We start from the raw sequence: 72089 nt of genomic DNA on the forward strand, positions 1-72089 counted from the left end.
TAGCGCAAAAGCCAAAATATTTCTTCAATATACTATATGTATGCGTGCGACTTTGAGTATGTCTATGGATAAGTGCGCGTGTGTGAATGTAGGTGTTGAACGTACACAAGCACACACTCTTCTTTTTGTAGAAAACTTTTTTAATTTATATCTGTTTATTTATACCTACATATCATATATTTTTTTTAACTCCGGTCAGCAAACATACACATACAAACTATTTCAAAAAAAAAGTTCAGAATTCAAGCAATTAAAAACAAAAATTAGAATTTTAGTAAACTATTTTAATTTTTATTACATAATCATAACTCATTTTAACAAAACTAATGAATTAAAATACATTCATAATAATAAAAAATTTATAGTTATATAGACGATTTGAATCTAAAAATGCATAAAATAATGATAATATGAGTTTATATAATTTACATTACGTTTACATTTTAGGACCAAAGCAGACTTAAAACTGTTTTCTGAAATTTCGTGTGGAGATTGAGACTCCTTCAGTTCTTCATAATTACGCTCCTGCACGCACTTCTCAGTTGACGAGCTTGCAAGAAATGTTTACCATATGATATTCGTAAAGCGACTTAAACTGATTATTAGTCTTCATTTATGTCATCTATGATTAGTACGACCGTCATATACATCTTAATAACATATGTACGGCATACATGTTACAGGCTAACCCGAATCCAAATGAACTTTGGAAACGACTGAGAAAAGTTTCCTACGATACTTGAGTAAGAAGTCAAATTTCAGGTATTAACCGGCCAAAACTATTTGAGTCATAGCATAGCATAATTTATAAATTATATATATATATACAGTGGTGTATTGGAGGGTATACGCGGATATACGCCGTATACCCGGATCCCTGTTTTTGGATTATGCGTGTACCTTTAAGAAAATTCGTCTATTATGGGTATACGCTAAATAATCATTCGTACATAATGGGTATATGCAGGGGTGGATTGGCAATTATTTTCGGCCCAGGAAATATGAAACAAACCGGCCCATGAACCGTAAATTAAACTATTTTACCACTCCCCCTCCCAAAAAATACTTTATTTTGCATCAATTTCAAAATTTTTTTAGTTTCAACCCTAAATAAGTAAGATCAACAATAACTTTACTATAATTATAGCTATAATAGTTTTGAATAAGTCACATGATTCGTCAGTTCCAACTTGAACTTGAAGTTTGATATTAATGCATCTTTAAAAATATATATATTTTTTTAATAACTTTTATGTATTTTATAAAACTTTTTTTTGGTAATTATATACCTAATAATATAGAGCGGCTCAAACAAGGACCGAACCATCGGGAAGATTTCCGATTTCCCGATAGGTCAATCCGCCATTGGGTATATGCAAACTTCTAATTTTTCATCACCATAAGGCATACATTATACAACAACAGTACAGAATTTATTATTATTATTATTATTATATACTATAGCCACTGTCCAAAAATAGCCTCGTGCCCCCATAAACTTCGATTAAATTTTCCCCGACTTCGGATATTTTGCGAAGACGGTCGGAAACTGCCGAGCGTCTACTTACATCAGAATTTAATACCGGTGGACGCGTGCGATATTGTATTGTCGAGCGGATATTATAATTGTTAAAAATAGATCAACAGTCAAAAAGTTTTGTTTATAAATTTATCACAATTTTAACTGATCTGTCTACGATATTTTTGGATAGATTTTGATAATTAATTATTACATTGTTGTCAGTTTGTCACTTAGTATTTATTCGTCGCATGTTTGTGCAAATTATTTTAAATTAATACTAAAATGTTATTACACATAACAAAACATTAGGTTACATGAAAATAAATATTAACATAAATATTATGTTTCATATATGATATATACCTATGGTTTAATTAAAGATAAGTTTAAAATGTAGACTTTCATAGCATGGATCCAAGGGGACTAATGGGGCGTGTGCCCACTTCAAATCCCCCAACAAAATACTTTTGTTGAATTTTTGTACACCTCCAACCTCTAAGGAAAAAAGTCTGGTGGGGGTATATCCCACGTCCCCATCATATTATGTAATTTTGAGTTTAGATAGGTAGAACATTTTTTAAAAGGGTTTTAGCCCCTCTCCCACCAATAAAAGCTTATGTGTTAAGCGTATACCCTAGAAAAAAATTACGAATACACCACTGTATATATATATAGTTGTGGTATTTCGTGGTCTTAATACTGTAGTATAAAGTTATGATTATAGCGATGTTATTCTATTATACTAAAAATAAAAAAAAAATTAAAAACCATAAGGAATTCAAAAAATAATTCACAATTGTCGAATGAATACATAAATCAAAAATATAGTTAAATAATGATTTCATAAATATAATAAAAAAAGAGTTGGTTTTTTTGTAAATATTTTTACAAGGGGCTATTTATTTATTTATATTAAAATAATCCTTACAATTATTTATTCATGTCCCTTAATACAAACATGGAAAAGGTAAATTTTAGTGAATTATATACTGTATATATATATATACAAAAGAAAATATTAAAGAATATTTTATATTCTTTACCTAAACATTAATTTTAAAATTTTATTGAACAACAATTTAAAAAAATATTTTGTATAAAATAAATTAATGACCCAATTGAATAATATTACTTTAATACGAATGATTGAATATTATTTTACTACAAGTTTTTTTTTAATTGATTAAATCTCAAAACATTTTTATTTCGTAAAAGATACTTTGTCGTAAAATATAATCAAATACTCATAATAGATATTGAGATTCTCGTACAATATAAATTCATCTCACAATAAACTGAACATTTAAAAATTTATATTTATATTTGAAAATAATTAATTTATAATACGATGTATTGTGTAACAATTTTTTTTGTGGACCACCATTAATTTCTATTCATTTTTATGATAAGTGGTAATTTTTATTAATCAATTATGAATAACTGTTAAAGTAACAGCTTCTGCAATTTTTCAATCCGCCATGGGATGAGTATGGATAATTACATTTAAATCTAAAACAAATGACACTCTCTTGTTACTAAAGAAAACGATTATGTATTCTTGATCAAAAATATTACCTTCTTTTTTCCTTCTCCCATAACCAATAGGACTGGCCTGAAAAATATTTAAGGTGACACATCGTGAAATTCAGATGGAAGTATCTCTGTTAATATTAATACTTTTTAATTATTTTTAATACAGTACAGGTTAATAAAAGGAGATCACATACAGTCAAATTTGTATTTTAGTATATTAACTGATTTGAAAAAATACATTTTTTATATTTATACAATTACCAAGTTTTAGTACAATTTAAAATGCACATTTCAAATTATCAAATTCAATAATCGAATTATTTATTTCATAATTAAAGAAAATATAATTTTGTACGAAAGGATAATCGTACCCATAATTAATACTGACTAGATAATAAATTAGTATAAATTAGTTGGGTAACAGATTTAACGTTTTAAGATAGAATTTTATACTGAGGCATATGTATAGTTGCACTATCTATCTGCATATTTATACGGCTGCAGTTAACAGTGTCGCATTATCGTGTTAATGAACGTTTCATTCGCATATTTAACTATTTTATTTATAATAATTTGTTACAATAGTCGATATAATTACCGGGTACGTTTACCCTTTCATATAAACTTACAATTCCTTTAATTATTAATCCAATTATTTGATATTTGTTGTGATACATTGACATTTCTTTGATTATAATTTGTTCGATAAATAATTTATTTTGTAATTTTAATAGGAATGAAAAACATAAAAGTTATTTTATATCAATGCTGGATTACCTATTAGGTGGAGTAGGCACCTGCGTTAGGGTTTCACTCTTTTAAGGGGCCCTGTGAAAACGGAAAACTATATTTTTTTTTATTTAATAATACATGTATTTTATTTACGAATTTACGGGACAAAAGCCATTATGAAATATAATATATATATATATATATATATATTAAGCTGTAGGCGTTATATGCAGTAATAATAATACAATTATTTTGAAAATAATAGAAATATTATAATAATTTATTGATTTTTCTTGCTAATAAAAAAATTCAATATACACGATTTTGTTTATAAATAATAGTTGGTTATTATTAAAGCTGTTTATTTTAATTATTGGATAGTAATGTTAAAAATATATGTAAAAAATTATTTTGTAGGGCCCAACATTTTAATTGTCTAGGGGCCCACAAATGTTTAATCCGGCACTGATTTATATTCTTACTAGATTTAGGGATGAAGTATGATTTTCACTCATAAATGTTTAAAGCAACCACCTTTTATCAAACTAAATTAAAATTAAATTAATTTTTATTATTATTATTATATTAATTTAATTATTAAATTAAATACAACAATCTAGTAAAAAATAAGGGTGGGACCCGTTTCACCCAAAAATGACCCTGCCCGTTTCGCCCTGAGTAGTTTAGACCATTTTAAAATTCAGTTGGCAATGATTATAATATTTTAATATTTGAGTATCATTTAGCGTTATCCAAAAAACACCACAAGGAAGCATTATTCTTTGCTTTCCAAAAATTTTTGGAAATAACCAAAAGCATACAACGTAGCAGAACACGTCCGATTTACACAACGTCAACGAATCTCACATGTATTTACTTTATTTGAACCAAAATTGTATTTATAATTGTTAAACATTACCATATCTTTGTCTTTTTTAATTTTTAAAAACACAGCCATTTTAGTGAAATACTTGTTATGTTTACACGGTGACGTCGTGTATACGCACTAACCACGATCAAAGATAATCTTTGTTGTCTAATATTTTTATAAGTTATAAGTAGGTACCTATTTTATACTAGATAAGATAAGCTACGGTGATAATGCAGCGCATTGATAAATTCTTTTTTTCGGTGTGCTTTCGGAATGCGTTTTATAGGTTTTGCTCGATCTCAATTCGATAACGACTGGATTTCTTATGTATATTTGTTATCGATTTTATATATTATTATTTATAAACGATATTTCTTTTCTTTCCTATTTCAATTACCCGTAATATTATTACTAAAGGTTTTATAATAGTCTTCTTTTATGGATCAAAAACTTTAACACCATTTCTTCTTGACGTTCGCTTATAGTGTTTTACTGAACTATTGCCAAGTTAATTTTAAATTGGTTTAAACTACTTTGGGTGAAACGGAAATCATAAAGAAACACAATTTGGGCGAAATGAGCTGGGTCATTTTTGGGCGAAACGGGCTACGCCAAAATTAATATCCACGAAGATATTTTCATCGAGCCACCCTCTATTTTAATGATATGCAGTGTAATTACGAATATGTGATCAGCTGTATTGAAATTTCCTTATGTTGAAATAAACATATCGAAGGGTTTAGGTAACACTAAAATTCACATTTTTGAACAATTTTTCGAATTTTCAACAATTAGAATTCACGCATGCACAATATATGTACAGTATGCACTTCTTTTTAATGGCAACCGTAATTTTTATTTTTATATTCAGACAGACTATTTTTTCAGTTAATTTTTGTATAAAATGTTTTTTTCTATTTTCAATATTGATTAAATGGGAATAAATTAGAATTTGAAGTTGTGTATTATTGGTTATTTCCGAAATTTTTACTTAAAACCGTAAATTATAAAAATAATTTTAAATAGTTGAACGTTATTTTTACAACTGAATTTTGGAGATGGTTTGAATCACGCTTAATGGGGAAAATATTGAATAATTAATTTAAAAAATGTATTGAATAATTTGTTTTCTATATTATAAATAACTACTACTACTATTACTGCTATTGTAATTATAACTATTATGATTAGTTTATTATTAATATTATTTTGTTTACAAAAATATCACTAAAAATAAAGTTCAATTATTTGACACTATTTTTAGTAATTTAGTGTCTTTGGTAAAATTTTTGTAGAAATCCAATTATGCATAATTTCAAATTTTGATTGACTGCCATTTGATCAATTTTTAAAATAATAAAAATCTTTTTTTTAAATAGTTTGAAAAAAAATATAATTTTCCGAATCTGTGACAAAAAATTAGGGTAGCCATATAAAAAAAAAGTAAGTTATATTATGCATGCGTAAGGGTTAAAAATTCGAAAATTATCAAAAAAATTGTATTTCAGTACTCCCTAATCCTTCCGAAATATTAATTTCAATACAAGGTCACCCAACTAAGATATTAAGCAGTGTCTGAAATCGTGATCGCACTGTATATTTAGCTATTTTATGTATTAAATCAACAAGAAATACGTATGTCGGTGACAAGCGAGTACTATACTATATATTCACTACCCACGTGTAAGTGATCTGAAAACGTATAAAAGAGAGAGGGAGAGGGAATTGATTCACCAGAATCTACAGAAGTACCTCGCAGGACAATAATTGTTTGCACATGTTCATTTGTCAAAATCATCCGAGTGTTTCATTACCGATAAATTATTATACGCAACGAATAAATTATATGGAATCTAATAGTTATGCGTGTATTACGTTTCCCAGCCTTCTCCGCATTCACTTGACAATGTATCTCCACCGCTGGCAGTGTTTTCTGATCGTTTAGAGATATAATATATATATTATTTACATAACTTGACTAGGTTTCATGACCTGCCGTCCGACCAGCCCTTGACCGTTTACACCAAATCCTTATCGTCGTGTGAATCTCCTTTATTGTATAGTCTACCATATTTATAGGTAAAATTCGTACTCTCTGCTTACTAAAAATATTAAATTTTTACATTCATGCCCCTGTCAATATGGAAATATGGACTCATGAGACTTGTGACATTCACGTAAATCAAAAAGTTTGGACACCTTACGGTAGGAAGGTTGTAAAATTATGAAAAAACACCACAAAATGTTACGTCGTGAATTCATGAAGCCTGTGAAAATGTAACATTTCTATGTTATCTAGGTTGTCATATATTAGTTTTGATGGTCATAAACAAAGGCAGAGTGCTATATTTTTATATATTTATAAGATAGTTTTATCAAAATTTTTCGAAATGATAATATTTTATTAGAGTTATTATATACATAACTTACTTGTCTATACTTGTATATAATTATGTTATAATTAAAAAAGTAGTACATAATGTATGTATCAATAAAAATACATAATATATAAATAAATAAACAAATAGCTTATGTATAGAGATAAATAAATAAATAGTTGCTTAGCCTGGAAGATTAAAAAAAGAAAAAAAGTACAATTTCTATAAATTCATAAGACTATGCAAATATAATGTTTGATTATTTTAAAGTAGTACTATACGATATTAATTACAATTAATTTTGATTTTTACAAAAAATTGCCCAACGGGTACAACTCATTAAATTAAAATATAATTGAAGTCTATAAATTTTGATAATAACATAATCATTAATATAATATTATACCCTTACGGCAGAGGTAAGCAACTGGCGCCCCTCGAGCCTTTTTTATCTGGCCCGTATTATATTTTTGAGTTACATCATATAATTTTAAAATTTATCGTCTATCTCTATCTTATCGATATAATAATTGTTATCTGGTATTAAATATTGTTAAATGTTTAAATGTCATATGTTTGTAAAGCTATGTATACATATACTATATATACATATCTATTTACACGTATAGCTTTCAAACATAACTATTTGTACCAAAGTATTCAACTATAACAGTTTCTTCGTATCACCCGTGTCGTGCTGTCGTATGCATTGAATTTATTTTTTCGGTGTATATAAATGCTAATTAAAATTCATATTTTGAATGACCTTCTTTTTTTCTATGTTTTGGTTCGCTGGATTTAAATTTTATAAAAATTGGCCCTCTTGTAACTTTGAGTTGCCCATCGCTGCCCTAGGGTATTGGTTCTTATTTACCGGGGAAAAAAATTATTATATTTTTTCCAGAATAATCCTCAATATTTATATGAAACATATGAAAATAACATTCACAAATTGTGGTCATGATAAGTCAGTTCTAAGCTAGTGGCTTGAAAATTTCCCAAGAGAGTAGTATTTTGTATTTTATTTTTATTTTCAAATTTTCCATAAAAGCTACAGTACTTTAGGCAAATAATTATAGAACATTGGTTGTAAAATATAATAACTTATATAATAGATAATTTTCAAAAGTTTTTTTTGTGAATGTATTATTTTTTGAAGAAAATAATAGAATATACAAAGAATACATTTTGCGGTGAATGTTTGATTTTTGTGATTATTTAAATAGATTCGAAAAGAAAAAATAGAAAAAAGATACAAATATTTATTATACAATAAAGGTAAAATATAACTTATTCAGCAATAAAAGCCAAGCCATGTGGTTTGAATAAAACGGTTTTAATAAAATGAACAGGCTAATGAGTAAACATATCAATAGTATATATACTATTGATGTACTATATCATATCATGTATTCTGTTTTTATACTCTCTTCTATATTATCAGAATTACAAATAATTTATTATATCCAGTGGCGCGTTTAATACATACGCGCCCCGGGGCAAAATAATTTTTCCGCCCTTCTCCCTTGCCAAAATATATATATATATATAAATTCAAAGTCAAGCAATAAAAAAATTAATTTTACAAAACAAATTATAAATCAGTTGTTTTGCGATATTGTATTAGATAATTGTATAGTAATACATATCCTCACGTTAACCTATTTTTTTTTTTTTCAGTGAATATTCCTTTCTTAAAAATATGTATATAAATATTAAATTTAGAAAACGGAATTTATATTTATTATATGCACAATGATAAACAATACATGATTTTTTATTAGGTTAAATATATTATATTTATTATTAATTATATATAATAAAATAATCGATAGCTTATAATTTTTTTCTTGACTTTTGAGAAGAAAAATGTTCAATAATATCATTAAAATTAATAGTTTTCGTTAAATCAGCTTCAATGTTGAGGGTTGTTAATTAAGATGATTTTCTCTCGTTGTTGATCTTATATAAGTTTTGATCCTTTTTAATGTAGAAAATTATTTTTCCGTTGAACAATTACTTGAAGGTGTACACACACACACACACACACACACACATATATATATATTAGCATCCTTAGAGCAATATCAATATAAGGATATACTTCAACAAATCTTTTCACTTTTATAGATGCTAACATACATTGAACACTTTTAGGTACAATTTTACTCCTATTGTAAAATTTTTAAATGTGCCCTAAAGTGAATACCACGTTCTGTGTACCTGAGTCTTTATTATAAACATTGATAGAAAATATAATATTGAATAATAAATGCAATATACCTATTTTGCTATTTCACTATTACCTAGGTGACTAGGTATAGTATAATTTTTTTAATTTTTCATTAAATGCTCAACAATATTTTTTTAAAATACTAAACAATACCGAAAAAGGTGTGAAAATTAAAAAAATCATAAACACATCAATAATAAAAGTTAGAATATTTTGCAGCTCTCAAAAATTTGCCGCCCGGGGCATTTGCCCCTTTCGCCCCCCCCTTAAATGCGCCACTGATTATATCATATTAAACTTTGTTTAATATCGCTCATTCACTTACGTCCTTAAACTTTATAACTTTATGCTTCTGACCAAAATGATGATTCTCCGGCTAACTCCAGTTGAATTCATAATATAAATCGGTTGATATACATTATGTTTTTTACTCAAAACGCAAACAATTACAACACAGTGTTATTGCGTTGGAATTCAATTGAACTGAACGTGCAAGCGTGCTTGTTCAATATCAACACACACCTAAAGCCATCAAAATTATTAGGTACTAAAATATTCATCTCATATTTATTTTTCGCTTTTCCGTTTAGATATTAATTTCATTTTAGAGTTGTGTCGGAGTACTAAATAATATTAATATTATGTATACGCTTGAGTAATGATGCGAAAAATTTATATCTATATAATTTATAATACTAGGTATATAGACGCATAAACGAATCATGTCCTGTGTAGCGTTTATTTAAATCAATTACGTAGTCAAAGCTGGGTGAAAAAGGAAATAATTAAAATAATAAAAATTTTTTAAAAAAACAAAGAACCGCCATAATACGTAATTACTCGTATAAACGATATCGGAAAGTTACAGCTAACACTTTAGTTATAGCTTTGCATTGTGCGCGAAATATGTCAAATATCAACTGCAACGCTGTGGTTGATGTAATACAGTTTATAAATACATGCACCTATGTACTAGTTAGTTAATAAAAACGGTAAAGTACGGTGTTCATGCGTGGTTTAATGCGATTCACGTTGGTACCAAATAGATAATCGCCAATCGGACATAATAAGCTGGGCAGTCATATAGTTATAATAATAATGATAATCTATTATTTGGATACCAAAATATAGTCTACGTATATACGCATTATACATAATACAGTACTTAAATTGGTCTCCCGACCGATTTCCGGGCCGAGACAAAGAGTGGGTTGTCCATATTGACCTGCGCAGTGGTATTAAGCAAACACCGTGTAGGTATATATAAATTACTATACTTAATTTTGTCGCACCGGCAATGAAATAATTTAATGATTCGTCTTGCATCGTCTTAAATGCGTATCCGAACTTACCGGCCGAAAAGTATAAAAATCTTTCGGTTCTGCATTTGATAACCAATAATAACATTAATAAATATATTAATTCGACACATGTTTGATGAAAACAGCAATTCTTGGTTAAAATAAAAAATAACAATGATGTAAAAATAATAAATTTATTCAAATATCATCACAGAATTTTATATTCGGTAGAGCTATAAATCTGGAACAGCCGTTCTGTGCCTGTCTGTAATATATATCTGTGTTATCTAATATGTAAAATGAAAATGTCTCATCAGCGCAATCCTTACCTGGTGCGACGTATACACTCCGAGATGGATAATTTTTAACCAGTAGATTCATAGAATAATCATTAAGATTCACCAAAGTTCAAGAAATAAACGGAGGACCACGTATGACGGGAGATACAGAATAGCTATCTAATGGATATTTATTTCATTTTTCTTGTGTTATATTTTTTATATTTTAATATCGAATAGAGATGTTTAGTCTCTCCTTTGGTAAATGTTCTGATAGGCAAGATCTAATAGATGATACATTTGTGCAATTATTATTATTAAAATGTAATTACCAGTATACATAAATATAAAAACCTGATTTCTAACCTAGTTCTTCGAAAACTGCGGCCATCTGTAAATATAATTGTTGTGTAGTTTTGTGAGTTCTATCTAGATTTATTAAAATAGTATCTTGTTCTTTTTCCCTTGAACGGAGTTTTATGCCCTTCTGAAAATTCTGCATAATAAAGTAACTTAGTCTACCTATATATTTATATTTGTTTTTTTTTTACTATACTACAAAAAAAATCCATACCTTCCGGTTTTTGAATCATGGTAATAGGTTGGCAACGGTGATCACTAAATTCGTCAATACGATGATCCGGCCGATAAAGTCGAGAAATGTCGCACTATGTTATTAGTTTAAATAGGTTGTAAGTTTCTTTTGGTATTGAATTCGGTGTCATTTTTTAAAAAAATTTATCATAAGTAATAAGATTCATTAATATTTCATAATCATACGACATTATAACTCGATATAACCATATAACCATAAAACTCGATGGCATATTTGCCACAAAAATATTTTGTAAATTATTTCACGAAATATTTGAAAATACATAGCTTATTCTTAAATTGCAATGGTTTTATTTTTATTTTTTATATTTAAGAAATACAATAATAATTTAATTAAAGTAAAGTGAAAATAATAATAAATCATAAATGAAAGTAATCATAGATTATCATAGATATCCATTTATTTTTTAACCATCTCTTCCCTTGGTCTTTTCCAAAAAGTCGCCAGCAGCATTATGAATTGCATCGACAAATTTTCTAAAACGTCGAATTCGTTCATAATAAAATACGTATACAAAATCGTAAACGTGAATATGAATTATATACAGAAATGCGGTATATTATTTTCTCTAATGAAGTTAGTAAAAACACGTGACGTTTAGCATATTTAAAGTGAATGAAAGATTACAATCAATAATATTTTATATAGTAAAAATTTGGTTAAAATAATTGAATATTAGTTTTAGTAAAATATATATATATATATACATTTTATATTATATGTTTTTAACGCTTTTTTACGGCGTATCGCATAGGCGATTCGGGAATTAAATTGGTATTTATTAACTATAGTAAATATATTATATATTAAAAATTTATCGATGAAAACGGCCCTTTTCAGGGCCATCAAAATTGTGATAACAATGTGACGACGTAAAACGGCACGAAGGCAACCAATACACCGGAAGAAAAGAGTAATTTTACATCGTTGGGTGGATAAACAAAAATTCGACGAATGAGAATGGAGCGTCGATGTCTGATCAGGTATAAATACCGGTCACTTTTCAGAGCATTAACGAATCACGGTTAATTCATATAAAACAACCACGATTTTGTTTTCGCACAAATCCACTGCCACTTCTCTTCAGCCCAAACTCAAAAACATTGGCATTGAGTGGTCGAATTCAATGAAATACCTTGGCGTACACGTTGATAGAAAACTAAGCTTTGCAAAACACGTTGTCGCCGTAGTCAATAAAGCAAAAGCCGTCAAATACTCTCTATACCCTATACTATTCAGCCCAAACCTCATCAGCATTAAATGTTTTATCTATAAAACCTACATTTGCCCTATAGCCACATATGCTTTTCCCATCTGGGCATCCAACATTTCTTCGACTAGTTGATCTAAAGGCTTGAAAGACTTCAATCAACATCCCTTCGACAAATTTCCGGTCAACCTTGGTTCGTAAACAACAAAACCATTTGTCACTCCATCGACATTTTGCCCATCAAGGACTACATAAATTAACTTTCCAACTCCGTCAAAACTCAAATCATCCATTCTCCACACAATAATATTTCCGACATCAGCAGAAGAACCGCAACCACCCAGGAATACATTAACCGTCCTATTGACTTCTGACTTCCAAGTCCAACTTAAGTAAGCCCATGAGCGTATTTAGTTAGTAACATTTCAATCCCATTCATTCTCACTGGCAGAAGCTAAGCGTTTGAAACAGTGTAAAACAATCAAAGCAAAACAAGAGCATCGACACTCCATTTTTCCATTCACAACGATCAAAATCCAAAGGATAAGAACAATAGAAGCACCTGACGGCAATTACGATGACAACGACGACGACGATTGCATAGATAACAGCGATGACGACTGTGTCGATAACGACGACGGCTGTGGCAAATATGACGAAAGCAATTGCGGTGTTCATGGCGACAGCAACCTCGACGATTGCACGGCGGCTGTGGCAACCACGGCCGTGAAAAATAACGACGAATAAGACAACCGCAAATCCGGCTCCAGCGTCATTTTCACGCAGAGCTCCATGATTCGTAAACCTATTTGTCGACACTAAAAACGCGGCCCTTTTCAGGGCCAATATCCGTACAAACCTTTTCGGCGCGCTTACACAAGTGTCCGCTGGTAAAGTGATCATGGTCGATTCGCTCGCTTGCTTAAATCTGCTGTCGACCGTGTATTCAATTCTCCATCGTACCTGCTCAGGTCCGATACCGCCCACCGCGGCCGCTTATTCGAGCCAGCCGCGCGGTCCGGAATAATTTTATTAAATTAATTGTATTATTTTTATTTGATGTAAATAAATAACTTGATATTTATTTCGTGTACATTTATATAAAGACCCGTGTGTCGATAACCACTGCACACCGTTTCAATGTTTTTCAAGCGTACCATGATATTCTAAACTATACTTGGCTATCTCAGTTACTTTAATCTTGTAATTACTTTTTTTTTTTTTTTTTTAATAATCATATCTTTCTTATTAGTTGTGAAACTTTTCTAAAACCAAATCTGTTTCAAACAAAGTCTCGTACAAACTGATTGATTTTATTGGTTTTGTTTTTAACTAATTATTATAAATTTAAATTAGTTGTTTAGGCCGGGTGCTACAAATAGTATGCCGCGCTCTCGGACACCGACTTATGTGTATCGCACATCACCGACCGATTATAATGTGTATGTGTGTATATTTGTAATGTAGCCTCGTCAGAATGGTTGGGTTCGCCGCACAAATCTGACGAGTTACGTGGTGAGGTGGTGTGTGTAAGAGTGTGTATATTGTAATGTGTGTGTATGCTTAAAACTGATGACAATAGGTAGCTCAATGATAAATTAAACTGGTATAATATGATAACTATGTTGCTGTATTGTAAAATAATAAAATAATAAATAAACAATAAAGGACAGCAACATCAAGGTACAAATAATATAGTATAATAATAATACGGCTCTTTTGGCCCAACAGGTAAAAATAATTATATAAGTGCTCGGCCCATATGACCAAACAGAAGGAAGGTATAATATAAAAATAATGTGTGGCCCTTATAGCCTAAAGTAATAATCACACAGAACACAGATGTATAAATGATATTAATTAAATTGATTATTAATGTACGGCGCTTAAAGCCAACCGGAATAAATTATAATAAATAAGTAGCAGCTATTTGAGCTGTTAGCTAATATAAGAATCATATAGTTGTTAATAATAAATAAAAAATATAAGTATCTGGCCCTTCTGGCCCAACAGAGGAACTTATATAAAATTACAATAATATAATATAAAAATGATATGTGACCCTTCTGGCTGGTAATACTCGTATAATAATTAGAAAATATCTGTGGCCCTCATGGTTCACAAGATTTAAATGTATAATAAATAAATAATAATAAAAACTCACAATTTGTGGAGCGCAGACTGGCCAGCCGCTACCTAAATTCTAAAATAAATAAATACAAATCTAACGGCGATTCGCGCCTATACAAATAATAAATAAATAAACTCTAATATAATATGGCGATTAGCGCCTACGATAAAAAATATGTTTTGCGGTGATTAGCGCACACGAGATATATGGTATAATGGCTATTAGAGCCTAAAACAATATATTATCTTAATAAAAAATAATAACCGTTATTATAGCTTTTCTATTAGAGAAAATAAAATTGCAATAATATTTTAACGTAACGCGATGGAGGTTCCGAAACGACAATATAAAAACGGGCGGCCGTGCTAAAAATTACCCGCACCGGCGACGCAAATAACGCGCCGCTAGCTCATTATCATATTATATAATTCACAAAACATAATTAAAACAAAGATAAATACAAAAATAGCTGCTGATTTACGCGAGTGTTTGTGTATGTATGCGTGTGTGTCGATAGGCTGTGGTTTCGCGACCGATGATATATTATATTATAATTGTAATTATATTTTTATTACGGCGGCGACATTAGTCTTCATAATCAAAATCGATAATCATAGTGTTCATCGATAACGCCGTTTCACTATTTATTTTAATTTACTACTGGTTACACATAAGTATATTAGCACGCACGATCCGTTTGCATTATAATTTGTCCTAAAAAAATAAATAAAACGTGTCACGACCGGATTACTATATTATTATTCCTCGTAGGCATGGCCTCACCGTAACCTTAGTTAATTTTAATATCCGCTTATCTTTAAATCGTGAGTTATGTAGTCGAAAAGGCCAATATATGTATAAATTATATTAAAATTATATGTGTAAACCGCTGCATATGACTTTTTATTATATACCAGTATGTTTGTTTTATCATCCGAAATAATGAAAAACGCCATGACTGGTTTTTTTTTGTTTTTTCGTCAACAATATTACATGTAATGTTAAATATCCAAAAAATCTTTTCAATCCTCTACTCATACATACATGCAGTGCTGGGCATTATTCGAATGAAATGTTGTTCGAATATTTATTAGAATAACATATTATTCTGTATTAGTTTATATTTAATTTGATTATTCTTGATTTTTTATTCGTAAATTTAATTTTTACAGTTGTTCATTATTCATTATTCTACAAAATTATATTTAACTAGTATCTTTTGTACATAAAAGTTTTAACTAATTTAAACCAATGTGTTCCATATTTATAATAAATTATCTGGTATCGGAAATTAAGCTATTCATTAACAACAACAATGTCATCATTAATAGTAAAAATAATTAGTAATTTATAATACATAATAACTTATTATTATAAATAAAGACCGATATGGTATTATTAAGTTATATCTTAGTATGTGAGTAATCAATAATCACAGAACATATTAATTTACAATTGTAAATTATTGAAGGTTGTAGTTTTTGATTTATTTATTTTAATTTTTAAGCACAATGTAATTTTGGTATATCGTTATCATCGATGAATCAATATCATTTTTAATGTTTTCACATGTGCGTTAAATTAAGTATAAATTAATGGGCGATTTAAGTATTTCAACTACAGTTGTTAGTATGAATATATTATATTATTTATTATTATTACTATCATGATCGAAATTGTCATTGTTATCATTATTGTTATAAATGTATTAATGTTATGATCATTATGTTATACAAAAGTTTAATATTATTCACGAATAAAACTATTTAAAATAATTTTTTTTTAAATTTTTTCAATTCAAATTAAAAATATTTAGAATAAATTATTATTTTTTGTTTACAAAATAATTAGTTATTCTTGGTCTTAATTTATATTCACTATTATGATTTGTTTTTTTCAAACTCAGTGTAAACTTATCGTTACTAAATTTTATATTGTTGCAATTGAGTGGGTTAATTGTCACAAGTATATTTTTGTTATTAATAGGTATTTATTATTATTCATGATGTGCATGCTAATTGCTTCTAATATTGTAATACTGACATTTATTTTACGTACACGAATCGCTGTATATTATTGTAATTATTTCGATTGAGCACTAATCGTCTCTACTGTATATTAATGAGTGCGTGATTCGTCACAAATTAATTAATTAATTTTTTTTTTATATTTTTGTCAGAGATTGATTTTTTTGTTATTTGGTTATTTCGTTTTTAGGTGGCTATTTACTCTACGATTCAAGAACAAGTGAGTGTTTATAATTGTTAATTTAATTAAATATACTTTTTACCGAGTAAAGCCAAATGAGTCTTATTTATTTATTCATATGTTTATTCTTGTGTGTTTTTGTGATTTATTACTTTATGATTCATGGTTAATAATTATATACCAGTAACACACACACTTTATAGATACCACCAAATTGCCTTTTTATAATTTGTTTCACTTGCCTTGTTTTTTTATAAGTATATAAAATACATTCTAGCGCTCGATCATTAATTTACATACGACTGTGTACAGGAGCATGTCAGAGAGGGTGTTTAGGGAGTTAACCCCCACAACGTTTTAACATATTTGTGTATTAAAAATTTATTTTCCAAAATTCAACCCCTAAAAGGGTTAAAAGGAGTAAAAATGAAAAAAATCATCTAGCCGGAACCACTGAAACTATGAGTATGAAATTTAGTAAGTAGTTTTGTTTTATGATGCAGAAAATCTCTAAGAAAGGATTTTTCAAAATTTTACTTCTAAGGGGGTTAAAAAAGTTAAAAGGGGTGGAAATGGAAAAAAAATAATCTGTCTAGAACCGTTGAATTTATATATATATATATATATATATAATGTTATATTTATGCAATAAAAATGAATAGTTATATATGCTGATGTGCAAAACAAAAAGTGGCTCTTCAATAGTAAATAAGTTTAAATATATTGTTGATCTCTCCCTTCGCACATTAAAAATATCGTGGTTGCGCACATAGTACTTTGGAAACCCCGCATTTTCAGAATTTTGTGCGGTTGTTGGATAATGCTTATCAAGAAGCGGTTCTACATTAAATGTAGTCATGATTTTCACAACAACAATGCATATAAAATCGTAAGCTGACTATCAATTATAAATTCCTTCATAGCTCTCCAACTTTAGTATTAGGAAATATTGTCGTGTATATACTTTTTGTATATGTAATCCCTCTGGTAGTATATAGCGAAAAAGAATAAAAGAATAAAACCAAAGTAAACAAAAAAAATAACAATTTGAAACCCCTTTATTAACACATACAAGTTAAAAACATTTTTTATAAAGCATATGTCGCAGCACAGTCATACTAAAAATGCCCTCGGTCCCTCGTTTTTCGTCCAATCTTATTTAAAATTTAGTTGCCACTGCTCATTTGCTTCACTGGTCTATATTCCAAATGTTGTGATAAAACATTTTGTAACTATTGTTTTTACAATTTGCATAGTTACAAGTTTTCCATTACTGCTTATTACTATCATCTTTCCATTCCCTAGTACCCCCTTTTCAACCTTATTATCTTTTCATATTCTCTCTCCATTCGTTTCATTATCCTCCCTATCCTATAATATAACCTCTTCTCTTTCAAAAAACCTTTGTTCTAGCAGTACCTTAACACTCTTAGTTAACTATATATCCCCCGTCTTTCTTATAAAATAGGTCCAGCTATCAGAATATTATTTTTCCAAAATTAAATAAACCAAGCCGTAAGACAATCCTTCAGATCAGAGTACTCACATTTTCTCTATCTGATTGTCAATGAGTTAGGTATTAATATAGTACGATGGTACTTCTATTTTAGTATAGTTTAAAATGTAGAAGCTAGTACACAAAAACGTAGAATAAAATTTTTTTTTTCACTTGCTTCAACAGCTATGATCAATTTTTTTTTGTCGGCGATTAACAAACACTTATATTTTATGGGACCCATATTCAGCTTATCTACGTTTTATTCGCTTTCAATAACTGTTGATCCATTGGAGAGGTCTATTTTGGTAAAATTACATTATTAAAGTCTGGATTAGGTAGATAAGGTACGATAAAATACGATAATATTTAATCGCCATCGTTATTAGTTTCATTACGAGTGCGTCAAATAGATTGCACATATTCTTTATATATATGTATATGAATATACATACATGTAATTGCGTTTTAGGAAATTTGAATTATAGAGGTTCTGGCAAAAAAATTCTAACTGTAGAACGTGTCCCACCAACAGACATTTTGAATCATTGAGGGCACCGAAATACATGTATTTTCTTCTAATTATAGAGGTTTTCTCAAAGGACTAAGCGTTTAATTCGATTTATGGAGTTTTTCGAATCATCGGGGTTCGAATTATCAAGTGACTATTGTATTCATTATTATCTAAAATATATTGGTATAAGAATTATTTTTAAAATCGGTTTATACACTTAAAATATTATTCAAATTATTTTTCTTTATTTCATTGTGTATGTGTGATTCTTCTAAAACTAAATTTATATTAATATTTTAAGTCTGTATTGATATCAAAATGTTTATATTATGGTTATTTTTTAACTTATAATTTGCAAAATTTGAATTTGGGACAGTTTTTTTTTTAAATTTTATTCCAGAATTGTATTCTTTATAGGTACCTTATTTTATAATTTCTATTTGTCTTACATATATGAAATTTATTTTAATCCCATTTGTTTTTATATACCAGCATTTTCAATATAAGAGAGAATTTTGTGATATTTATCGTTTTATTATTTTTATGTTTGATTAAATTATTATTAAGTATAAAAACGTATAATTGCATTATTAGTATTATTGGTAAAGAATCCTACCGAATTTTTTAGTTATATTATTTTGATATGTCATTCTACAATAGTTAACAATATTATTTGGTGAGTTTTGTCTGATTTCTTTTTAATTATTTTATGGAGTTCTTCAATAATATTAAATTAAAATTATTTTTATTGGTTATATTATAGATTATTTTGAGCTCTTGTTGATAATTATGTTTATGGAATACGTTAAGTCTATAGAATATTGAATTAAAATATTTCATTTTTTGGGAATAAGGGTAACAAGAATCATGTGGTATTATGGCATCCGTTTGTATAAGTTTTCTGTAAATACTAAAGTCAAATTTTTTGTCAATAATAGAAAGTGTAAAATTTAAAAAATTTAATTTATTATTTATTTGTGTTTCGAGTGTAAATTAAATGGTTTTATTTATTTTGTTTAAATATTAAACAAAATTTTCTCTTTGTCTATTTGAACCTCTAAATAAAATGAAAGTATCATCAACATATCTTTAATATGGACTATGTATTTTGTTGTTATTATTATTATTGGTTTCATAATTTTGCATGTAAATTTCAGATTAAAGAACATTTGAAGGTTCACCCATAACTTACCCTTATTTTTTTCAATTTAATTTGTTATTTTATTGGAAATAGTTTTGACTAATAATTATATTAATTGACTGAATAATTACTTGTATTTCGTTTGTATTGAATTTATTAATGTGTATAATCTTATTTTTTTAAATATTCCCTGTTTCATATTTAAAAATGGATGTGTACATATTTTTAACGTTAAGAGAAATCGTTTGATATTCTGTACGAATCAGGGTATAAAATGATGTACATATTTATCTATATCTAATAAGAATTCATTTTAAAGAATCCATGTTATAAAAATAAATAATCTCTTTGTAATACGACCAAATTTTTTTAATGTATTTCTACCTTTATTTTTTTATATTCAGTCGTGATTTTATTGACTTTATATATACCTGATGATCAAGTTTTAATTGAAATTGGTCGTACTTTACAAATATTATAATACTCTAGGATAAGCATTTATTTATTTTTTTATTTCTCTGTATAAACTATTTGTTTATTTATTTATATATTATTATATGAATATTAACCATTTACTAATTTTGAATTTTCATCTTATTTTTACTATTTTAAATCTAATTTAGATAACACACTTAATTGACCCATAAAGTAATAATATTTGTAGTAGATTCAATAGTTTTTATTCGCCCTCAATTAAATTGTAATATTGATCTCAAAATTATACTTAGACTTTTTTAAGATAACTATTATTCCAATAATTTATTTGTTATTTATAGCATGGATTAAATATACTATTTTTTACAAATGTAAAATTACCATTTCCAAATACTATTCGATATTAACGATAGAAGTTTGCTAAAAATATTCTGGTTAAGCTAAAGTATAATTGTTTAGTTACTATTTTGAAACTTTAAATTTTTGGTGCCAAATTGTGACAGACAAATTTCGCGTGAATTCATTTCGTAGAATGTTATATTATAATTATAATATATAAGTTTTGCTCATTGCAGTTTTAGTAAAATGTTCATATAAGAAATTTATGTAGAAATGCGCCAAGTTTAGTGGTTGGAAACGGCACTTTAATTTGATGATTATTGTTTTAGCAGAAATAATAAACTGGAATAAGAAAGATTATTTATATAATTATTATAATTATGCCTAGAGATATTCAGACTTCAATATTTAGAAAGATATGTACAGTGGATCATAACTCTAAGCTTTCGGGTAGGAATTTTCAATACCAAAATTTTTATTTTATCACCGTTCATAAAATTAAAATATAGGTAGGTCCATATTTATTCCGATGGAATAGTATTTTACAGTATTTCTAGTATGTGAAATCTTCTAAATTATTAAGGTAATTAAATACTGTATACTGTTAAAAATAGTTAAAATAAAAAAAAATGAGGTTCTTTTATACTTTGTATTATTTTGTTATCCTATAGTTGGTGAGATTTTGCAGTCATTCCAAGTATGCAAAAATTACAATCAGTTTTTCAATTAAAAAGAGAAAATATAATTAACATAGTACTTAACTTTACAAAAAATGTATATACATCTAGAAAACTGAAGATCAGTGTTTTAGAATGAAAAAATAATTTTTTTCAATTCTTTTAACGGTACGGAATTATTCATTTGAACATGTTAAATTGTATTGATTTTATATTTAGTTTTTTATGTGCTCATAAATGATAACTGATTAAGCATGCTTACGTGTTAAAATAATGATCTAATTAATTTATATTTGGTTGATATAATAAATTACTGTATGTATTAAGGATAGCTCCATTGAACAAATAGTATAGGTAGTTAGCACGAGTACAGTTTTGGAAGAATTTATGTAGGTCATGTCAGTTAAAATAAAAAGCTCAATTTAATTTTAGTATAAAATGAATAATAAGTTCAACAAAATATGTAGATATATGAAAATGAATGAATATCATAAAAGGTAATGGTAAAATTAAATCATTTATATTTATGTAAAATATTGTAACGAATGTACTTAGGGCTTATTTAAATAAATAAATAAATTATAGCATTTAACCATTGTAAATAAATTATCATAATTTCTTTGAACTTAATTGAAATATTTTGTGGTGTCTCTATGAAAGTTATAAAAAAGTTTAATTTTATTTTGATTTAAATAAAACCATATAAACAAAAGAATACATTTGGAGAGTATATGTATAGTGATAATATATAAGTGGTTGATAAGATAAAATATTGTTTGTTTTAGTAGATTTCTACAAGCTTTAGATAATTTAATCAGATATTATAATTTACTAGATTGATCGTCTTAATATTAAATTTCATTTATTATAACATACAAGTAATATGTGAAATATAAAAATATGTTTGATAAATATGACTGAATATAAACAATTTTTTTTTAAATCTATATAATAGAACGTTTATTTAGTTTATTTAGTTAATTAATTTCTAATTTTCTAAAAAGTATTTAATGATTTTAATTGAATTGTTATTAAATAAAAACAATAAATCACTGTATTTAGTCTTATTTTTATTTTTTTTATTTTATTTTTATTAGTATATAATATTTTTTCTTCGAATATTTATTTTTACTAGCACTTAGTAGTCAGTAATAAAAAATAGTTTTTTTTTTTTTGCAGGTTTTTTGAGGCCTTAGTGTAAATCTAGGATCGATCTAAAGTAATCTGTTCAAAATCTTAATACTCAATGCCAAGAAATGTGTTTACTATGCAAAACTTCCTTTGGGAATATTAAAATTGCATCTACTATATTGGTATTATAATGTTTTTGTAGACCCATATATCTATCTATATACTATAAAAATATACATATATTACTTATTCGTTTAACATTTTAAGTGATAAAAAATATATGTTACCTAGAAAATATTGTACTTTGTTTTATATTTTTATTTTAATAATTACCGATTTTTAAAAGAAATACGCGTAGCATAAATATATAAAAATAAACAACAATAGAATATTAGACTATTATATATAATAGTACGAGTTATAAATCAAATAGTAAAATATTTCCCGAATTAGGAATTGTAATTTATTTAGTATGTATTTTTTAAAGTATTTATTTAGAATATTTTATACACCACGTGTAATTCGTATAGATATCTTGAATTTTTTCGATGATTCGATATAACTTGTTGATTTTTAATATATTTCGTTTGTGTTTTTTTGTATTAAAAATTTGTTGTAAAATGCATAATAGTTAAAAATCAAACGTTCGATAAATAATGCCAAGATAATGCACGTATTGAAAAACAATTATGCTAACGGAAAAGATCAAAAAACTAACAAGAATGACAACAACAATAATTCAAACGTGTCATATTTTATGTAAAGTTTCGCTATAATACCAACAATAAGACACAGGAACAGGCACTGAAAATCGTAGACAAAGTCAAGTACTACAACCAGTTACTACTAAATTATTATATTTTATAGAATATATATTTTCCAAAAAAAAGGCATGTAATTTAAAATATTACAATATAATAAAAGAATTTACTGATATAATTTTAATATTAAAATTGTATTTGTTATTTTTTTCCTGTTTGCTAGTAATTTGCTAGTTTCTAGTAATATATAGTCTATCATATCGATGTTATAATTGTGTCTATATGTCATACATATGGCTTTTAAAATCTTGTTTTTTGCTCTCTATGTACTGGCCCGCCTAACCTGTACACAAACGGGAGCCAATTCGGTTACTCCCATTCTGTTATCCGTATGTTTACATAAAATTATACCCTATACTTGTTATGGCACCGCTAATCGCTAATTAAGGTTCTAATAACTTGTTAAAAAATACTATACATGCGATCATTCTTTACTCTCAGGCGTCTTTAGACATGGTTTCGTTTAAAAATGGGAAAGGAATGTTTTGCTCAATATTCACAAGAATATACCCATAAATGTTGATAATATTATTTCTAAATTTGGAAAAATAAAACAAACAAGATTAAACTTTGTTATTTAATTTTAAAAATTAACGATTTCATATATTCATAACGTTTTAATTTGAAATTATAATTTACTTTTATTATTTTGTAATTGTGTATTATCTTTTTGTACTTTCGAAAAATCGACCCCCCAATTTGAGTTCTAGATCCACGCCTGAGCATGGGGCTGTCGCACAAATAATCTCCGTGGTATCATACTGCACAATTTTATAAATACAAAAAACTAAAAATATTTGCCCCTCCTGGGCCAACCTACTGGCCTTTTTCCCCTCAAAAAAACCTAGACATACTCGACATCTTCGTAACTAAATTATTCAATCATACACTGCCACACTTCAAATCTTCTTTACTTAAATTCTGACCACTCAGCAGTTCTATTTACTCTTAATGCTTCTACTACGGTGCACTAAGCTCTCCTTTATCTTTTCAACCGATTCACCGATCTTGGCAAATTCCAAGAAACTATAAATTAAAATATTAAACTTAATATCAAACTAAAAATGCCTGATGATATTGATTCCGCAGTGAATAATCTAACGAAAATTATACAAAATGCTGCCAGGTCTGCTACAACCACAAATATATCCCCGTCTAAATACAATCTCATCCCAGAAAAGATAAGTGTTATGATAGTTGAAAAACGCAGAGCTCGAGCTTCATACCAACGTACTCGCTTACCCTCTTATAAACAAAATTATAATCGTCTATCAAATTCACTGAAAAAACATATCGTTAAACATAAGAACACAGTTCTCACTCGTACTTTAACCAATCTTACTCCAAAAGATGGTAGTCTTTGGAAAGATACTAAGAAAGTCCTACATTATAAAGCTTCTAATTTACCATAAAAAAAATCCGAAGGAAGTCGTACCATCTTTGATTCAGAAAAATCTGAGTTATTCAAACTATATCTCTCCGAGATTTTTCAACCACATTCAGATATTGTAGATTTAGAAAACATAAATATTGTGAATACGGCTTTTAATGCTCCTCTTCAACTCTCGCCTTTAGTTAAATCTTTCTCACCTAATGATATTAAATATCTCATGTATAAATACCCACGCAATAAATCTCCTGGTTTTGAACTCATTACGATTAAAGTTGCTAGATATCTACCAAAAAGAGCCATTGTTCATCTAGCCCATATATACAACTCAATACTCAGAATATCATACTTTCCTCTTCTTTAGAAATTTTTAAATATAATTATGATTCAAAAGCCAAATAAACTCCCTAGTGCTACATCTTCCTGTAGACTAATAAGTCTCCTACCCTTCTTTACAAAAATCCTATAAAACTTTTGCTCAAACATATCACTCCAATGATCGCTGAAAAACAAATCCTTCTCAGTTATTAATTTGGTTTTCCTACCTATCATACATCAAGTCCACCGGGTGGATGATGCAATATCCTACTCTCTCGAAAAAAAATTATTATGAACGTGTGTTTTCTTAGATATTTCTCAGGCGTTTAACCGTGTTTGGCATCAAGGTCTCTTATTTAAATTAAAATCCTTCCTACCTGCATCCTACTTCCTACTTTTCAAATTTTATCTCACTGATCGCTCTAAAATTTGCTATGGAACTGTTACGTCCAAAATAGCAAGTATAAATGCTGGAGTTCCTCAAGGTGGTATATTATCTTCATTGCTATATAATATCCTTGTCTCTGATCAACCCATGTCACCAAACACCTCAGTCGTGGACTATGCGGATGATAAAGTGATTATATCGATTAATGATGACCCATCCTCGGCTTCCTAATATTTGCAAACCCATCTGGGCCTTGTGGAAAGATGGTATACCAAATAGAAAATTCAAAGTAAATCAAAATAAATCAATACACACTACTTTTACTCTAAGGCAAGCACCTTGGCCAAATATACTTTTTTATGGCATTCCTATCTCTTCATCACCCTCAGTAAAATACCTTGGTCTAACACTTGATTAACGCTTGACCTGGGTTCAACATCTACGTGAAAAAAGACTTTCCCTTAATAACCGACTACGTAAGCTTAAGCTTTTAATTGGTAACAAAGCCACCCCTATAAATATCAAACTCCTTATGTACAAAACCTTACCTAACCTAACCCATATGGATATACGGATTGCAATTATGAGGAACTGCTAAAAAATCTAATCTGAATACGATACAAGTTTTCCAAAATATGACCTTAAGGAAATTAGTTAACGCTCCTCCATACGTGTTCAAACCACACTTTTCATATAGATTGTAACTTCAAAACTATTCATGATGAAGCTAAACTTTTTTATAAAAAATTTTACGACTATCTTCCCACTCAAATTCTTTCATCAAGAACTTATTAACTCTCACAATCCCAGGTAGCCCCCCAAGGCGACTCAAACGCAATTGGTGCAGGGATTTATTACTAAAAAAAAATAAAAAAACTAGACATAATTAAATCAGACAAGATTTAACCAAATTTGAAAGTTCATCAGTGAGTGGCTTCTTTTCCCAAGTAATGTAATTTCATGTTATTTTTCGTATTGAGAATTCCAAATGAAAAATTTGATTCGTGTTTTTAAAATTAAATTAATTATTGATAATAATATTGAGATATTTAAAATTGTTAAAATTATAAAAATAAAAAAATACTTATTATATTATTAATAGACATTTAGGTATGAATTAAAACGGTAATCAATCAAATTTTTTACTAAGAAATTGAATACTTTTGAAATGTTACATTACAATTTGGTTTTTCTGACTTTTAATAATTAATTTAAAATGCGCTTTAATTAAAACTTTCAAGTTTTTTTTTTTTTTACTTAAATAGGTATATCTAAAAATCTAAATAGTATAAAAAGTAAAAATATAATTATTAATTTGTAAACTATATTGTTATAAAATGTATTATTCTGTTATTTTAATATATACTTTAATGTTTTATCAACGATTACAATAATATGTAAATCAAGTAGTATATTTAAGATGAATATAATGACTTTCGAGCTTTTTTTTTTTTACATACTGTTTAACTGACGAAAGAAAAATTTTAAATACAAATTGAAATAAATCCAATCATTCCATGCACGTTAAATGAAATTTCAACTTTAAATATAACGTTTTATAAGATATAACATTATACTCTTATTATAGATATATTCTCGTATATTATTACGCATGGGTGGAATTATGCATGGAAGTATGCATTTAAATAGGTGTTTTTACTCCCGAGTGATTCGGAAATCCTTTAATACATACCGATATCATAGTTAAAAAAAAAAAATAATGTTTTAGGATATTTGAATATTTGAATATGAATATTTCTTTAATTCATTTTAACGAGTTCTTACGCACACTTTTTTATTTGTCTTTTATGAGACTCACTCGTACTATGAGTTTCTTTCTGACGACTTTTTCCCCTGTACTCAAATGGATGCGTAAATAAGTATTATGTATTAACGTTATGCCGTGGTGATAACGCGCATTAGTTTGTACTTTTAAATTTAAAAAGTAAAATATTATATTTTATTGATACATGTACATGACCACCATGAAAATGGATGTTAAATCTTTTATTCATTTGAGATTTTTACAAAAATTACAGTTTTCTTTTGATATTTTTTACACAAATATGTATAAATCGAATAATCATCCCAACAAAATGCGAATTGATACACTTATAACACAGGTGGTCCTGCGAGGTTATAATGTACTATTTATCTAAAGTGGTGACCAAGGGCAGATAGGCATAATCCGACCGGCCCGGGAAAAAAAGAATACAGCAGCCTCCACATGATTATATCCAAGTTCCAACTAAACATTTACTTCAACTTTGAGAGAACCGATCCAACAAGCACCACCTTTTTTTTTCGACGTTCTTAAATAATATTTAAAATTATAATATATATTATACTATCTAATTTCATACATGTTTTGCTCTCTTCTAACAATTCTACGATTTTTATCTCTTTTGTTTTCTGCATCTCCTTTTCTTTTCAATTCGTTTTGAAGGATACCTGATTATACAACATTTTAATAATATTATATTATTTACATGGTTCACGTATAATTACTGCGGAAACACATGCTATATCAGTAATCAACTTTGCCGTGGGGTTTTATTAGTGATTATATATGATAATTTAAATCTGAACAATCAGTTATCATTATAGCACGGAATTATATGCATTAAAAACCAATCAAATATGCGCTAAAAGATCTTTAACATGCACAAGTGTAAATGCACTAATATGTTAAAATATGCATTAAAGAAAAAAAAAATTTGCACTCGAAATTTTGAATAAAATTTAATTTTTAATTTTTGATCATTAAATTAAAATAATACATAAAATAAAATTATATTTAAAATTATGTAACCCTATTGTGAATACTTTTTTTTCTTCTTCATTTTAAAAAAAAATTACTATGATATTTATAGATTTAAGCTAGATTTAAATATATATTATAAGTATTATATTTATTTACTTTTATTTGTAAATATGTACATGTAAATAGTATTAATAGTTATATTTTTCATCGGCCCATTTTCGTCAATATAAGCAGCGGCCCACCGGGAAAATCCCGGTGTTCCGGCAGCCCTATCCGCCTCCTTGTGGTGACTGGTAAGTTAATTATTTTCAATGTACTCATTACCGTTTCATTACCACATTAAAATACCATCATGGGACACTCTGATTAACAGAGGCGCAATTTCAATGAAAAATCTTGGGGTGCTGAAGCCCTTCTATTTTTTGCATATTCCATAATGGTTATAGACACCCACAACCCGTACAATTCAACAGTTAATAGAATATTTGGTAAATATTTGAATATTTCTAAATTTAAATTGCTCGTTTTGATTTTATATTTTTATTGCGCATATAACGAATTACCCGTCTGTAAACACAAATGTTTCTTTCACAACATTTTTAGATTCTAAGTGAAGCGAAGAATATTTAATAATTTTTATATTTTTTATTATTTATAATAATAATTTTTTTAACATTTTTTCGCATAGGAATACTGGTCCAAAAGTTTTTTTTATGAAATTTTAGATTTTAAATTGACATGCGGTGGTAATTTAGATAGGTCATTTTTTTAAATCTTAATAGTTTTTCTATGCGCGAGGAAAAAACTATACTGAAACGGTAAAAATACGTTGAAAATAAGACTTTCACTTTTCAAATTTTAGTTTAGTCATAATTCCAAAATTAATGTGCTTAGATATTTGAAACTTACCTCGTAGCAGAGATATTTTCAAATAGCGATTTTGATTTAAATATAGAATTTTAAAAATACCTAATTTTCTGAAAGTCTTTATGTAATAAAATTTATATTTATGGATATTAATTGAAAATTTAATATCAGCTAACTCATGTACGAGTGCTTATTTACCAATACTGAACATTTTTTAAAAAATCATTAGATTGAAATGTATTTGAAAATCGTTTAAGTAAATGTTTATACCTAAAATTTTTACAGATTTTACTGTTTTTACATCAATTTTCTACATTAAATGTTTATTTAAAAAATTTGGTCCATCCAATCATAATGAAACTTTGCAGATAAATATTTGGTTAAAAAAAAAATTACTAAAATTGTAAGAAATAAAATGTTAAAAAGGTTGATAAAAAAAAAAAAAGAGAGAACCTACCAATAATTCGACTAAAAATGGTAAAGTATACTCATAAATGGTTAATTTTTATACTGAACCTTTACTCAGAGTTATTCAATATGATTGTTTAAGTTTAGGGATTTCAAAATCTGGTAACCCTACCTATTATTATTATCCAGTTCGGGGACCGAAAAGAGGAAGGACGAATTTCCAACACCATTATTTAAATAATAAAATTATATATTTGTACAATAAAAACTCTGTTTTTTATACATAATGAGTAATAAATATTTAAATGTTAATTAACATGAATATATTTGGGGGTGCTAATTTCAAAAACGGGGGTGCTAAGCACACCCAAGCCCCCCCAAATTGCGCCTATGCTGATTACCATAGGGATACACATTTGTGAAATGCTAAAAAGTTATTAAACCATCATCATATCACGCTATAGTTGAGTATATTTTTGACGGTTAATCAATCAAATCAATAAATCGACTAAAAGTAATTTTTTGAATGTTAATCTTTGGTCAAAATTTATAAAAAATTGAACATAGCATCGAATATATTCCCAATGAAATAATTTTTTTTTTTTCCAATGATTTTACTTTGTACATTTTCTCGTTTACTTTACATGAATTACGATGGACATCCATTAATTAGGGTCAAATTGGAAAAATACAATTAGAGGGGCGTAAAAACTCGGAAAAAACGAGCATAACCGGAAAAAAAAGGTGTGCTACAATTGTGGAAAAGCGGTTGGAATGCTTAATACCCCTGCCTAGCTTCCACTAATGATAACTTCAGGACAAACAAAAAATATTTTGAATTAGTCGTGCACGCATGCCGGATCTAAATCTCATGAGGTTGGAGTGTAAATACCAATTAGTGATCCTTTAAAAAAAAATTATTTTGTAAATTTTTTTCATATTTACGCACCACATTCAATTATACGTTTAGACATTCGGTTTTTAAATTAAATTTTAAAAGTTGTGGAATGGAAAACAATAAATAAATATAAGAAAAAGAGCACGAAAAATAAAAAAAAAACGAAAAATTTCAATTTTAGATTTTAGTTTTAAAGGTCCCTTAAGTTTGAGGTCCCGATACTTGCACCCCTGCCCCCTTAGCACCCCTCGCTAATGCCAGCACAATAAGTATTTTATTAATCGGTAAATTAGTAGATTTATATAACTATTAAAAAACATAAAACGATTCCGCAAATTTCGTTTATAAATATACTATTCCGCAGGATTTAAAATGTAGTTTTGCTATAACATCCGTTTAAAAATGCATGTTAACAAATACAGTCGATCTGTATAACTGTCTATACGCACATATAGACGTTTTGATTCATATGTATCCATTGTTTGATTTCTGAAGTGTTGTTAGTAAGTGTGTTATTTCCTCCATAAACTATTCATGTGCTGTAAAAATATATAACCTTATGACATACTATTTTCGATATTTTCGATGTATATAACTCTATTGTTATTATAAATAAAAACTAATTTTAAAAATAATATTTTATATCAATATATTTTAGATAATAATATATAATAATAATCATAGTATTTTTATTTCTTAACATGTATATGTCTATTAAAAACTCATTTTGAATAATTTCTACCATTAAAATAAATTATCTTTGTATAAAACGACTAATGTTTCTCAAATTATTCCTTTCTTTATATTTTATACTCGGTCGTGATTTTATTGACTTTTTATATTAACCGGTCATACTCTACAAATATAAAAATACTACCCAGGCTAAGCTTTTATTAATTAATTTATAAATTATTTGTTTGTTTATTTGTTTATTATTTTATTATTTATGACGTTAATCACATTTATCGGACGGGTTCAATAGGTAAGATAATCAATGTTTCTTTCATGATACATTATAGTTGTCTAGTAAAATTTGATTACGATGAAGTGCAGCGAACACATGATATACCTTATCATTATTGTTGCGACAAAATAATTTCACAGGTTATACTTGTATATACATTGAGTCAATGACATATTTTTTAATCATTGATTTTTGCTATCAAAAAATTATTGGTTTACAAATTCAAATAATTAGTTCAAAGTGAGGTAAAGAATTAGTAGTAGAAAATAGAATTAAGAGTAGATTCATTGGATGTAGGAAAAAATACTGGTTTTTAAAGTAAAGATTTTCAAAAGGTAAAAATTTGTGCATCTGATCAGTTTTTATGTTTTTTTTTCTATGGTTAAAATATATTGTTTCAATAAATAAATGAATATTCGTATATTTCAATATCATTTGCAATAAAATACAAATATCGAGTAACATAATGAGATTTTTACTTTTTTTAAATAATTATTACTACCATATATCAAGTAGGTACTAGTACCTGAACGAATCAAATTGAATGTGCGCATGTACATCATCGTCAAGTATTTATAAACGAATGTGATGACAACGTTGCATTTGAAATATTGTGAAATCGTAATGTAAATGTTATTAATATTATTTTGCACCTGTATGCAAGGCTAGGCAAGTTAACTAATTATTTTAACTCGTTAAGTTAAGTTAATACAGAAAGATGTAAGTTAAGTTTAAAGTTAAAATTTAGTTTTCTTATTTATTTAACTCGTTAAAAGTTAAAAGTTAATTTGAAAAAAAAGTAACTTGACTTAGTTAAAAATAAGTTAATTTTCTTTTTTTATGTACAATATATTATCATACATTTTTATCAAAGCTTAACAAATAACACAATATAATGGAAGTCTAACAATTTTCAATAAACATATGTAATTTTATTAATTACAGTAGGTACTTAGTAAGTACTAAATATAATTTTAAATTTATGAAATTTATATTAGGACAAATTAATAAATTAACTCGTTAAGTTAGAAGTTGCTTAAAAAAAAAGAAACTCGTTAAGCTGGAAGTTACTTTTGAAAATAAAAGTTACTCGTTAAATAACTTAGTTAAAAGTAACTTAACTTTTTAACTTAACTTTAACTTTTTAACTCGTTAATGCCCAGCCTTGCTTGTATGTAGATAGATTATTTGTACTTCATATCGAATGATCCTTTTGACGATTGTGACAAATGAAAAAAAATACTTAAACGAAAACTTTAATGGTTGACGCCATTATTGAATTATGTTAATATTATTAATTATATTAATATGTTAATATATGTAATAATTAGGGCTCGAAAGTTGTTGGAATTGCATAATATTCTGTATTATCTCAATTTAAAGAGGACTAACATAGAAATCCAAACTATACAATGGCGACAATGACGAGTTAATTTTTTTGCTTACTTAACATTTTTTGTGCATATTTTGTCTTTTTTAGTTTCTACAATTTCTGAGCTCTAGAAATAATGTTAATTGTATGCCTTTGATTGGCGTATTGTACTTGTATTCATTCCAAATGACCAACAAACGCTTATTATCCGCATCCGCTGTGGTGTCCGAGTGGTTAAGGAGTTGGACTTGAAATCCAATGGGCTCTGCCCGCACAGGTTCGAACCCTGTCCGCAGCGATTGGTTCTATTTAACTTTTTGCGTTTTTTTTCTCCGTCATTTTTTCCTTTTTTGTCACACTACCTCCACGAAAGTATTATTATTAAAATAAACATTAATTTAATAATTTATTTTTTAGGATAAACGCCCATGAGGGCTCAAAATAAACACTCTTAACATTAACACAAATATTGACATATTATTAACTACAAATTATTTAAAAATAAAATATATTAAAAAAAAAATTAAAAAAATAAATAAAATAAATTTAAATACATTTTATGAAATATGATAATGATCCTAAACATTTAACAATTAAATAACGTGATGAAACATAAATAATATACATTAATAGCTGAGAAACAATGAATTGATGGGTATAAACTCTCATATTAAACAAATCAAAATTTAATATTGTATTACATTTTCTGGCTTTATGATCAAGGAAAATGTAGTAGACATTTGATGTACAATGAAATGGAATTTCAAACGTATTCGTTATTTCATTATCATTTCACTTGTAAGTTGTATTTCACCTTAACGAATTCGCTTCCGCTAGCGGTTCCTGTTAGGAATATAGTTAAAATAGTTTATATAGTTAATATAGTTAATATAGTTAATATAGTTACGTAAATATAAATTTACATGTTCACGTATGCCATATGATCATGTGATCATGTGAAATAAAATAAATGACGTATTGTCATCATCACGTATCAATATATGAAATTAAAAAAAAAACTTAATCATGTGAACCCGTGAACTAGTATATTCAAGTGAACAGTGATTTAGCAAATAGTATAAACAAACACACATACACTAATGATCAAAACTCACACATTGATGCCATCATTTTTACCGAATGTTACAAGTTATATACAATCGTCAACAGTTATCAAATACTGACTAAAAATGTAAGCATGCTGATATTTTTAAACTAAAATCAAGAATGGTTGCACTAAATATATTTTTGAGTTAAGATGGGTATCACATGGATGTAAGCCCATTATACAATTATAAACTATAAATAAAATAATTATCAGTTATTAATTAGATGACTTTTTTGTTCATTATTTTATTAATCTATTTATTATTACATTATCTATTTGCATAAATTTATTTCATGTAATTCTATATGTAACAATTCATCTTAAATTATACTCGTATATAAAATAATAATTATTATTATTTACTGAGTGTACTTTAACAGTTATACTTAGTGTTAATGATTATTAGACTAGTCTAGCATATGTATATCTATGTTTTAGTTTTGTATGGCGAATTTTTAATTTATAACTGTTTATGTGTTAGTCTCAGTATAATTATTATTGTTTAACTATGAAGGGCGCCCAACTTCAAAAGAATTTAATGTTAATTAAATAAATACTAATAACAATCATGGATTTATTTTTCTTTGTTTAAATTATTACTCGTATTTTAAATGCACTTACATTTTTTATTTTCTTCATTGCGTAATTTTTTCCGAAGTCAGAGTTTTTTTTTGTTAAATATACTTATATCTAATTTGGTTTTTCTTTCTTTTTTTTTTTTTTAAAAAAATTTAATTCATTCACTTAATGCTCATAGTACAAACAATTCTAACGATTATCGACATAAGTAACTCAATCGAATAACATATGGGTATATATATATTACATATATGTAATGTAAAAAAAAAAGTAGAAGAAAATTACACGAGTATTCGCGAGTATTTTTATTTTTGTTTTTTTTTTTTATCATAAATATACATATATGACAAATAACAGGTAGTCGGTACTCACGGATTCACGTGAAGAAAATTATAAATACACATGCAATTTTAAGCAACTAAACTTTTATTTCATGTGAACACGTAAAAACGTGTACACATAAAATATGGAGCTTTAGTTTCTGTGCTGCAAAGACGATTGGGAGTAACCGAATTGGTTCCCGTTTGAAAAAGGTATTTTATTAGATACCTATAGCCAAATCAGTTCCCACTGTTGTTTTTTACAGATAAAACAATTTTAATTTTTGTCACAATTTACCTACACTATTAAAAATTAAAATCTAGTAGGCCAGTGTATAGAGAGCAAAAAAAAATTTAATTTCAAAAGTAATCCTAAACAATTTAACCAATTATTTTCTATTTTTATTAAGGTAAAATATAACTATGTTTCTGTCATACTCAGCCTACTCTCGAACAAGACTATTGACACTTACATTCTTGCATTAAATAAAGTCGCAAATATCAAAGAGTTGGCATGATTTTTGTACGGAATTGGTTCCCAAGCTCCAACCTCACGTGCCGAATTGGTTCTCATCTGAAAAAGGTGTCTTATGAGGTATAGCTGAATTAATTTCCATTTAATTACGCACATTTTCTTTCTCAATTTTACAGGCTCAGGACTGTCAAAAATTTAATGTAGGCTTGGTTAACAATATGCGTTAATGTGTATTAAAAAAGAATGATAAAATATATAAAATTTTAAATCATTGATTTGGAAGTCAACTAGTCATCACTTAGGTATACGAAATACAAATAATAAAATATAATGAATACATTTTGAAACCACTGATTTGCAAATTTAAAGCTAACTTTCTTTAAATTTTCAATTCTCGTAATCTTTTCATTAATGTACTCAGTCATACAATTTTCCAAGTATTTGTTATTTTTTTCCTGTTTGCTAATAATTTGCTAGTTTCTAGTAATCTATAGTCTATTATATTTCTATACTCTATCATATCGATGTTATAATTGTGTCTATATGTCATACATATGGCTTTTAAAATCTTGTTTTTTGCTCTCTATGTACTGGCCCACTGGATTTTAATTTTTAATAATCTAGGTAAATTGTGTGTCCCTCAGGGGGCCATTAACTAGTGGTACGGGTATAGCGAACCCGGGGCCCCGAGCTCTAAATTGAACTGACTTTAATTAGTTGGTTCAGTTTAGCAATGGCGTTGGGAAAGTATGGCAATACTTTGGTGTATTGAAATAGCCCTACCTTGTCCTTAATTGGTTGAGGCAGTAGACCCTTCAAGATGGAGATTAAGCAATGGGCCAACGACCCATTCTTGTAAAAAATGTAATGTTTATAAACTAAAAACAAATAAGCCTCGGACACAGACTATTATGGAAAACGAACGGAAACGGCGATAGAAACATGGAATATTAGATCGTTATTTAAACCTGGTGCACTGAAATCAATATCAGACGCTATTAAAAAATACAAGAATGTACTAATAACTGCATTGCAGGAGATCAGGTGGCCAGGAAAAGGAAGCGTCAAAACAGAAGGAATGACATTATTTTATAGTGATGATAAATACGGTAGACACATAAATGGGGTGGGTTTTCTAGTTAATGAACTTTTACTACCTCATGTAAAACATTTTAAACCAGTAAGCGACCGAATATGCTACATGCGCATAGCTGATAAATCTAGTGACCTAATATTAATATGTGTGTATGCCCCCACTGAAACAGGACCCAATGATGAAAAGGAGGTGTTCTACGAAGAACTAGAAAGGACGTATGATAAATTGCCAAACCACTGCTGAAAAATATTATTAGGAGATTTCAATGCCCAAGTGGTAAGTGAGACAATGTACAAACCTACGATTGGAGGAGAAAGTGCTCATGATATTAGTAATGGAAACGGAATGAAACTTATTGAGTATGCTATCGCTAAGGACCTGATAACAACTAGCACTTTTTTTCCCAGAAAGTTTATACATAAGCACACTTGGACAGCTCCAAATCACGTTTACAAAAGCCAGATAGACCATGTTTTGATAAACAAAAATCATAGATCTAGTATTAGCAATATTAGATCACACAGAGGATCTGATGGGGATTGTGACCACTATTTAGTTCTAATCTGTTATAAAAAGCCAATAACTCGCAAACAGAAGTTGAATAATAAGAATACTTGTAGGTACAATATTGATAAATTATGTGATAATGCGGCCATAGAACAATATCAAAAAGGTATTGATAAGCAATACTGGATGAAAACGTTGATGACGCATGAAAGCGAATTAAAAACTCTTTATTAAATGTGGCGGACGAAACTATACAATGTCAGCGCAAAGATAAAATAAAACCTTGGTTCAATCAAATGTGTGAAGTAATAATTAAACAACGAAATCAGACGAGGATGAAAATGTTACAATTCCCTACGCAAGCTAATATTGAGGAATACGAGTTAAAAAAGAAGGAGGCCACAAAAATTATAATACAGCAAAAAAGAACAGCTGAAAAAGAAAAAATAGAAGAAATGGAAAAATATAGACACAACCCAAAAGAATTTTTCAGACGATGAAAAAGTTTGAAGAATGGCTACAGACCTGCGATTTGCTCTTTAACAAATGAGAAGGGAGATCTGATCATGAATAGCAAAGACATTGCAGAAGAATTCAAAAACTATTTCAACAGGCTGTTAAATAATAATGAATCTGAACTAGTCCAAGGAGATATTCAAGAAGAAGAGGAAATTATCATACACAGCGCTGAAGAGTCCACTGAATTACAGCCTAGTAGTATAGAAATAGATTTAATTATCAATTTAATAAAAAACAACAAAGCAGCCGGAGAAGATGAGATATTTGGAGAATTTTTAAAAAGTGGCGGTCAACAACTCAGAGGAAACATATATAGATTAGTCCTGTTGATATGGCAAAAAGAACAAATTTCAAAAGAGTGGGAAACGGCAATCATTTGTCCGATATTTAAAAAAAAATGACCCAAAACAAGTAGTTAATTATAGAGGAATATCATTACTGGATGTAGGATACAAAGTTCTGTCGTCTCTCTTGCTAGGAAGATTACAAAAGTATGCAGAAGAAACTATTGGCAACTACCAGTGTGGTTTTAGGAAGGGAAAATCAACCACAGATCATATTTTTGCTATAAGACAGATCCTAGAAAAACATCATGAGTTTAACAAAGATATTCATTTAGTATTCGTGGACTTTAAACAAGCTTACGATAATATAAACCTTAGCAAATTGTGGACTGCTTTAAAGAAATTTGGAAACCTTGATTTGGAAGAAATCATAAGGAGTGTATCTATATGACAAAGAATAGAAGTGAATGAGGGGTATACATGCCTAGCTTATGCAGATGACCTGGTTCTCCTTGGAGACACTAGACAAGATGTAATTTAGACACTAGTTGATCTAATAAAGGCTAGTAGGCAGATAGGTCTGTCAGTTAACCAAGAAAAAACCAAATACATGTTTCTGTCAAGGAAGACGAAAAGCGAAGAGAACATGAAAGACTTGGAAGTGGATGGTCTCACCTTTCAACAGGTTAGCTCTTCTAAATATCTAGGCGTTAATGTAAATAATACAAATTGCATGCACGAGGAAATCAAGCTACACCTACAGTCTGCTAACAAAGCATACTTTGCTATGTTGCCATTGTTTAAATCTAGGTTACTATCTAGAAAAAACAAAGAGAAACTGTACACAATATATCTAAGACCAATTGCTACTTATGGTTGTAATACATAGGCCACAACTGGAGGGAACTACAAAAAGCTCCTCGTCTTCGAGAGAAAAATGTTGAGAAAAATTTATGGACCTATTTTCGATGACAAGGAGCAAAAATGGCTAAGGAGGTCAAATGAGGATCTGAAGAATCTATATTTAAAAGAGGACATAGTGCAGTTCGTAAAGAGTTCAAGACTTGCTTGGACTGGGCATGCGTGAAGAGCTAATGGGTCCCTCATAAAGATGGTTATGGTGAATCAAATAGATCTGAAAAGACCAAGGGGACGCCCAAGGCAAAGATGGCTAGATACAGTTAGAAGAGATATAGAGGAGTTAAAGCCGGATTGAAATGGAAACTTAGATCTAGGCAATGCAAGAGATGTTTGGGGAAAACTAATGTTAGAAGCAAAGAGCCTAAATGGCTCGTAAAAGCTAAAAAAAAAAAAAAAAAAAAAGGTGAATTGTGTTAAAAATTAAAATTGTCACTATTTTCCCTGTACACAAACGGGAACCAATTTGGTTACTCCAAGTCCTAAGCCTATTCATTGAGATGAAAAATGTGCGTAATTAAACGGAAATAAATTCGGCTATAACTAATAAAATACTTTTTTCAGACGGGAACCAATTCGGCACGTAAGATTGAAGCTCGGGAACCAATTCGGTACTTTATAGTTTTAATCTAAATAAACTGTTATAATAATTCCTATAAATGTGTGATAAATTACGGTTCACCTACTTCGAAACATTCGACCGTCCTAAGAATATCTATTTTGAAAATATCAAAAAATTGTAAAGTTCAATGTTGCTTAGAAATATTAAAGCCATTTAAATTCAGTTTAAAAAATAGTAGTTTCTTTTGAAGTCATTTTTATTTTACTGGGTATACAGGGACAAAAATGATTAAAATTGAAGTTATCAAAAAATATTTCTAGTAATTATATAATTATTATATAGTATTTATATGTTTTGTACACAAAAAAACATCCAGTAGGATTCAAGGTCATGCGTTTGAAATGTTTGCTATTATCTTTAAAATCGAATAAATTGATATAAAGTTGATTAGTTAACATGCTACAGGACTCATTTGGTTGCACGTCGTAGTTTAATGGACGACTCGTAATTAAACATTATTTTGTTCATTTGCCGGCAAAGGCAACAACAATATGAGATAATTAAATCAAATTTCAAATGCGATAAAAATGTATAATATTTTTTAGTTTCTGTTGTTCTTTCAATTAATATTTAAACTCCCATCCCGTAACCGTTTATAGGTCATAATGCATTTTAGAAAATTACCAACAATCTATTGTAATACAATTACGGCTAGTTCATTAGTTATTGTTTTTTCAGTATATTGTACAGTATATTGCAGCGGCAGGATCAGCAGTACTTCATTGTTCCGGACAAACACACGGATATAAATATTCAAAACTTTAATAGAAATATGCATAATAAACGTATCTGCAAGTTTTTTTTTTGTTTTACATTTTATATTTTATATTTATTAAGTGGTTTATTAAATTTTCATTTCATTAAAATGTTTTATTAAATTATAGGTTGTTCAAAATAATATTGTTGTTATGCAGTACAGACAATATAATATTATAATAATATTACACACATTTAAATATAAATCTGAATTCGTAAGTACCTACTTATTATGCATATTTCTCGGTCGGCTTTTGGAAATACTATTAGATGCCATTAATACTAATGCAAATGCAGGTATATAACTACACACCTTTACCAATTATTCATTTAGATTATCTTATTGAATATATATATATATATATATATATATATATATATATATTGTAATAACGGCCAATGTTAAAACATATTCTTCGGTTATCACCCCCCCCCCCCCCGGAAAAAATCCATAACGAATACAATACTAATATGATCCTTTACCCAGTTGTTGTATTCTCGAAATCCGAGACGTCCATTTTCTCATCAAACATTTACACTATGGGTCGTAGTACTACTACCAAGAATTATTATTATGTCCGTACCCTTGAAACGCGTTGATCATCCGTACATTGTCCGACATTGCTTCGATATTATAGCGTAAATCTACTGTATTATTTTCGTTCGATTATGAATTTCTTCTTTCGTCCAAACGTACAATATTGTGCACACACATACACACACTCACACGATACATATATATATATGCATTTATTTTATTATGTATAATATATATATATATATAATACAAAAAATATAAATCCTTGTATTTATTTTTTTTTCAAAATCGACTCTCAAACTTTTATATTGTTATCACCATTTTCTTTTTCTACACAGCACATTCTTATTACTATCCCGTTTCTTTTATATTATAAAATATTTTTGTATATCTTGTTTGACTGTCGCCGTTACCGTTTCGTTCCTTAATATATGTTTCGAACTCATCGATACTGGTGAACATTTTCAAAACACTTTTCAACGTGCAGCAGATGACTCTGTAAAATCTAATAAAAGTTATTCTACACATCAGAGTTAGAAAACTCTAAGTAGAAAAAAAAAATGGGAATTTCAATAACAAAATAGGAGAAAAAAAAGTAAGGCCAATTTATAGAATTTTAAAATTTAGCTAGCCAAAGTAAAAAAAAAAAAAAATTGTCAAGTAGTATTAATTTTATATCATTTAATATTACGACAAAACCAATGAAATAAAATACAAACCTAATACCTATTATAGATTTAATAGCTACAATAGCTGTGATAACTATATCGAAATAGATTTAAATTATATTTTGACATTTAATAATATAGTTGCAGTTCAATATTAGATAAGAATAAATTATATACCTTTTACGATCAACGAAATACAATGAAATATCGATAAACGCTAAAATATTATGAAGTAATTTAAAAATGTAACACGGTCCAGATAAAAAAAATACGTGAGCCGGATGTGACCTACACGCCGTCAGTTGTTCATCCCTGCTTTATACTAATAAATAGTGATTGGTTTCACATCGTCAACATTGTGAAGATCCCTGTACCAAGTTTATTATGTTACACTTTTTTAACGAGATCTCGATTGTCTTTAATGTAGTTGTTTATAATTTTATTTTTAAATTAAAATATACCAAATCAAACAAGTGTAGAAGATGAAGTATCTCGTGGATTGTCTAGAAATAAATAATTTTAGCACTCTGAAGTTAAAAACTGAATTTTTGACTGTAGAATTATGTACATCACGCTATGGTATGTATATTACTCACCGCTTTAACCGATGAATATTAAATCTCCATAACGGTTATTATCGTTGATTGTCGGTTGTTCGCACCTCGTTGTATATTCTACGCGTATACCCCTAGCTATTACATATACAGTGTGACTATAACGACGTTATTAATTATTATATCTTGTTTTTACGGCATACCAATTGGTATTAATGCTACGCACTAAACTGCTATTATTATTGTTATTTATTGCTCGTACGCTCTTGCCTAAACGGGTGATAATCCAATATCGCACATACAATAATACTTGATGGTGAACCTTTTGCCCCATGATACTCTGAAATATTATCATAGATATAAGTTTCTTTTTTTCTTCTTTTTTTTTTTTTTTGATAAAAAATACCGTGACGGCGGGGAAAAATAACTTTGAAACTTTAATTTCTTTAAAATTATAAAATAGTCCATTCTTTGTTTCAAGTTGTTACGAACATTTCAAAGTTTTGCAGTTATTTAAAAGCAGTTTATTGGTTCCATAGATATAAAAAAATGTAAATCCATTGCCTCATGGCAGAGGACAGCTATAACTAGTAGTTAAATTGACTATTGTAATAAATTAGGTAACCTATTCTACGACAGAAACATTAATTAAGGTGATAGAGCCATTTGTACTGCTACGCTAAATATTCTTTAGCAATTATGAATGACAACTGTAATGCATTATTTAACTGTGCTAAGACGAAACAATTAATATTTACTGAGATATTTTCATCAAAATATTGTGAGCCATCCAATATTTTACCACGAATAAGTTCATAAATATCACAAACCGATAAATACACCAGTTGGAGATCATGTTTTAACTGATAAATATTTTCTGCGTTGACGAGCATTATATAAGTACATAGTTGTTAATTTAATACGATCACTATAAATATTATGTAAATATTATAGAATCACTATATCACCACTGTTATGTTTCGAAAAGGCTCTACTCTGTAGAGTCTTCAGCAAGGCTGCCCAAACCCAGGCCCGCGAGCCACGAATTCGTCAGTCAACGCATTTGAATTTGCCCGTCAACATTCTATGGTATTTTAATTATTATTATTTCTTTAAATGTTTTTGTGTATTGTATTTTATATAGGCGTATGTATTAATGTAATTGAAATTATAGCTTGATTTCAAAATAAATTAGGCAGCCTTTCTCTACAGTGTTAGCTGTATTCTTTATGTAGGTTTATAATATTTGTAATTTTTATGTTAAATGTATATCTCTATAAATATTTAATTTTTAAGAATGTATCAATGCCATCATCAATGTGTTGTATTTCAATAAATGTATATAATGTTATCTTTTCAAGAATAATTCAAATAAGTGAGTTTGCATTTTATTTGTATCCTACACATTTTTTATTTCAACAATGTTTTTCTGTTTTTTTTTTTTTTTTTTGCAATGGTTTTTCCCTTTATGTTGGCACATTTTGGTAAAAAAGCATAAGAAGATGCAAACAATATACAATAAGATTTGAAACTGAATACAAAAATTATTTTTAATAAATTCAATTGTCAATTATATAAATACTGATAATGGTATAAAATATTATAGGTATGAAAATATATGTTTGTAAAAAGTATATAAATATATGATGATTATTTACAAAAAATTTTGTAAATTTTTTGGTCAAAAATGATAACAATAAAATTAATTTCTTTTTCTTTTTAGAAAAATTATAATTTAAAATTGAAATCACAATTTTCAGCTGAACGGCAAAGAGCTTTATGGAATTCTCCTGAGAATAATCAAATATATTCGGAGTATGAATAAAAGTATATTCTTTCGTTATAACGAGATATATTTTACTATAAATTTTGTTCCTTCTAACTTAATCCCAACAGTATAATCAAATAATAAACTTTCATTTTTAGTTTCTTCTTAATTCTATTTTTTCCACGGGGAATCGACATGCGAGGTCATTGTAACTCGTCAGATCACGGTTGTTAACTAATTTGATATAAAATGAGGACGTTTTTTGTATAATCATAAATATTAACTTTCCTTTTTTCCATATGAAAAACTGGTAAATAAATAACAAAAAAAATAAATAAATAATTACAGTTGTATATTACTTAATTAATACTGGTATTTTTTTTATATATATAAATTAACAATTTAATAACTTATGTTTATTATCCTTTGTTTGACGATTATAATTCAAGTATTCAATCCGATGAAGTATAACTAAAATATATAATATTTGGTGATAATTTAGTATGAAAACAACGAGCGTGTTATGATATTATTTTATTATAAAAATGTTATAATATAACTTATGTTAGATACTGCAGGTGGCAACAGACTGTTTATGATTTTCTTCCGTAAATATATAAAACGTACTAAACATAACACGAACACATATGTAATTTTTCTATTCATATTTTCTTCGCCGAAATAAATGATTTTCTTAGAACTATATTTTACCATAAATCGGCGATGCCAACGACAGATTTCGCAATATGTCAAAAAACAATCTTTTACTTAGAGATAACTTATGTGTGTTAAAATTAATTGATTTTATTTCGGTCACGAGTGGCTACATATCAGCATTATTATTTTTTATTTTTAAACCAAGTTTTATTTTTTTTACAAGAAAAAAAATAAATAGGTTTTAAAATACTAAACTTTTACACTACATTTCTATAACTTTAAAATAAAAACGAATGATCATTAAGATAATAAAACTAAGATTTGTTCGCGTAAATTCGATTTTCAAAGTAAAAATGTATTTCACCATGTCATTGATTCATAAGTATTTTTAACGCTTATTAAACACAGTTAATACAGAAATGAATTGATAGAAAAACAACTTATCCTAAACGAATATTTGTTGTTTAAATTTTCATCTCAACAAATGTATAATCCATCAGCAAAAGTGGAAGAGAAAGAAAGAGAGCATAATATTTCAAATGTGCAATGAGTCATTGATTTGAAGTTTATAAATTGATTCTTAAATGCTCATTTAATTGGAGTTATTTTGTTACATTAAAGGTAAGAAACTTTTTACTATCGTTCTGTAAAATAATAATGTTTGATAACATTTGTAAGTACACTTGTGCAGTGTTAACTATATGTTAAATTCAATATCAAAATAAATTATAGCCACAAATACTGATATTGGTGTTATTTTCAAGCTCGAAACTGCTCTAAATTTTCATACTATATTGTTGCAAATATGCATTGTAATTTTAAATTGTACACTTATATTTATCAAAACAAAACTTACAAATATATGATGTTTCATTTGTATGAATTATATTAAATATTATTGATTCAGTTCTTATTCGATAGCAAATTACACTCCGTTGTGTATTTAACAAGATGAATTCACTGTTCGTTGTTTGACACATATTTTAAAATAGTGCACTAGTTGTGTTTACAAATATAAACTTATAAATTATGATTTAAGATTATGTTGCGATTGCACTGTCTCAAGCATAAGGAAAATTACGAAAATGACACAGCCGTAAGGCTACAACAAACTTTGGTTTATACAGACACTTGAAAAATAACCACATTATTTTTTTGATTCGGAGACATTCATTTAATTTTAGTTTTTGACAAATATTTCAGTGTAAGAAAACGTATTTCAAGAAAAATCGGCATAATAATCAACGAGCTACACGTGAATATTCCAAATCGATAATATCGTTTAATAATAATGTTTTTAGTATAACTTACAGTATAATTCTTATACCATAGGTACTTTGATGTATTATTTATTTTGATTAATGATTTCAAAACAAATAGTATGCACACGGCGATAGTTTATAGACTCTCAAAAATCAGTAAACATTTATAAATAACTTATTTTGCCATTGTGTTTACTCTTGAACTGCTATGATTTAATTTGACTGTCTACAGTTTAATATTAACTTCAGTGAATATAGTGTTTTGTACATAAATTCAATATCATTGTAAAATTTATATTTTTGTCTATAGAACATTTTTCAACATTATCACTAGATATAGTATGTAGAATTCCATAGTACTTATACGGGAAACATAAACTATGATACTTTTGAAGAACGGAAATATACTCGTACATAGGATATAAATAGTAAATATTTGTTAAAACTAAAAATAATAGCAATGTAAGACTATACATTAAATAAATTATTTTCACACAAAAAAAGATAAATATTCCAAACTACGAAAAATAGTTTCACAACTTATTTATTATTTTTTAATTTACACTTATATAATATTAGATATTTCTTTTGTGGTAACGGGTTTTCTTAGCTTATTTTCGGAAAAAGATTATCTTCAGATTTTAATTTATGTATTATTAATGTAGTTTGTTTGAATTTTAACTTAGTATCATTAAAATGATTCATGGTGTGTACATTTTTTTTGTTTGTTCTATTAAGTAGTTATTATTTTAAATGTGTCCATTTGTTTTGATAAATTATATAGTTATTATTATTATGTCCCAACAAGGTTAAGCTCTGCATCATAAAAATTAAATAGGCAATTTTTAAAATAGGAAATAAAAATTTAATTCCTTAGTTCTTATTATTATAACTTAATTATAATGTATAAAATACCATCTACTTTAACGCTTATCCAACAACAACCAATGTAGGACATCACGACGGTCAGAGTGTTTTAATGAAATTTCCAACATGTTTGGGTAATATTACCTAATTTCCTCGGGATTTGAAATCAAATTATTATGCTTATCCTATATATCTATACTAACCATTAATATATTAACTAAAACCTACGGAAGGCTGAGATTTAACGAAATTCCCGTAATTTTTTTGGCAATATTAGACATTATATTATTTTTATGGGACTTAATGCTAAACGGTAGCTATATAATTTCTTTAATTATATAAAAAATATTTTTAAGATAATAACTAAAGGGATTTAACAGGAAAGAGAGGTAGGTCACGTGTATTTCTTCGATAGGTATAAACTCATTAGTTCACCACCATTGCCGCTGCCCACCCGTTTCGGATAGGACTGGTTTTCGTTATTGTAGAGCTTTAGACATGGCCCATCCTGGCTTTTATTGTACCGTAAATGTACTTTATTTGATCTTAATTATTTCTACACAATGTGTAAATTTGTCTTGTTATGCTGAATAAGTTGAATAAGTTTGGAGGAATTATCTATTTGATGTTATTCCGAAAAAATAGAGGGTACCATTATTCCTAATAAACAACGTGCAACTGAAATTAAGTCAGAGATAATATTAGATACGAGTGAATAATCTAAGTTCACTGATTACGTGCATTTATAAAATAAACTAGTAGAAGAAACTTTTGTGAACTGACATTTTTTTTTTTTTTTATTTCGCTGCTACTTTCCCTTATTTTTGCCCTACTCTTTGTACACAATACACTCCCTATGTGTCCGTTGAAACATCTGGAGGTATCGCGCTGTTTTTAGCTACACGCCATTGTTATTTGTTCCGCGAACCAACTCTGATACATGTCAAACAATAGGTTACCCCTCACTTGTTGTTATTTGTCATTTTCCCAGACCTAGTTACGTAGTGTCGGTCGATAGTGAACCTCATGATGATATTTTGTCAAATAATTTTCTCCTTGTTTACCAGTTAACTTTTGAAAAATTGCGCTATAATAGTTTAAGAAAATAAGTTTCTGTGCATATTTGTAGTTGAATTAACTAAAACAAAGAAAAATAATAATTTCTCGGCCCATTGGCATAGGTTAAAAAATACACACGAGCCATAAACAAACAAAAGATAAAACGATTAGAGTACACAGCTACCAAAATATAATTAAAGTACAAGTAGAGATTGGAAACGAATTTCCCAGTCACTATTATGTTCATAGTAGTACCACTACGAGCATAAAATATATAGAACTGAAGTAGGTCGCCACTGAACATATACGAAAGATGAAATATTATTAACTAATACAATTTTGATCAAATTCGTGGCAAATTGTATGATCACTTACAAAAATATTAGTAATCAGTAATCAGTATAATATAGTTTAGAATAGGTATATATGTAATCTATGAAGTTATAAGGTGAGTTGATGGGTTACATACATTATAAGAGTATTCGAGTAAATTAATAAGTCTGTAATTGATTTTTAACAAAATTATCTCGAATAAGTTACGAATAAACTATCATGCTTTTTAATGTAAATATAATAATTTCAACGTTGATTGTTCTAAATTATATCTAAGAATAATTTATTCATTCATTTATTTATTCATAATTAATTCGATGAACCATTTATGTGTAATTTTCTCTACCTTGTTTATTTGACATTTTCTCTAAGTTTGGTTATGGTTAAATACTTGTATTTAATATATTTTATTTGAATATATAATTAATTATAATTATTTTCGTGAAATATGGTGTTGGAGACTGTACATACTTGTATTATTTTTATTGATATATAAAATAAAAAAGGAATTGAAAAAATTATATTTTCTAAATTTATAAAAAATGCATATTGTATACTAACTTATTTTTAGTTATGGTTAAATAGATATACTTATTTAGAAATAATAAAATATCAGTATGGTATAATGTATTTATATTATGAAATCGTTACTCGTTTATTAAAATATCAATTGTATCTGATTTTATGTAGTATTATAACAAATTAGAAATATATTAAAAACAATTGTATGGACCTATAACACATCTAACACTTAAAAGTTTCACAATCATTTATTTACCTTATATTTACATAATTATTTTATTTTAATTGAACTTAGTATTGTAATCTAAAAAATGTAATCACTGAGATCTCATTTCTATAAGGGGATTATTTTATTAATTTAAAACAATCAGTTACATAATTGTATGAGATTTCAAAACACTATTTTACTATTAAAATATAGTATTTAACGTACCAAAAATTATTGTAAATTATTAAACATTTCATTTTCTCTGCTTGAATCTGATTTTTATGTAATTTTTGTGTTGGAATACTATGTGTTTTATTCGACTTTAATGATAAGTATGGTTTTCTAAAGTATTTTAAATAATTTAATAAACAATGATTTAATATAATTTTAATTTTGGTTGAAATTTAAAAAAGCATCACGTTGAAAAATATTTTCATTTTTTTGCCCATTTTTAATATTTTCCACTATGTATATTCTCCATTATGTATATTTCCAGGCTGAATATTATTTGAATCAATTTGAACTTTTAAATTCATATAATAATGATAGATAATTTTTATAATATTAAAATATGTACATAGGATGCCACTTATTTTCTTAAGTTAAATTTTTTATGAGTGCGCCCCCTAATTTTGTTTTTATATATATTTTAAATAAAAATCTGTAGTTTAAGCTTAATTGAACAAATTTAACACGTGCCGACTTAAGCCGAAAGTTAAGTGACAAGTATTTCAGTTATAATATAACTATTATTATAGTTATTATTATAAATGATAGCGATATCTATCTGATTATAATTATTACGCAACAGCGAGTATTAAATATTATTAATAATCTTTTATCGTGTTTGGGAATATTCCGTTGTCCTATATCCATTTAATTCCACTGCAGTTATCACACTAAATAATAAAATATAGTGTCAGTGTTATTTGTTGTGCAGTAACATTAACCATATATTTAATTATTTCCTTAGTTATTATTTAAATACTTAAAATGTCGTCGCGTGAAGAGTTATTTCTTATTGGGTATATGAATAATCAAAAAACAGGTTCAAAATTGTCTTCTAGAGATGAATGTCTAAAAGTTTTATTTTATAATATGAGAATAACAAAACAAAATTTAAACGATAGCGCTTCACTAGTGATTGAGGAATGTATAGTGTTTTGGAGAAAAGCTTGGATTCCATCACAAGTGTCTCATACATGCAAATTTAAGTTATTAAATTTTACGAGGAGTAGAAAGGTATTTTAAAAAATAAAACCAATCAAACATTTAAACAAAAATAACAATTATTTAGTGATTCTATGAACAACCCTTTTGATATTGCTCATCAAGATGCACTTACTATGATACGTATAGAAGAGGATAAGTTATTTTTAGTTAAACAAAGAGAAAAAGGACGTCCAGGTTCGATGCTTGGCATAGACATAAAATTAACAAATATTGAAAAACGATAGCAAATTACAAAAGAAAATGAAACAAAAAGAAAAGAAAAAAAATTTGAGAAATATTATTACAACAACAGGTATTTTTATTTTATTTAAATTGAAGTTTAAAATTATTTTTTCTTACATAAAGTTATCTTGTTAAGGTATTAAATTAAAATATTTTTTTTAGCTAGGGATGAATACAGTACGGAATCTGAACTAGAATATTTAGAAATTTTTTTTCAAATTGATGAACAGCAAGAAACAGGACCGTCCAAGCCTAAAAGAGCTCCTAAAGAACTATTGACCTCTAGATTAGCTGCTGTTTTTGACAAATGCATAATAAGAGAAAGGGACATTTGTTAGTTGCGTTTTTGGAAGCTGTATCATTAGATCCTGCTGACTATATTATCAATAGGACATCCATACGAAATGCTAGAGCTGCCTATTGGGAATCATATGACCAAAAATTAAAGCAAGCCTTCACTAATTTAAATGTAAAGTCGGTCGTTGTTCACTAAGACACTAAAATAATGGAAAATATATCTAAAAAGGTTGTCAATAGATTAGCAGTCATCGCTACAGGTACGAATTTTCAACAATTATTGGGTGTACCGGAAGTGTTGGCGGGGACAGGGCTTGAAATTTCATCTTTTCGATACTTTAGAAAGTTGGGAACTACTAGATAAAACTCAACCATTTATTTTTGATATGACCTCGTCGAACACTGGTAGATATAATAGTGCCTGTACATAATTAAAAAATAAATTAAATAGAGATATTATTTATTTTTGTTGTAAACACCATATATTTGAGATAATTCTATAATTCTAGCTGACTTTTTTATAAAATGTAAAATCTCACCTATGACAGGTCCAGGTCCAGATATTGCTTTATTCAAACGATTTAAAGCAAAATAAGATACTATAAACTTAAATAAATTTATTACCGGAATATCATACACAGACATTAAAAACGCATTAGGAAACAACTACATTAACATTGTGGTTTATGCAAAACTTAAAATTTCGACAAATTTAATCCGAGACGACTATAAAGAATTATCGGATTTAATAATTATTTAATAATTATTTAAGGAGAAGTACCTCCTGGAGGAATTAAGTTTAAAAAACCAGGTACATACCATCATGCAAGGTGAATGTCTAAAGGCATCTATTGTCTCAAAATGTATTTATTTCGGCAAAAGTTTAAGTTAAAAAATAATGCGATTAATTCTATTTTTCATTTCAATTTTTTTTTAATTAAATGCTATGCACACTTCTGGTATTCTCCACCAAATGCCAATGAAGCTCCATTAAATGATATCATGTTTTTAAGAGCTTGCTACGATTATCGTACTATTAATTAAATGATTTCAAATTCTGCTATTCAAAAGTATTTTAAAAATGTGTGTTATTTAAACGAAGAATGTATCACGTTAGCACTGTTTGATAACAGAATAAATGAAGACACCAAAATGAAAATGACCCAAAAAATAATAGCAATTGATGACAAAGAGGACTACGAGGAAGAAATAACAGAGAAAAACGAATTTTGAATAAAGAAGAATTAATTTGTCTTTTAGAAAATGACGATAATAATATATTATTAAAACTCGTGAACCATAAATCTAAACATTTTATGGAACGATTTGGTATTTCAATTGCATTTTTAAAATTATATCCAAATACATGAACTAATTTATCCGAATTCATAGAAGGGAAAAAAACAGTAAGTGATCTTAAAATAGTAAATGATCCTGCAGAACACAGTATAAAATTAACGGAAGAGTTCAATCATAAAATTAAAAAAGATAAAGACCAAAAGCAATTTATATTAAAAGTAAATGATAAATATTAACTTTGTGTAATATAGAATAATATATTAACAAACATTTTTATATTTTCGGACTGTTCAAGATTTTTGTAAAAAATATCCAAAGTATGCTACTTTGAAAGATCTTAAAAAACCTTTATAAATATTCTGTCTTTTAAATAAGTTAATTTGTAGTGTTATAATAATTAATACATGTAATTGTATAGTGTATCGGAAATATAAAATATAAATTTTTTCAAATTTAAAATTAAAGCAATTATACACCAAAAACCAACATTTTAGTCTTTTCCATAAAACTTTGAGCTTAAGTCGCCACCTGTTAATTAAGTCCGATCAAGCTCAAATTTTACAGACATTAATTTTAGGTATATTGTAACAAAATTCCAGCCTACACTTTAAACAATTTAGCAAAAAATGTTCTCTTCATATCAGTAACTGGCACCCTAATGTACATTATTTGTGTATAAATATCTACATAATCCACTATCCATTATCAGAAATCAAATTATAAGTCTAATATCGAATATTGAAATATTGAATATATTTTTATGCTAGATGACAATTTTTTAAAAAAAAAAAATGACAAGTGGATTCGATATAATATATTGAAATAATATTATTATTTAAAATTTTAAATTACTTATTTTTAAAAATTAATCAAAATCTTCATTAGTTAACCGTCATGGTGTCTAAAGCGCAGCTAATCATCTGTTTAACTTGTATTTATGAACAAATGCCAAATCCATTAACGAATTTGTAACGAATTAAAAAATAATAATTATATTTAAAAGCGTAATGCTTTTAAATTTCAAAAAAACACTCAAAATAACGTGTAGTTTAGGTGCTTGAAGACGTTTTGGTGTTTTTCCTCCGAATATTTTGACTTTATTCATTATTCCATCATATTTTTTTAATAATATAAATATAAAATATATATATATATTACTATATAATAAATACGATATCAGGTGTAGATTCCGGATGGCGGGCCAATGAACAATATGGCGTTGTTTAATCGAGTGAACATTGGGCAAAAGAGTTGTTTCTTTAGGAATCTAACACCTGATGCACAATATTTAGTTTAATGCATTAAAAAAATTAAAATATTGTTTTTAAAAAAAAAAAAAACTGGTAAAATAATAATTAATATAATTTTAATTATAATGGATATTGTTATACAAAAAAATAAAAAAAAAATATATATATATATAAATGGTTCTGTTTATTCGACTTTGATCAAAATGGTTAAGTTTATACGATAAATTATGAAATTATCATAGTTATTGATCTTAATACGAATTCTATTCCGTAAATTACCGTCGGATATAATATGTAAGGTAAAAATAATAATAATCAATATAATATCAATCGGAATGCTAAGTACATTTCGACTATTGTTTTATTCAATATAATATTTTTATACTAATTCTTTTACCCATATTTTCAATATTATATTAATAACAGATTTTTTTTTCTATGTTTGAATCAAGAGTTGAGCGAGATTTGTTAATCACAATGCTACATATTCAGAATTAATTACAAGTCTACATTCCAGAACTATTATTACGTAGTAGAACATTATACACATTCATGTAGCAAAATTGCCTACTTGAAACGCCGAAAGTTTATAATTTTATACTATTTCATACATAACTTGATTATAACAGGTACAAGTAGCAAAAAAAAAAAAAATCAAAAATAGAATGTATTCTATATTTAAAACAATAAGATTTTTAGTCATCATACATTATAACTTGACTTAAATCGACCGAACCAATATTTTATTTACAAAATTAACAAATAATTCCACTTATATTAATTATTCAAATTGGTTTAATATAACAGCACAAAATTAAATTGAACTATTTACAACTTTAAATAATTATAAACAAGATTCTTTTTCATTTCACATGTCATTGTTCTTATGGTTATCATCGTAATCGGTGTCGTCATAATTTGTAATATTACTGTCGTAACCATCCTATCCATCATTATTATTATAATGGTCGTCATAACCATCACTTGTAACTACTGTTGTTTTTTCATAGTTTTCATCATCATTCATATCAGATGAACTACTCTAATCCTATGATTCACTTGTTAAGTCAGACATATGGTAATAGTATCATATTCAGCTATATTTTCGGTTTCTACTAGTATCAGATAAAATTCATAATCGTTAACAAGTAGATTCTAAAATATTATTGTTCTTAGTTTCGCTCATTTGATTCCACATACAATATGATACTATCTTATTACAACAATCTAAACTTTAAACATGGAATTTTTCAATTTATATTGTATCACTTTTATTCAATTCAAAAACATTTTTATACATTATGCGTTTTAATCAATTTGAAGCATATTTACTAACGTTTGGTTTTCTATTTAATCTTCTCAATTTTATATATTGACTATCATTTTCAATAATAAGACTCATATACGTTTTAAGAATTCAAATTAATTATATTTACCAATTTGATTTATTTCATTAAATTTTTAATATCGTTTTATTCTATCTTGACTTACACTATGACAAGTTTGAATGACTTGTAATGCATCTATATAACTAACTACAGCCATGGAAGATTTTAAGTAGTACATGTATTGTAATTATTAATGTATTACTGAAAAGTAATTATTACTTGTCAAATTAAAAATATTTAACTATTTATTAATATTATTATTATTAGTTTACAAGCAAACAAATATAATGGATAACGTGGAACACTAAACCAGGTGTGTTGGCGACGAAACACTTATGATGGCTAATGGTATGTAAATGTACAAAACGGTGAAATAGGTAGCCACTGTCATACCAAAACGTATAATTAAGCGTTATATTGCTGCCCATATCATAACATATCATAATAATTATAATGAAATCCAAGGTAACATCGCCTTTCGATTTTTCGACTAAAAATGTTAAAAAAAAAATAATATAATAAATAATCAACATTTCTATTTGTTTATCAGCCCAACCAAATTAAATAATTGTTATTCAAGGAACACTTCCATTGATATCTTTGGTATAATATAATCCCAAATACGAGAGAATCACATGCGACGGTACTGCCGTAACAATTAATCAAGCTCATAAGTATATATATATATATATACTTGTAATTTGTAATCAGTCCATTGTAATAATATGTATAATTATAGTAGTAGTGACCCTACCCGCAGTTAATCTAATGTAGTTCTCCTCTTGGTATTATCCGACACGAATTTTTTCAGTTGGTCAGAAAAATAATTTACATGTACGCATTTCCGTTCATTCATTTTTTCTGAATTGCGGGCCATGCATCGTCCCCGTTTTCCGATTTCTCGGTGTAACACAAACGCGCTATAACGTAAAACTTATGGAACATTTCGACGAAGTACACATTGTCGTTCATTGTGCGTTCGGAAAATACAATCGCGCTTCGGCCGTCGTACGTTCATTGTTAGATATGTTCAAAACCGTACGGGACATATGAGATTCGGTACCTACACCGGAGTTCGTCGCCACTTGTTTGTAAACTTCTTAGAAATGTTCTGTACGGCTGTGATTTCCATCATCTCGTGACGATTTTCGAGCCGTGGGCACACGAGAGGACACATCGGACTGCTGCAGCTGCCGATCAACGTCTTCCTGTTTTGGTGTTGCCGTTTCATCCCCACCGAGAAACGTGAACTTACCATGGCACTATTGGCATGGCGACTGAACGCGGACCGTCGCGGCCGCTTGCCCCGACCCGGTCGCAGTGGCGGAACTAAGGGTGGAGGACGGAGATTTATCCCCGGACGTAAAATTTTAGAAGTTGTAATTTTTGTAATTATTAAAAAATAATTTGATATTTTTAATTTTGTTAAATACTGTTATTAGGTTAAAACTCAACAAGTATGATTGTATATTAATAATTAGAAAAAAATTCTCGATTATTTGATTATTGGTTTACGATAGAGCGTAATTTTAACATTTACCCGGGCGTAAAAATTCCTAGTTCCACCCCGGCCCGGACGTCCGTTTCGATGCGCCGATACCGGATGTATCTAACGAGCCGACTTTGCAATATTTCAGCAACATAGGCGTGCACGGAACACGTGTGGTCGAGGCGGAAGTGACCGACGGCGGTCGCGCACACCACGTTGTTACGTATTCTTCGTGTTCGATTAAAAAAACAACCATTCCTCCCTTTCCCTCGATGACCTCTAAGCCTTCGTGAAACGAGAAAATCGACCTAGTTTGCTAGTTTTCGGTCTCCGGATCACGTTCTCCTTCAGTCACTGGCACGCGCCGCATTATCATCGTTTTCGTCGTTCCCCATCTCGACTTATTACCTGTTCCGCACACCGTTACCACGTAAAATATCAAATCGATATCAGAGAAGGACGCGTTGTCCGAACAAATGGCGGGTAACACACACGATCTACGGACACCGATGGCCTTACGCTACGCGTTAACTCGGTGCGCACCACGACTGAGGTCGAACAGTTTCTGCTGTATCTTGATCCATACGAGGCTTAGACCCGTGAAAAAGTGATTAAAATGCTATCGGATACAACAAATGATTATTTGTTCGTCTGTGACGGTCGAAAGATTATTATGATTTGTTTCAATTCAATGTCACAAGTTCAATCATGTTTGGTGATAATTCACATCAAGAATAGTGACAATTTTTTTTCGCAAAGCTAATCACTAAAATATTATGCCCAAACATTTCGCTATAATACAATCGGTTCAATTTTTATTATTTAAAATATTTCACGTATCGAAAGTAGTAGTGATATCATTTATTTCGATTGGGTGTACATATCATTTTTATGTAAACATTAGCTTAGTTATTTTATATTATACATTTTAAGTTTTAAATATTTTAGGATAAAATATTTTTAATAATGAAAAGTAATGTTAAAAAATTATTAATCATATTGTATCATTTGAGTTTACTACGTAAAATAATGAATCTTGTATTTATGTGTGCTCTTAAACATGATTTGAGTATAATTATAACTAGTCCTGAAAATATTCAAACGAGTACATCTCAATAATATGCAATAAATACACATATTCACATTCATTGATGTAAGTAATTTTAATAGAATTTACAAAAAACAAAATTAAATATCCTTTTTTTTTTATTTACAAAAAAAAACCTTCAACAGTAGCGGCCACTAGGTGGTATTTTGTTTGTTGAATTTGATTATGTTGGAAAGTGAATTGGGATTATGGAGTGAGTGTTGACCTCAAAATGGCTGCATACTACTTGCGTCCCCCAAAAAGGTATATTTTTCAGGTAGTAAATTCAACAGGTAACTTACGTCCCGCCTTGAGGACACAACTCAACCATATTATTTTTCTTACCTGCTATAATAATCATAACCGAGATGCATCCATAAATATTATGTGTTACAATTATCATGGATGTATAAATTGTGTTTATGGTATAATATCTGTCACTATCGATAAATTAATATTATAAGCTAGAGTTGGCGGTATTTTCGGTATACCGGTGAGTCACCAGTATTTCGATTTATAAATATCGGCATCATACACTAACCGGTATACCGATCAATCGGTATTTACCGTTTGATCGATATATACTATATATATACCGAATATAGGGTATTAACCGTTTTATCGGTAATTATTATCAAAAGACAAAATTCAAAATTAATGTATATGATAATTTACTACACTATTTATACAGCAAGCCGCAAAGGCGTATGCGTATAATAAAAATACATTTAGAAGATAGTCAATAGCGCAAAATAAATCAAACGTTTTAATAAACGGAATTATATTTTCTACTTTTATAGCATTTATAATGAACTATTCATATAGACCGGTAGACGTACAGACTACAAAGTAGAAATCATAGGTGATAGGTATACTTAAATAACGTATTAGTTATTACTAATCAGTCGTATAAACTGTAGTACTGTTACATTTAATCAATCAAATTAAAATTTTCTTAATTTTTATTTAACTGTTTGTAGTATGTTTCTGGGAAACACATAAAATGATTTGCATACTCTTTTGTGGGTTGCACTCTTTGAAAGTCAATATATTTTATTTGAAATGATTCTAGTGCTAAGGAATGAAAAAACTACTATAAACAATGAGAGTAGGACTCCAAACTCCATCAACTCATCTTAAATTATATTATCTGTTTATTATAAGATAAGTCACTGAAGACACATTTGGACACATAATAGGGGCTTCTATTCTTGAGAGCATAAATAATAATAAAATTATATATGCTCTCAAATCTCAACTTTATTCTATCAATTTGTCGCTTAATAGCGATATTAGAGTTATTTATTGTTTGAATGGCATTTACTAAGTGGGCGATATATACAAAGCAAACAGAATATACCGAGCAAGCGGTATTTACCGTGTAAGTGGTATATGCCGATCGAGCGGTATTTATCGTTTACACGATATTTATTGATATATGCCGACATACCGGTATACTGTTACAAACCGGTATGTAAACATATACCGAATACCGGTGGGCAAATTTCACATACCGTCAACTCTATTATCAGCTATTATAGAGATTCAGTGTGATAAAATTAATTACGCACCATGATAATGTTCGGTTGTGGCCAAACAATTTCCGAGCCGTAATTATAAAACTGAATGCTTTGAAAAACTTTAAATGTAATTAATTACTTTTAATACTTATTTTATGCTATGTTTATGATTTATTTGTGTTGGGACGCAATTTGGCTGTCTCAAAAGGTATTCTTGGACGTAAATAGCCTATGATCTTTTTTGAACCTTTTATGGTGGGACACAAATTACCTATTGATAATAATCTCGGACGCAAATAGTATGCACTGCTCAGAATTGTTTCTGTCCGTGTTATATATGTGGTATTCGTAAATTTTGGGTTTTATGTTTATTGGAATTCCACATGTGGCACATATTGGTGCATCCTTTTTAGACATTGAAATTAAATCAGTCTGTGCACTATACGACAGCTGTCATATTGTAGTTACAACAAAAGTATAGCAAACCGAAAATCCTGGTTTAAATTGTATTATCTTCCTAAGGTATCAAATAAAGTGAACAAAGAACAACTTCTATAAATCAGAGGACATTATAATTTTAATTGTATATAAATTTCAACCAAAGTCCTATTAAAATTAATTGTTAGACACCGGTTGTTTAATAGCTTGTGCTATAACTTAATAAAAATTACACAAATTGACTAGTAATATTTTGTTTGAATACAAAAAACAGAAATGTATTTATAATAGCAGTTGAATTTTTAAAAGAAATGCTCTTGGAAAAATATTATTTATAGGTGTGCAAGTATTTTTAATATATTTATTCGGATAATATTCACAAATAACTTTAAATTTTATTGAGATATTAAATGAGTACAATTTATTCTTAGAAACTCTTTAGAAACTTGTTCAAATAACATTTTTATTGATAATATCCATTTTAATGTTTAAATTAGTGATTTTGAATTTCAAATGTTTGTATAACTCAATCATTAATTCAGAAAAAAGTGAAAAGACTCAAATTATGTATAAGCATATTACAAATATATCATTTTTAAATTGAAGAAAATAGATGAAAAATGCATGAAAACAATTGAGAAGAATTTATAATAATAAATCACAATCAAAAAAATAATTTAATGAATTTATTACGGTTAAAAATAATGCAAATTTTAAATTATAATACAATATACTTAAAATAAGAACATAATTAAAAAAATAATCTCTTATTTTAATTAAGAATTTTAAAAATATAAAAAAATGAATAGCATAGAAAAACTAAAATATAAGCATATAATATTTAGTTTAAAAGTTAAAACTAATGGATAACTACTATTATATTATGTATATCTAATTGAGAAATACCAATTAAATAAAATCTTATGACGGAAGAATTATCAAAGTAGAAACTAATAAAACTTCATTAATGTATTTTTTAATTTATTTTAATATATTTTACGTTAATTACTTTGAAATTTAAATGTTATTTATCATATATTGAAAAAAAATAATAATAAAATAATAATATATATTAATAGGTCAAGTGAGATAAAATAAAATAACGTTAATGAACACTTAAGCATATTTAAAAATTTGAAATATAAAAATTATTTAGTTAAAACAAATAATATATAAATAATAATAGAATACAGATGTAATTCGAGATGAAAGTTCAAAAAGTCGAAGGAGTATTTATGGATTTAAATAAAACGTACAGGGCCTTCGACAAGTAGATGGAGTAGAGCAAAATGTTGCTAGAGAAGCATTTACCAGATTATCAATATACATGTGCTAATATGTGTTTTTCATGTTCATCGTGTCTACTTATAACGATATGTGTGACATGCAATGTTTGAATTTATTATAATATATAGTGATCCGTAACCGTATCAATGACAAAATGTCTAAAATACTCAGTCGGCTTTGCCTTGATACGAAATCGAAAATCAGTTTGAAACAATTCTAGGGAATGCATTTCGTGAATACAACATATACGTCATTTAGACGTACCGATAGATTGTGAACATTAGATTGACGAATTCGTATATACTTTAAGAGATGATCTGTCAAAGCTCTACAATTTCTAAAAAAAAAAAACGTTCACCGCACAAGCGAATATATTTTTTTGAGTAAAATTTTCTTCCGATAAAAACACAAACCAAAATGCAATTACACGTTAGACGAATAAGTTCTTGTTAAAAATATGAAACTCTTATTGCAGAATTTGTTTATAATCGCAAATGGTTCACTCATGCGTATAAAAAAAAATAAGAGCTAAAAAAATTATTGTCTAAAACCACACCCATTACTATAAACGTAATATGGGTATCGGATCGCATGCAGCGTACACTTTTTTGTACAAAGAAAGTAAAATTAAAATCGAAAATCTTGTTTTTTGGTATGTACTTACAATTCGTTTGTAAACTTTTGTGATAAATTTAATTTATTTTGTTTGTTTTATTGATAGTTATAGTAAGCATGGAAAACAGTAAATGAGACTTTTTCAGTATAAAATTACCAAACAATATTTTTTTTACTAAAAATCAATATTTTTCTGTATTATTATAACGCTTCTCGTGAGATTCTTAATAAAATTACTATACTGCATGTATTTTTGGTTATGAATTCCAATTTTCATTATTGTGTGTTCTTGAATAAAATTCAACCTGAAAACACACGGACTTTTTAAATAATATTTAACTTGATATAGGTAATAAGGATTTTTTTTTTTTTTAATATCAAATATTTTATTTCAAAAATATTTTTTTACAACTTATTCATGAGTTTCTAATTTTTTATATTAGTTGTATAAAATATTATTTTCATAATGACAACTAAGAATAATTTCTGTACAAGCTTAATCAAATGATTTATATGCATTCCATTTTAAACGTATAAAATTAAATCGAATGTATCATTTAAAAGGTATTATCTTATAAATTTAGAACATAATACAGTAATATAATGCACCAGGCATATCATACATATTATAATATCTCAAGGGTAATTTAATCAAAAAGCGCGATAAGAAATTAATTCACCTGGGTTCCAGTTGTTATGACGTTTTGGAATAATAATATTTATAAAATCAATTTACTTTTGTCATTATCTCTTATCTAGTTTGTATAATAATTTAAAAAGGATAAATCGATGAATTTTTATCTCAATAACCATGTATAATACCTGTTATACTGTTAAATTATATAACAATGTTTAATTATTAATTTTTTTTAGTTATTAAAATTTTTTTACAGTGGTTACAATAACATTACGAATAGTATAATGAAGAAATTTAATAGATAGTTATTGACAGAATTATGCGTTTCTGAGCGGGAAATCAGTAGTGCCATCGAATAGGTATTTTTAGGTATTGTTTTTTATTTATCTTAGTAGACCTGTATTCAACGTATACTATCGAAAAATGAGGTAAATGATTGATGTTTGATTGGTGAGTTACTGTGAGTGTTTAAGTTAGTATGCAATTTAAAGAAATATAATTTTGCTAATTGATTATGAGCATAAATTGTTATGTCTTAGTGAAAATTATTGATCGTTAAATACCAAGGGAAGACTGTTAGAGTTAGTAAATAGATGAATGCCTGAACAATTTTGATATTGTACGGGCGTTCTCATGGGAGAGTTGATATGGGGGATGAATCTCCCATCGCCTTTTTTTTTTTTTTTGGGGGGGGGGGGGGGGGGGGGGGGGTTTTTTTAGTGTTTTTTTTTTTTTTTTTTTTGGGGGGGGGGGTAAGATGGAGTTTCATTATTAACTGATAAGTATTATTTAATATTTTAATGAAAATTAAATTAATTAATATTTTTTTGACTCGATATCATTTTCCATGCGAATATGCACTTTATATACAAATAACAGATTACTGACTATATTATATTGATGTAAAATGTAAACAATAAATTAGTGTCATGATACCATCAATTCAATTTTTTTTTAAAAATTAAAAAAATAATATTATAATTTCATATTTTTCATAATTTAATGTCATAGAATCGTCTTAACAGCTTAACATTGTTAACTATCCATAGAGAAATCCCAATTGATGCCAAAGAAGTTCTTGATAGGATAGCTCAAAAATCAAGAAAATTCGATATTCTTTTATAAATTTAATATTTTAATCAATAATATATTTTTTTTAATTTCCATTTAAGATATGTTGTTTTTATATAAAAAGGGGAGTGTGAGGGCTTCTACGATTCACATTTAAATACATTTTTATACCCTTCCCCAATAAAAAATCTTGAGAACGCCTCTGGTACGGACATGCAGAATCCTGTAACTGAATACCATAAGTCTACCAATGGCGTACCCAAAGGATAGGCCTGGTAAGCCTGGGCTTACCCTGTTATCAAAGTTATTATTAATATTTTTGCATCATTATTATTTAATTTTTTACATCTTTAAATAGTATTAACAAATCAAATAGGAGGAATTGTGTAATATTATATGATCAATTTTTCTAGTTCAACAAATCAAAAAATGTTATGAAAATTTTGCGAAAAAAATAATAATAAAAATATGTACCAATATAAATTAAAATACGAATAATAATAACTGGACCTGTTCTACATTTTAATCCTGGGCACGCCTATAATAGACATTATAAATTATTAATTTCTATATAGTATACTTTTGGATAGAGAAAATTTGGATTTCAAGAGTGGTCTTGGGAGATGAAGTCTAAAGTCTTAAGCTTAAGTAAATTTATCAAGAGTTAGACCAAGATATTTAACTTCATTTACCGTTTGAACTATTTGTTTATTTAACGTGACAGGTGATGAATGGAGATTTCTGAGTGCAAATGTTACTCGAATGGATTAAAATTCGTTCATTTTGATTTCCCATCTGTTTACCCACCAGCTAATCATATTAAATATAACATTAATTTAACATCAAACTTTCAATTCCGCACCGTAAGTGTATCAACAACTTTACTATTTAATTTACTATCGAAACACGTTTAAATTGTGCATATATTCTGCACACCGTTATGTTATTTATGTAGGTATATTCATTTCTAACCCAACGGATTTATCAAACATGCGAGAAAATAAATAAGTTAGCTTTACTAATATTTATTATTACGATAGCCACGGACAAATCATGATACGTAGATGTCTGACGTGTTTTTTGATCGCTGTGTATGTGGATACGTGGCGTGTTAATGCCGATAACAGAAACAATCTACAGGATGGTAGTGCAAAAACATGAACGCATCTCGAAAGTCGTGGGGGTGGAGTTCACGGGGTGAATGGTGTGAATCCGCGTTAAATCTGAAGGCGGTGAACACGAGATTTCACTTACATTTACTACAGTACGTATACGATTTGTAACAGTGCGGAAAAGTTAAAACGTTTGATACTTGCCGTTAATATATTTTAATGCCCGACGGATTCTTTTGTTTGCGATTCTTCACGAAACTCTTAGGTATAAAAATCGTTTGTCATCTGCAGTTTGATGTCAATATCGGTATATAATCGACTTGTGGGTGAGAATATTTATTAATCTATTAACTATCAGAGACAATAGAATAATAATGATAAAACAATGTAAAATAAAAAAAGGTATCAATAAATTACAACTAAATTGAACAAAACAATTAAAGAAGAACAAAAACTAATCAAAATGAGATAGGGAGTGTCTTTACCGTCGACTGACTAGTGCAAAAAGATTAAATTTGCTTTTACTACTTTCATGAATGTATGACTACGTGGAATAAACGTCTGGACGATGTGAACAAAAGTATAGAATTTGCTTACATTGCCAGATTTAGCGAGAGTACATAGGATACGATGTACCGGGGCCTCAAGTGTAGGTAACAGATTTTAATTTTGTATATTTTGGTATATATATATATATATACCAAAATATACAAAATTTTACTATCAAACGTTTTAATAATGATTCAACAAAATTATATGAATGTTCATTGGATATTGATTTATTTATAACTTTTTCATATTGTTATTTTTATTATATTTAACACCTATTGAAATATTTTATATTAACACTTATTGAAGAAATAAATAACATTTAAGTCATTCAGTTTTTTTTCAGGGTTCCGATAAATTGTTAGGTCCTGATCTCCCAAGACTTTATTCCGGCCGCAGTTTGTTTCTCTACAGATCCAAAACAATTTTAAATCATTACTCCATTAAAACACGTTATACTGCAATTCCACATACTGACTTATGTATAACTTACTGATATGAAAATACCGTTATGACCAAAGAGCCTTGAGGTTGATAAGTACAAATGGTTAAATATATAATCGTCGGTGAATCGTTCTTGGACGACGCAACGATATATGCTTGATTGAAATCGGTTGGAAAAACATATCCGACTGTATGCAATGTTTAGAACGTGCACTGCATATGTACGTTAGCATTTTTTCTGGACCGTTCGTTTTATTCTTGTTATGTGCTTTCTTCAAACTCCACGAGTAAAAAATATAAAATCAGAACAAAACCATACCAACACACAAACGACATACTTATACCGCAACAGCAGGTCGTCCGATGATAGATAAGCCGGACTACACTTGGGCCCGTCTCTTTCACTGTTTCTTTTTATTTGTTTCTCTCTCTCCCTCATCCTATTAGAGGCGTTTCCAAAGTCTTGTCCACGTCGACCGCACACGTCGTCCCTTTTAACGGGCCCTTTGCTCACACGCCCACACGTGTATACGCAAAAGCGCGCCTACGATCGGGTTAAATTGTCGCCACCAACGCCACCGCCGCCGCCGCCGACGATGACGAGTACTACCGCGCGGGTGAAATCGCCTCGGCGCAGTGCGCTCTCGGGCCGCGCGCGTTACGCTCGTTTACACGAATCGGTGTAGGTAAATCGGCGTCCCGATAATACAACGGTAATTGGACACACTTAATTGCAACCGGTGAGATGTGGTGCACGAGTTCACCGCGATCCTTTGTTTGTTAATCATTAACTTTTTTTTTTTGCTTTTCATTCCCACACCACCCCCACACGTGTTGTGTTTTGTCCGTACGCAGAGTACGTTTGAACGTGCGGGTGAAATCGGCACGCATCGGGTTCAACAATCGACGTGAACAGCAGGTATAATAGATCATACATCAAAATATGTTTTGTGCTAGAAAGAATGTGGTTACAAATACGTGGTGCACGCGCGCGTACCGTGTTTCCGCATGATCTATAGTCATGGGTCAAAATTAAAAAATTAAAATAAAAAATTACAACTTGACGAACGGAGACACGGTTGACGATGTGGTGGTCCGATTGATTGAAATTTTCGGATCGAGAAGAGGAAGCGAGGAAAATATAATGGAAAAATCTGAGTACAACTACGGTTATTCCGATGTTCGCGTACTTCTCTCTCGATCACGAATATATACAATAAATTCATGTGCATGTAAATTTTGTACAGGTTTAACAGTAACAAGATAAAAAAAAAAAAATAAAAAAAAAAATAGCAAATACACTCAACGAATTGCGTTTTTATTATATGCTATATATACCATCAGGTGTGTTTGTATTTAACATATTATCACATAAATACTTTTGACAAATATTTATTGTTTGAATACGTTTTCAAAATATTGAAATCAAGACTTTTTTCGATCGTTCGTAATAGTATCTTTACAAATCGCAATGATAATACAATCGAGTTTTGGCTCAATTAATATCGTTACTACTGCATTATTATTTTAATATTTGCGGCAATTTATCGGCCGGCAATATAAAAATGTAAACGTTTTACCAGGAACAAGTAATTGTTTTACTGATAAAACACGTATTTTAATAAATTGTTGATATAAAACTACAAAATGTAAATATTTCAATCACAAAATAAATTAATTCATTTAAAAATGATGTTTCATCTTCAGAAAAATTGAATCCACAAGTGTTTTGATAAAAAATGTAGATTTAACGTGAATTAGGTTTATTAATTAATTTTGAATTACTGACTTGAAACTATTAGACTTAATTTATATATTCAATTGAATACATTTTCTAATCGTTTTAAATATTATACAAAATGTTTATCATATAAATATAAATTATTTTTAATTTTTTTTAACATAAAACCATTCTAATAAAAAACGGATAAATATGTTGTGATCTCTATTAGATAAAGAATGAAAAATATTAAGTTTTGAATACTGTTTGTTTCATATAAGTTTTATATTTTTAACTTTTTATTTTTAAGGATCTATTGTATTTTATTCATAATACTTCAGAACCTTTAGGGAACATAATTTTGATATTTTTAGTAAAAATGATATATAGAACAGTGATTTTATTCTAAGCGGGTAATTAAGAGTGTTAGAATTAATTTTGTAGATAAATTAGGTAAATTATTTTTTTGGAGCAACCAAAGAAAAGCTTTTATTTAAGAACGATCATTACTTGGTTAGAGTTGAGATGCAAATTTAATACACTCCAAAAAACCATTATTTGGATGAGAAATAAATGGTTGAATTTAATAAGGTTCCTTTTTTTACTACATTCAAGATGATCAACATCTTAGTGAAGTTTACATAATTTATTTTATGCTTAATTAATTGCCTAATTCAATGCCAAATAATTAATTAGCATTCAATTTGGCAAATAATAATCGTAAATCATGTTTTAAGTTTGTGTTGAGAAAATGACCTATATAGACAGTACAACGATTTATTTTTCAGATCTGTAAAGTTTTAAATGTTGATAGAAAAATGTGATTTTATTATTTTTATATGAATGACCGTTAGGTGAATTATTATTTTACTATTATGATGTTTATTTCGAAAATGAAACAAAACAAATTATAAAATAACTGCTAGTAATAAAATGCTGAAAATCGAAGCTTTATAAAAAAAAGATACAAAAAAAAAACGAATTATATAGAAATATTATTTGGGGAGGAAAATGATTATAACGTTTATTCTACCATTATAATATACTTTGATTGCGTGTAAATGAAATGAATAATACTTCTTTACAAATCTATCGAAGTTGTAATCAAAATGTTAAACTTAATTGAATTTCAGAATCATTCATTTTGGTAGTGTTGATACGAAATAACCTTTAAAACCAATTTCTCGCATGATTATTATTTTCCGAAACATGATAATAAACAATAAATAAGAATTTAAAAGAGCTCTGATATTATAATATATATCTTTAAAAAATTTATCATTGCTTTCTTTGATCTGTCTTTAAATAATGATAAAAATAATGCAGTGTTTTGTTATCTCATAAGTCTCGCACACTTATATTTTTCAATTAATTGATACAGCTATTAACCAAGTATCTGGTGTTTTAGTTAATTAATCACAAGAAATAAAAATTATTCAAAAATCAATTGGGCAATTAATTTGTTGATAAATCATTATTTAATGATCTGTATAAGATATAATGGGAAATTCAATTATAATTGATATACATCGCAGTACTTACGCAAATACATGTGAAGTATTTATCATCTACACTCTTTCTTGCGTATGATAACGATACCTATTGTAACAATCATAGTACCTATCTAATGATAAGTACGTTTTAATTGAAGATGATTTTAAGATTAACATTATCAAACAGGTGATTTGTAATAAGGGTATATTTTACAAGATATGCTTGAACTGACAACGGTAGAAAATTTCAACCACAGTTGATGCTCCAGACAGACGATTTTTTGATATCGTCGGTTGTTCAAAATATGTTTCATATAACTTCCACACTTTTACATATATACGCATTATAATTTATAATAGCTCAACAACTGCATGTTTAACCGTGTGGCATGTAAAATGTTCGAAATATTAATTTCCATTATCCATCAATGTATTATTTTCATCAAAAATATCCAATCCAAGATATGAAATGACGAAAGACTTAACAAGTACAACACTTGTTATTTTTTTTCACAAAAGATTCTACTGTAAATGGTAAATTATTGATTATTTTGATTGATACTTATTTAAGTTTTGTTACTTGGTAATTAAAACCACATACATTTCTTGTTTGTCCAATATTTTTTTTCTATTACAATACTACATTTTGTATTTTTTTTTTTTTTTTTAAATATAAATATATAAAATAATTTAACTTTAATTTTGTATTTTTAATTTTCACAAAAAGGTGAGATCTACGAGATTTTTACGAATTATTTTCAATAATGTTACGAAATTCCCAAGTATCTCTCTCCGGGGAATTCTGTTTCAATTTCACGGCTTCGGGTCATAGGTTCAAAAGATCGAATAGTACAAGAGTGTCCAAACTACGACCCGGAAAATACGCCCTCACAAATAACGGTAAATAATCTAAAAATATGTGTATTATCATAAGTAATTATCATGCACATGTGTCAATTAAGTTTGGAGACCTCTGGAATAGAATAATCTTTCCTCTGGGTTTTTTCCCATTCGGTCGTAAACTGCGAGATCAAACTTTGTTTTATTTTAACCACATACCGTTGTGGTAAGCCGTTCCTTAAGCATTCGAACCACTATGAGCGTATTAAATATAGGTTCAGTTCAAGTGAATCGCTGCCGCACTCTTTCGTATCAGTTACAGATTTCTCGTCAACCTATAACTATCTGAATCACTTATTGTGTAACCGATTGTATTTTTAAATCGATTTTTGAACGGTTTTGATTGCCTAAAAAATAAGAAATTTCGTACAGATATCTTTTGCTTCCTCAGGAGAAAATTTCAAAATTCAATGTCTTATAGAGACATACATTATACTCGTATACATTTTATTTTTTGTGCGTGTATGTACATACGTATGAGTAAAGAAATGAAACGATAAAGCGTTTTTTTGGATATTTTATATTCCTCATGATATTACTGCATAATAACCGAAATAAACACAGTTATTGTGTTTTTCAATATTGTGGACGAATAAACAAACATACTAGTAAATTAAAAAATATCTGTGATTCACATATTATCATAATAAAAGATTACATTCAACATAAAAATATTTTAACCGTTAAATGGATTACAGCCGATAAAATACAGACACAACTCAATTTAGCAATTATTATGCTCCTAATATTTTAACGAACTGTCAATACATCCCTATAAGCCACTAATAAAATAAATCAATTTAAATTTTATTTACAGTAAATTATTATAGATTACATAAAAAACAAACGATTTTTTTTCCCCAGAAAACACTTTTAGCCGCCATATTTCACAAATAATCCAGCATACTTTCTCCACAAAACATTATTGGACTTAATTTTTAACCTTTTTCTTTTTGCAATTTTAATGTATTTCACTGATATGTTACTGATACAGTAGAACCCGTTTAAGATGCTCTCCAAGGGACCAGTTACAAATAGCGTCTTAAGCGGGAAATCGTATTACGCGGGAACAAAAAATTTTTATTACAATACATCCATGTTATATACATATAAATTATATTTTTTACTTTGCAGAGTAAATTATTACATTTATATTACCTATTTCAAAAAATCGTCTATCTTTCATTGTTTCAAAGTTTTGATGTTTTGAATGCAGGAAGTTTTCAATTTTATTAAGATGATGCAACGTTTCGTCAACGTTGTCATAAGATGCAATTAATCTTCTTAGCTCATTAACATAATCAAGTGCATTTGTTACTATTTGTTATTAATCGTTATTGTTATTATTGGTGAGGTATTTCTTTAAATTTTATACAAAGTATATGTATGTACAATATATTTTTATATGAACATCATTGACAAGACGAGCGTATTATACGGAAACATAGGGCGTATTATCCAGAGTTAATTATATGTTAAATGTTGTCAAAATCAAGGGACTCGTAAAAATGAGCGTATTAGCTGAGAAATTGTCTTAAGCGAGAGCATCTTAGACAGGTTCTACTGTTGTTACTAAAAATTCATTGTTAATATTATTATTATTGTTTAGAGTAATAATTCAATATTTTAGTTTTTACAAGAGAACTTTTGTTGTAGAAATATTTACATATTTTAACTGTCGATAATAAGCAAACTTGTGGGGGTAACAAATCATTCGTATTACTGAATATCATTGTGATATCTCTTCACCAAAATACCGAAACAATGATCAGTATCACAAAACATTTTAACACAGAAGTCTTTGGCTTTGACTATTTTAGGTTATTTTTGATTTTTTTTTAGATTTCAATCGCTGTACGCTTTACATACTTGTAAAATTACCATAAAATAGGACTATGTTCGAATAACGTATTAATACAATAAAAATAAATACAAATTATAGCTGTTTTTTATCGGATTATTTTAGCACCATTGAATATTTTTACGATTTTTGAAAAACCAAAACCATGTTAAAAAGTTAAAAAAATATATTATATAACAATTACCGTTGTCAATGTAATAAATATTACTTACTACTTAAGACTCGAAGATATTTAGATGATTTTCTTCCTACTCGATTTTTATAATTGTTTGGATGTTAATAATAGTTGATTATTTTCCAAAACTAGCTTAACTTTTCAACGAATATACATTCACAGTGATATAAAAATATATATTTCTAATTGTTACGTTTTAGTTTAAATTTAAATTACTTCTTATTTACTCTTGTTTAAACGGATAAAAACCTTACGCTGTTAATAATTTTTCTTTTCTCAAATAGAATCGATATTTAAAATTAATATGACTATAAAATAAAATATGTAGTTATAATTTCCACAAAATCTATGAATATATATGTATAATTCAGATACTACTCACTCACTCACTGATCGTACAATCAGAATTTCTATATCGATTAATTTGACATTTTGATATTTTGGGAAATATACTAATTATTATAATGTATAGGTGCACTAAAAAAAAAAAATTTAAAAATCGGATATCTAAGAATCAAAACAGTTTTTGGGCTCCGGGCTCCCGTCAGGGTATATAATTTTTTTAAGCGTTATGGTTTCCTAAAAAAGTATTTTATTTTGATAATTATGTTGATTTTAATAAAAACGAAAACAGTGTAAATATTTTATTTATTTTGATCGTTGTATATTTTAATGATATTTATTTTTATTTATTTATACTATATTAATTTGCATGTATTACATTTATATTACACACCTAATCGGTTAATACTAAAATCAACATATTAAACAAAATTAAATATTTCTTAGGTAACGAAAAAGTAAAAAATTTATACATTCAATTTAAAGTTCAAAACGGCTCTAATCCTTAAAAACGCGATTTTTGAAAAATATTTTCTTAGTTCACTTATTTAAAGTATGAAGTTTTCCTTCAACATATCAAAAGAATCGGTATGGTATTTTTGGTTGTACGATCATTCAATTGGTGAGTGTTATTAACATTTTAAATAGTATTTAGATACAAAATTTTCAAATATATCACTATAAAAAAATGGTTTTATAATAATAATATCAAAATAAAACTTATAATATAAAAATATAATCAGAGTGAAACCAAGTTGCATGCTTACAGATTTATTCCCTTAAGTTTCGTCGATAAAATCATCTGATTTTTATGTTCCATATATTTTCTTTTCCTACAATTCCAATATAGAATAATAAATATATACATTGCTTCCTTTCCAGGTGATTAATCATTAACCTTTTATTCGTAGAGTATTATCTAATTCGTCCAAATAATGTTATTTTTATTGTTCAAGAACATGGAATCCATATGACTTTGGCTTAAATGAGAAAGTCTGCGAAAAATAATAATATAGTACACTTGGTGTACATTTTTTTGTTTGTTTTTCAATCTCATAAAATAATATCGACATGTCATAATTAATCGTTATAATTCTATTAAAAA

General features: G+C 27.8%; 3 protein-coding genes and 1 non-coding gene across 7 annotated transcripts in view; all 4 read left to right on the top strand.

Moving 5' to 3' along the window:
- Window positions 1-25870: 25870 nt before the first annotated feature.
- LOC112687978 (craniofacial development protein 2-like) lies at window positions 25871-36756 on the top strand. The gene is made up of 2 exons (XM_025560991.1): window positions 25871-25951; window positions 36454-36756. The coding sequence occupies exons 1-2, from the start codon at window positions 25871-25873 to the stop codon at window positions 36754-36756; spliced, it is 384 nt and encodes a 127-aa protein (XP_025416776.1).
- Window positions 33152-33233, top strand: Trnas-uga. Its single transcript has one exon. It is a non-coding gene; the product is annotated as a tRNA-Ser (tRNA).
- An 830-nt stretch (window positions 36757-37586) lies between the features above and the next one.
- On the top strand, window positions 37587-38910 carry LOC112687979. Its single transcript, XM_025560992.1, has 4 exons — window positions 37587-37897; window positions 37965-38262; window positions 38386-38508; window positions 38713-38910. Exons 1-4 carry the CDS (start codon window positions 37587-37589, stop codon window positions 38908-38910), a joined length of 930 nt encoding a protein of 309 aa, XP_025416777.1.
- Window positions 38911-65141: 26231 nt separating this feature from the next.
- The window catches only part of LOC112687955 (dopamine receptor 2), a 177871-nt gene continuing 170923 nt past the window's right edge, over window positions 65142-72089 (top strand). For all 4 annotated transcript variants that reach the window (XM_025560955.1, XM_025560956.1, XM_025560957.1 and 1 more), the window contains exon 1: window positions 65142-65412. The gene's annotated coding sequence lies outside the window, so the exon portion shown is untranslated. The remainder of the gene's footprint in view (window positions 65413-72089) is intronic.

This window comes from Sipha flava, unplaced genomic scaffold, assembly GCF_003268045.1.
Source record: "Sipha flava isolate LNK unplaced genomic scaffold, YSA_version1 36_pilon_pilon, whole genome shotgun sequence".
NCBI classification, from domain to species: Eukaryota; Metazoa; Arthropoda; class Insecta; order Hemiptera; family Aphididae; genus Sipha; species Sipha flava.

What these genes read in the sequence shown, in the direction of transcription:
- LOC112687978 (XM_025560991.1), top strand. Translation starts at nt 25,871, where the DNA reads ATGACCCATCCTCGGCTTCCTAATATTTGCAAACCCATCTGGGCCTTG. An exon ending in TACCAAATAGAAAATTCAAA is followed by an intron (nt 25,952 to 36,453) that starts GTAAATCAAAAT and finishes ACTGCATTGCAG; the next exon opens with GAGATCAGGTGGCCAGGAAA.
- LOC112687979 (XM_025560992.1), top strand. Translation starts at nt 37,587, where the DNA reads ATGAATAGCAAAGACATTGCAGAAGAATTCAAAAACTATTTCAACAGG. An exon ending in AAAGAACAAATTTCAAAAGA is followed by an intron (nt 37,898 to 37,964) that starts GTGGGAAACGGC and finishes AGTTAATTATAG; the next exon opens with AGGAATATCATTACTGGATG. An exon ending in TGGAAGAAATCATAAGGAGT is followed by an intron (nt 38,263 to 38,385) that starts GTATCTATATGA and finishes GATCTAATAAAG; the next exon opens with GCTAGTAGGCAGATAGGTCT.